Source organism: Lactuca sativa, chromosome 8 (assembly GCF_002870075.4).
Source record: "Lactuca sativa cultivar Salinas chromosome 8, Lsat_Salinas_v11, whole genome shotgun sequence".
Classification (NCBI taxonomy): domain Eukaryota; kingdom Viridiplantae; phylum Streptophyta; class Magnoliopsida; order Asterales; family Asteraceae; genus Lactuca; species Lactuca sativa.
This window is the reverse complement of record NC_056630.2, coordinates 81,639,266-81,700,213: the sequence shown is the minus strand read 5'-3', so window position 1 is coordinate 81,700,213 and position 60,948 is coordinate 81,639,266. Positions and strand designations below refer to the sequence as shown.

At 36.8% G+C, this 60,948-nt stretch overlaps 5 protein-coding genes across 11 annotated transcripts; 2 read left to right on the top strand and 3 right to left on the bottom strand.

Moving 5' to 3' along the window:
- Positions 1-3,491: 3,491 nt before the first annotated feature.
- LOC111896128 (uncharacterized) lies at positions 3,492-4,539 on the top strand. The gene is made up of 3 exons (XM_023892146.3): positions 3,492-3,910; positions 4,106-4,227; positions 4,292-4,539. Exons 1-3 carry the CDS (start codon positions 3,577-3,579, stop codon positions 4,406-4,408), a joined length of 573 nt encoding a protein of 190 aa, XP_023747914.1. The 5' UTR covers positions 3,492-3,576; the 3' UTR covers positions 4,409-4,539.
- LOC111896129 (probable E3 ubiquitin-protein ligase BAH1-like 1) lies at positions 4,501-8,310 on the bottom strand. The gene is made up of 6 exons (XM_052766911.1): positions 7,673-8,310; positions 7,026-7,270; positions 6,659-6,913; positions 5,026-5,167; positions 4,865-4,919; positions 4,501-4,770 (listed from the first exon to the last, which is right to left on the bottom strand). Coding segments are annotated over exons 1-5 (852 nt in total). The 5' UTR covers positions 7,881-8,310; the 3' UTR covers positions 4,501-4,770; positions 4,865-4,917.
- Positions 8,311-13,010: 4,700 nt separating this feature from the next.
- Positions 13,011-15,373, top strand: LOC111896120 (E3 ubiquitin-protein ligase RFI2). The gene is made up of 6 exons (XM_023892139.3): positions 13,011-13,372; positions 14,030-14,190; positions 14,253-14,308; positions 14,393-14,418; positions 14,494-14,761; positions 14,887-15,373. The coding sequence occupies exons 1-6, from the start codon at positions 13,204-13,206 to the stop codon at positions 15,104-15,106; spliced, it is 900 nt and encodes a 299-aa protein (XP_023747907.1). The 5' UTR covers positions 13,011-13,203; the 3' UTR covers positions 15,107-15,373.
- A 4,413-nt stretch (positions 15,374-19,786) lies between these two features.
- LOC111896058 (phytochrome A-associated F-box protein) lies at positions 19,787-21,371 on the bottom strand. Of its 2 annotated transcripts, XM_023892082.3 has the most exons (2): positions 20,641-21,370; positions 19,787-20,508 (listed from the first exon to the last, which is right to left on the bottom strand). In XM_023892082.3, exons 1-2 carry the CDS (start codon positions 21,023-21,025, stop codon positions 20,009-20,011), a joined length of 885 nt encoding a protein of 294 aa, XP_023747850.1. In that variant the 5' UTR covers positions 21,026-21,370; the 3' UTR covers positions 19,787-20,008. The 2 variants fall into 2 exon arrangements, with proteins under 2 accessions (XP_023747850.1, XP_023747849.1); XM_023892081.3 differs by having other exon boundaries at positions 19,787-21,371.
- A 3,312-nt stretch (positions 21,372-24,683) lies between these two features.
- LOC111896094 (serine/arginine-rich-splicing factor SR34) lies at positions 24,684-28,190 on the bottom strand. Of its 6 annotated transcripts, XR_002851802.3 has the most exons (13): positions 27,957-28,112; positions 27,661-27,748; positions 27,074-27,139; positions 26,926-27,000; positions 26,695-26,827; positions 26,466-26,620; positions 26,330-26,386; positions 26,139-26,230; positions 25,979-26,044; positions 25,544-25,658; positions 25,202-25,425; positions 25,000-25,088; positions 24,684-24,938 (listed from the first exon to the last, which is right to left on the bottom strand). XR_002851802.3 is itself a non-coding variant. In XM_023892115.3 (12 exons), exons 2-12 carry the CDS (start codon positions 27,742-27,744, stop codon positions 24,935-24,937), a joined length of 855 nt encoding a protein of 284 aa, XP_023747883.1. In that variant the 5' UTR covers positions 27,745-27,748; positions 28,034-28,190; the 3' UTR covers positions 24,684-24,934. The 6 variants fall into 6 exon arrangements, 3 of the variants coding, with proteins under 3 accessions (XP_023747883.1, XP_023747882.1, XP_023747881.2); XR_002851801.3 differs by having other exon boundaries at positions 25,544-26,044; positions 28,034-28,190; XR_002851800.3 differs by having other exon boundaries at positions 25,544-26,044.
- Positions 28,191-60,948: the final 32,758 nt, after the last annotated feature.

Below are 60,948 nucleotides of genomic sequence, written 5' to 3'. Positions count from 1 at the left end.
TTCACATGGCCTTGCAATGAAGAAAATTAGAAGCTCTCTTTCACTTTCTTACTCTCATGGAAAGCTTGTAGGGTTTACTTCTTGCACCTTTTGCTATCTTGAAAGAAATAATTGGCCAGGTATTTGCTTTCAAGCTTAAGAGTTTCTACCAAGACTAGCATCTTTTATCATGTTGACTTATTATAATTTTTAGACACTTGTTACCAACTATATATATATATATATATATATATATATATATATATATATATATATATATATATATATATAATCTCATCCACTGCCTTCTAAAAAGTAATAAAAACTCTAAATCATCAAAATAGTCATTAATTTCACATATATCAACTATAAAATTACATACCATCTACGAAATGATGACGCCACATGAGAAATGGTGATTTGACAAGCAAAAAGAGTTTTGAAATAAAAAGATTTCTAAAAAATATAATATACCATCTTTGAAATTCTAGGTTTTATCTACATAAATACAAAAAAAAAACATTTTCTTGTATTATGAATTTTCAAACTTTCCTTTGTTTTGGAAATGGTCTTTTTGAAGGTCTCTAACACAAAAAAAACTTCAAAATAATTTATTTATTTATTTATTTTTTGTATTTTTGTGCGGTTTTACAATAACATGTGTGGATTCTTTTAAAGAATTTTGTTTTTCAAAACGCCATTCTGGTTACCACATCACCATTTCTAAAATGATGTCATCATTTCATAGTTACATGCAATTTTACAGATCACTCTGCTAAAATAGATGGTTGTTTTGGTAATTAAGCTAATTTTTTATATTTTTTGATGTTTGGGTTAATTCAACAACATCTTGGTTGTTGAAAGTTTAATATGTTTTGTGTGTGTTTTTGGTGTGTGTATGTTGTTCGTGTTGGCTGTGTTCTTCATTTTTTTATGTATGCATTTTTTTCATATGTTAGATTATTAGAAAGAGTTGTGTTGGAGAACCGGATTTCCAATTGATCGTCTAAGGTCGTTTTCCAAACTGATGTTTTGCTCATGTTTTTGCATTTTTTGTGCTTCAATATAGACTTATTGTAACAATGCAGAGTAAAGAAAGGAGATAGGGTCGTTTGTTATTGTTATGGGGAAATCCATTTTTGTGTATTTAATTATATGCATAGAAAATGACAAGTTGATAAGAAATTTAGAGATCTATTATCGGTAATTATGATTTATTATATGTACTTAATCATTTGTTTGATCAAATAGATAAAAATGGATGATGTCATTTTTGAAATCCAGACAGACAAAGCCACCCTTGAATTTAAAAGTCTTGAAAAATGGTATATTTCTTTTACTTTACCTCTTTATTTAATTATATTTTCTATTTTTTCTTTTTAAATCAAAATTATGATAAAAATTTATTTTATGTACCAGGCTACTTGCAAGTCTTCTCTTTCATGTTTTTATGTGATGTATTATGTTATATGGCAGGAAACTACTTGTAAGTTGGACAAACAATAAGATCAATTTTGTAAAGTTCATCTACAAGCAACTTTCATATTTCTTCCTCACCAAGTCTCTAATTTTATAGTTTTATGTTTTGAGTCTTAGTAGCAAAACATTTAGACTTGTTAGTTATTCAAGACATTTGTGTTTCCAATATTGAGAATATTGTTGTTCTAGTAGTTAAATTTTAATTCAAATAATAATATTGTGTTTTTATATTTATTATTTTATATTCCATATAAATTAGGGACTAGTATGATATAAGTTGGGCCTTGAAGGAAACAGGGGCGGAGCTTCAACTATTGATTTAGGGGGGCCGAAAATATAATATGTATAAAAATCGATGAACAGGGGGGCTATAACCAAAATTTTATATTTTTGGGCCTAATATATATAAATTTAAAGTAGAGGGGCTAATTGTAAAAAACAAATCAGGGGGGGCCACAACCCCCTGACCCTAATAAAGATCCGCCTCTGGAAGGAAATATATTCAACTCTGCACATGATAGTATCAAAAACTAATATTTAGTCATTAAAAGATAGTATCAAGACTAATCCAACATAAAATTGAGATTTCAATGAAACATATTGGAGACCGGATAATAATTATAAAGTGTTGATATTGAGTCCCTAAAAAATGGAATCAGGGACTGATATGACATCCAATCGAGGATTTGAAGAAAACAAATTGGAGACTAAATGAGATATTATCAACGACTGATTTTCTGTCTTTGATACTTCGATGTATTAGGGACCGATTTTCAGTCCTAGATACATAAAAAATCGACTATCCAGGACTAGATTTCAGGGACTAGTTGGGGACAAGCTAAATCAGTCATTGATTCTTATCAGAGACTGATTATTGACCATCAGAGACTAATCATGTCAGTCTCTAATAACCTTTTTTCTTGTAGCGGAGAGCCGAGAAAGGTATATCACGACTCAAAAAGAAGACTTGTATTTATACTTGAAAATTAAGGTTTCCATCTTCCAAATTAGTCAAGTAAATCACAAATTTAATGACATAATCAACGATATCCAAAACTGTCAAGATATGCCAATCTTACAATAATCACTTATTAGAATTAGATTTTTCGGAAGACTTAATCAACCGCCAGGGGCTTTCCCCCCTTGGACCTCACTAGGGTGTTTCCTCTTGGACCCTAGGGGTCGTGATCCCCTTAACTCCCCTATTTCTCGTACTGACTTATCATTTGATATTATATATGTATGCACTCCACACGTACCGAATATAAATTATAGATTACAAATTATAACCACCTTAGCTCATATATTAGTTCCAATTACAAAAAATGCGTGATTACACTAAAATTACCAACGCCGTATCTCTCATTGATATTTTATAAAATATGCTTGAAATGAAGATATCAATAGGAAGATAAAAAGATGATCCGTCTAAGGTCCCGTTTGATAGTTTCTGTTTGGGAAAGTGTTGTCCGGTAAAGTGCTGTCTGAGAAAGTTTTCTGACTGGGAAAGAAACCATGCTGTTTGATTGTACATATGATTGACTATGCTGAATGATGAAAAAAAGTAATAATTCATTAAAAAATAAATTTAAAAAAAGTTATTTAAAAAAATTAATAATCCAATAAAGAAAGAAAGAGGCGGAGTTTGGTGTATAATTGTCTTTCCAGCCCATTCAGCTAGAAAGATATAATTTTGGGGCTTTCTGGGAAAAACATATCTTGCCGGGAAAGACCTCTTCTTTTGTGCAAATCAAACAGTCTTTCCGGTCCATTTAGCCAGAAAGATCTGTTTGGACCTGAAAAGATGCGTATTAAACGGAGCCTAAGTTACTAAAATGCCTTTATGTGCTAGAGATATGAGGGATCTCGACAGTAATTACCAAAACGATCGACTAATGGTGAAACGAAACAACTAATTACGAAAATTGGGGACCAAAAGTGCAACAATGACTAAAAGGTTTGTATTTGCCAAAGACGTAATTTACTCATAAAATTGTTATATAGGTAAAATATTATAAAGGACCGCAAGACTTTCAGCCCCGATTATAAACCCTAGTAAACCCTGCGTTCCTCTACCCTATTTGTTCATCTACGCCCTTCACACTCAGCACAACAAAGATGGGTGGTTCAAGAAGAAAGTACAAGAGATCCAGAACCAAGGTCCGTGTAGGGCTTCCGAAGAAGAACCCCAACGTTTTCAAACCAGCCTTCTCTATCCCACCAAAGTTTCGATCCATTGTCGATTTGTCGAAAACCAAATGGGACGACCAAGGCAGTGTTCTTGAGAACTACAAGTCTTTCGGTGTTGTTTCGAACCCCAATCTGCTCGGTGTTCGTTCTCGCACTTCGAAAATCATAGAGAGTGAATCGCTTCAACTCCCTCCTCCCAAATTAGATGGTCCAATCTCTGAATTTGAGCCAATGGATTCTGGCAGCGAACTCGAAGAAGACGGTCAGTTGCTTATGTTACTTAGAACGCACTGCATACTTTATGTTTCGTATCTTTTGATTGATTTAGCTCGTAGAGATGTATATCGCATGAAGTTTGATTCCTTTTTTGTTGATATAAAATTATCATCGTATCATACATAGAGTCCAAGGGCAGGTTTTCGTTTAGGAATTCATTGAACCAGTTTTGGTTTTGCAGATGTAAAATCAGCACTTGGGAAAAAGCGCGTAGACGGGAAAAAAGCCCCTTTGCAACCATTAACAACTATGCAAAGGCTTCATATAGGAGCACTAGTAGAGAAATATGGCGATGATTATCAGGTGAGAACATAGTTTTATTATTTAAATTTTATTTTTCTTGTGTTCACTGGCTTCCTGTTTGCAGAGCATGTTCATGGATACCAAGCTTAACAAGCTGCAGCACTCAGTAGCCACTCTTGAGAAGCTGTGCCAGAGATATCACATATGTAAAGATAAGAATCCAATGCTTGTTCCCCTTTGATTTATTACATGCTAGTCCCTGGATTTTGCATTTTACAGCAAACTCACATTTCTTGATCCTAGTTTTGACATTTGTATTGTAATCCTGTATGTTTTTCGGGTAATATATGCAACTATTATTAACTTTTTTAATCTTATGATGTCAAAATTACAAAATACAAATACATGTTTGAAAAAGTTAAAATGAAACAACATCTGTGCACAACGATTAGTAACTGAGGCTAGTTATTCAAGGGGTTGTGGTGAAAATCCTGCACTTAAATTCCAAGAAATGCACGTGATTGGGATTCCCAGTGCTCCTTTGCTTGGCGAATTCTTTCTACTCTTTCGTTCTTTAGTCTTTCTTCCCAATATTCAGGACAACTGTTAAAGTTTATAAAAACCCACCCCATAAGTATCTCTTTTATTTACAAGCATGGTAAATATTAGCCTAGGGGCAATTGTTAATAAAACACACCTTCTACTTAGTAGAATGTTCAGCTCATCTAAATGAAGAGCTCCTTCATAAACTCCTGTCTGGAATTCAACAAAAACACCCACCAAAATTCATCAGTGAATGATTTGTAGAAAAAAGAAAAAGGATTGAAAGAAAAGGTTAATAGCATAAATTGTTAAGACATGCCTCTCGACAAAGAGGACATTTTGATGTTGGTTCTGCTGCTTTTAATCCGTCTACAATTGTTACTGAGCCAGACTTGCAAGCACACATGTAGCAGAAGATGTGCCCACAAGTAAGAGCCACTGAATCAAATACAGTGTCCTGTTCAGTTTTCAAATCAAAGGATAAATAAATATGTGAAGAATCAGATCATATAGAGTAAGATTTAGTAAGTGAGCTCTATAAAATGCAAACACGTTGTTTTTTTTTTTTTTTTTTTTTTTTTTATCAAAGTGATGGTGTTTATATAAGTCTGGTAAATAATGGTTTTCCCAAAAAGGAGGTACGGTTTGAAATTTGACCTTCTAAGTCAACGAATTCGTTTGTATGTTAATGTTGCTATTTTAACTTATTTAAATCTTCGACGGCTCTTGTTTACTACTAAATTTGCTTTTCTTGAATTTTGTAAAGAATTTTTATATTAGATATGATTATTAAAAATAGTTTATTAGGATAAAAGACACTTACTAAAATAACTAAAAGGGCAGCTTTTGAAGATTGTTATTAAGTGGGTGTTTGAGAGTGTTTTTTAAAATGATTTATTAGCCTATTGATTTTTCAAAAAGTTAATAAGTTAAAAAGATGTTGGGTAAACATTAATTTTATAGGCAAAGAAAGGTTTTTGAATTCCTTGTTTTTCCAAAAAGTCAATAAGAACTTTGAGAAACAATTCCACACACGCCTTAAAGCTAGTATCAAAAGCTAGCATATATAGAAAATGACGTTAAATTAAGCTGGTTGTTTGAAATATATATGTAGAAGATTGTTTTTATTATAATTAATAAATGATATATTTGAGAGAATTTAAAAAGAAAAAATCAGTAAGCTTGTTGAAATGCTATTACAAAAAACATTTTAAAAAAATTAGCTTATAAGTTCTTTTTTTTGTTCGACAAACATACAGTATACATAATCATCGATGGTGCGATATGGATTTCATGAAATACCTTTGGTTTAATGAATGCCATTTATATTAAAAAAAAAAACGTTTTGTTTGCTATTTATTTTGCATAATATAAGAGTTTTCACCAAGTAATTGAAACAGAGGGCAATAATTTTGCGAAATCAAAACACTTTCACAAAGATTATTTTACGAGATCTATGGTTATTTCGTGGTAAAAAAAAAAAAAAAATCATGGTACGGTAGATTCCATATTGGTGAATTTAGTGATTATTTCTTAAAACTGAATATATATTTTCTAATAAAACAATTCAAAATGTTTTAAGAGACGTTTTCGTAGTAATTATTCCTTAAAACAAATCTATTTTTAATATGTGGTAAGGGACTTTTCTTAATCCATTTGATTTAATTAAATAATATAACACGAATGTAAGTGGTGGAAATTGGCATCTGAATTAGCACTAGACAAGTGTCAACCCATCCTTCGTTTTGAGTTGATGACAAGGAAATACAAAGACTAGAGTATCAACCAATTAGAATTTAGAATTGGTCAATGTTTAGCCTGATTAACAAACAACAAGTGGAACATAAACAATGCACTTCCCACTTCCACTAAAGAATGCATGCGTAGTGAATAGTGAATAGTGAATAGTGAATAGTGATAGATGAATAAAAGAAGAATGGAAACTTACCAAGCATATAGAACAAGTCAAACCAATCTCAAGTTTCAAGGTATCAGAGAGCTCACATGAAAGTGACGGCTTTCCCTCATTGAACACAAGAGAACAACCCTCGAATAACTCAGAAGAACGAATACCCTTTCCCTTTCTTTCCCTCAAATTAATATGAAACGCAATAAGTTCACACAACCATGGAGACTGTAATATATCCATATGCATGCTTTGTACTTGTGACCTAAACGCTTGCCCATGCTTTGAGTAATGTATCTACATACACATAAAATACAACATCACTCTTTCCATTAATTAAGTCTTGTTGTTGTATAAATCATGTTTAAAATATATTTGAGAATGGAAAAATAAACGAGCGCTTAGCAACCTTGTCATATTTCTTGAGAATTTTACGCATAGCAATGGCATTGATAATTGCGTAACTGACGAGGTCTTTGCCTTCTTTGACCAAAGCACCATGTTTACCCTGTAACTTATCTTTGCACCAAACATAGTACTTGCGAAACCCTGTCGCTAGATGCACATCAAGCAGTTTCTGTGCACGCTTGTTAAAGCATCCAACCACTTCTGACATTTCTTTGAAAAGTGAAGGAAAGAAAGTTCCATCGCACACTAGACAAAGTTGTATGATCAAATTCAATTTAGATAAGATTGTATCAACCTCATTCCATAAACATCGATCCATATGAATCATTCAAATATGAAAACTAAAAATGATATCATCAGCTGATATAAGCATAGGAAAATCGTTATCTTTCCGGCTTGGAGATTAATAAACTAAGGGGGTTTCGATGTGTGTTCTAAAATTGATCGTGAAATTATTGTGGTTTTAGGTTGTAAATTAATTTCCTTGTTGACATTTAATCAAACACCTTTAGGACAGACTCAACAAAATGTGATGATGAAAGTAAAACGCATCGTCTGCAGCTTTTGGTTTAAATGCCGAATCAATAAGGATCGACATCTCACATACAATGGCAAAACATTTATAGAAAAATGAATAATAAATGGTACCAGCGCAATGATGAGGACAAATTGCAGAGCTGCCGTGAGGAGAATCGTTAAGAGGCGACGGCGATTGTGATCGACGAGAATTCTGTGAAAGAATTGTATCAGTACGGCAGCGCTTCAAGATCTTCTTGAGATTTTTAAAACCCACAGCAGGTAATTTCTTCTGATCTTGCGTTTGCATGTATTCCTGGTATTTCTTGCAGAATTTCATCGTGTTTTTTGCAAATTAAATTGGGAATGATCTGCTGCTTCTTATACGTTCCTCTAAATAAATAATTAAAATCTGGCACTTTTCAGGGTCAATGAAGATGATGTCCTGGATAATTCTAAAACATTAAAATTTCATTATATACAATTCCATACCCTTTACTTTTGAAAGGTAATTGTTGAATGAATATATATAATAACAAATGATTTTTTAAATAATGATGTAACATTTTTAGTATGGAGATTATAATACACTCTTGTAAGGGTGCTCATTTGTTTGAAACTTTTGTCGACTTGTTATGGATTTATTTATAGTCTATAAATACGTATAGTTAAACAACATTTTAGGAATCTCTTTAAAGGGCTAGGGGTGATGGTCTTGTTTTACATCATGGTAGAATGATTGTTTCATATAAAAAACCTCCAACATGTGCAGAATATAAACCTGTAACGAGGAAAACAAAAAGAGAGTAAATTAGTAAATAATAAATGCATAATTAAGTAAATCGTAATACAAGCAAATGAATTTGATAACTTGCAATGGAAGCAAACATAGGGGAGTAAGTCAGTGAAGTACCATTCACTAAGGGGCTTCAGGATTAATATTTATATAAATGAATAAAATAGAAATACAAACATATAAACATAAAGCATGCATTGACAAAAGATACCAAAAAAATACAAGCATATAAACATAAAGCATGTACCGACAAAAGATATCAAAAAACAAAAATACAAGAGAAAAGCAAGTAACAAAAGAAGATATACAAAGGACACAAACAAATAAGACGTTTATATGGACCTAGCCTACTCAACTATCAAATATTCAACCTCGACACCCTCATCAATACATCATCCTTCTAGGATTTCCTCTCCCCCTCTCCCCCTCTTACCATCAACCATCATCGATTCAATACTTTTAACCATCCATGATGGTAGTCTCCTTCAGACATGTTCATACCATATAAATTCCATCATCTAAATTTGGTTGATCCATGCCAGTCGCCACTCCTAATGAATATTTGATACCGTAATTCAATATCCCTATCCACCAACTAGTACATCATTATCTATGCTACTTCTATATTCCTCACACCCCTTTTTGCTTGACTAACCTTAACATCAATACATCTTGTCAAGCGTAAAATTTTCTTGAAACGAAAAACATTAATTGAATCCTAACATATTCATAAATACCACTTATGTCTACAATGGGACTTGGACCCTCAACCTCATGGAGGGATGACATCATACCATACGGTGACAATCACAAAAATTGTCATCAATCGTCGATCGCAAACCCTACGAACGTCAATACAGTAGACTAAATATATAATATTTATCAACCTATGATGAAAATACAAGACTTTGTATTATGATATATAGGAAAAATCAGCTAAAGCGTCCGAAAACTAAAAAGATAGGTGTCTTGATTTACTTGTTGTACAAATCAAGCTTCTAAACCACAATAACATGTACTGAAAGAATGAGTATACCTCTTTGTTGAATTTTAAATGAGTTTGAACCACTGGATCGACCTTCAGACGTCATTTGAGAAGAAATACTCTGATGAGAAGAAGAGAATAAGAGAAGAATATATGTGAAATTAGGTTCGATGCAAATCCTATAGTTGAAACGCAATCATGCCACATAAAATTCGACGTGGCTTCCACATCACAATGTTTGTTAGGACATAATTTATGGTTATACTTTACTTTTGATGACTTTTAGAGTTCTTAGTCTAGGATCGAAAACACCATGTTTTCGGTGATGTTTAGACCGAAATCACCTTGCGATTTCGGTTCGGTGGGATTTATAAGGATTTCGGTTGGGTTTGGGCTGGGCCTTTGTAACTAGGTATAAATATATATATATCTTATTGTTTCAGTTGTGAAAGAGTTGGGTCATTCTAAAGAGCTGTGATCGAGTTTTAGAGAGAAAGAGAGAACCGAGAGCAAATTCAGAAACTTATGTACTAGACTAACTGTGTTCTTAATTCATAATAACTGTTTTTGGGTTAATCATTGGATTGAGATTCCACATCAATTCTAGTGATTTCGATTGATACCTTGAGATTGGGTTTTACAATATTATCATGTCATTATTTTGGTAACCAACTTTATTGAAGGTAACTGGTCAATTGATTAGCATTGCAAAAAAAATTATAAATGTAATGACATAATTGAGAAAAACAAAACACGGTATTAAAATGGAGATTTTGCAAAACATATTGACTTTATTGTAATTTGGGAAGACTGGTTACCTAGAGAACAAGGAGAACCGGTCATTTGGTTTATATTACAACAAAAATGTAGATATAGTGACTTAATTGTGTGTACGTGTGAGAGAGAGAGAGAGAGAAAGATATATATATATATATATATATATATATATATATATATATATATATATATATATATATATATATATATATATATATATAGAGAGAGAGAGAGAGAGAGAGAGACAGAGAGAGAGAGAGAATACAATGTTAAAATCAAAATTTTCAGTTAACTTAGTGACTTTATTGTAATTTAACCTAATATAAATGGCTAAATGCTCAAATCTTTTCTTTGTATTCTAATAAATGAATAAGTTTATTCTCCTATTGACAAATGTCATGCTATTAGAACTTATCAATAATATTATATGTAATCTATCATGCCACCTGTCAACCTATATATTATGAATTTCAAATTTCAAATAAATTTTCCACTCTAATTACATTATATTAAATTAATAATTAATTCTTCATTTTAAATTTTAAATTTTAAAATTTTTCACTTTAATTATATTAAATTAATAACATTAGATTAAAAAATAAAATAAAATTAATACAATGTGATATAACTTCACGTATTTATTTAAATCAACGATTATAATTTTATATAATTAAAAAATATCTCTTAAGTAATAATTTATTTAAAATAGTTGATTAATAATTTTGATTTTTTAATATGAAAGTTTAATTAGTTTTATAACCGTGGTTCTCATGGGTTATAAACTAGTTTGGAATAAAATCGGCTTGACAAACCAACTTTTATCAAGACTAGTAAAAAACATTCTCCAACTTTTGAATTGCTCTCTCTTTCTCTTTACATGAGTTTATTGACCAGAAAAAGAAACAAAGACTTGGGGTGGCGCCTATAAGGTGAGGAGGAGAGTTTTTTTTTCTTCCTAAAATGTACCAAACTCCATTTATATTAAGAATTGTGTGATTTCCTTAAACTCTCTTTATCAAAATTAGCCCAAACCCATAAATTACTTAATTTGTCAATTAATTAATTTTTTTAACTATATAAACTATTTTATTTCATTTAGACCATTCATAGTGGTGGATGAATTTTGTCTTTCAATTACATCTAGCAAATGATATGGATTGTCATGTCATTGTCATTGATATTCCTTATTTCATTTTAAATATATTGAAAGTCCATCTGCAATTAATATATATATATATATATATATATATATATATATATATATATATATATATATATATATATATATTAATCAAAAAGTAATAATATAATAAGATGAGCCACTTGCATTGTTTGAAAGACTTGTAACAGTTGAAAAAAGAGTGTGTATGTGGTATGTAAAATTGATTATGTGACATTGCAAAAGGATTTGAAAAATGACGATTTGGATGCTCTTATAATACATAAACTTCTTTATTTATCTCGTTTTTACCGATAAATAACAAACAATTATTATTTACTTAGTTATTAAAGTAGTTAAATAATCAATTTATATATTATAAATATATTATTTATTCATTTATTTTTTGGAACGACTATTTAAATAATTATAAATATGTTATTTATTTATTCACCGCATGCATCTTAATTTTTAAATAAATATTTTTATAAATATACCGGTCTTTAAATAAAAAAATTTAATCTAAATATATGTCAAAATACGTAGATTAGGTTGGAAAAATATAGGCATATTTCTTTAAATATAGAATACAAAATCTATAATAATTAGGAGAGAAAATAATAAATTTGTTCTTTGTACTGGACAAAAAAAATTGATATTTAAATCTTTAAATTATAAATTTAAAAAAAAAATGTCTTTATAGACACACTTCTTTATGAAATTGGTTTCGAAAAAGAAAAAAAAAAACCAAATGGTTAAAATCGAGCTTCAAAAAGAATGGATCAAACCTACAACGAATCTATTAAATTTAGACCAAACGGAAAGACTCTCGCTAAGAGGGTCGCCAACCTCTTAGCATGGGTTGAACACCTCCCCTTAGAGTGGGCTAAGGGGGTACACCATGGTATACCATGAAAGGCTCATGAAATAGAAAGAAGAGGCTTTGATGGGCTGTTAATGGTTTTTCTTTTTTTTCAAAATCAAATAAGACACTACCATTTCTTAGGATTGTATGATTGTGTGTCTATAAAAAAAATATGATGTGTGATACGCTGATAGCTACCATCGTTCCCTATAGCCTTAGGGGTGCAAACGAGCCAAGTTACTCGCGAGCTACTCGGGATCGGATCGTTAAAAGCTCGACTCGAAATCGATTTTAAACGAGCCCGAGCCGAACTCGAGCTTAATATTAAGCTCGTTTATTAAACGAGCTCGAGCTCGAGCCTATGTCATTAAGCTCGATTAGGCTCGCGAGCCTAAACGAGCCTTTACCTAATATAATTTATTATTATTTATATATATTAAAATAAAAATATATTACATGAATTACGGATTTAGGATATCAGTAAATGAGTTTCTTAACGAGCTCGAGCCGAGCTTAAGCTTATTTAGGCACGACAGATAACAAACGAGTCGGGCCCGAGCTCGAGCCGAGCTTGGATAATTCTTTACGAGCTCGAGCCGAGCTCAGTACAAGAAAGCTCGAATCGAGCCGAGCTCGAGCTCGAGCCTCATATAACTTAAACGGCCAGGCTCGGGCTCGACTCGGCTCGTTTGCACCCCTATATAGCCTTATGGTTAAAATATTCCACACATATTTTGTTGTCTATGGAAATTCAATTTTTATTTCCCAAAACACATTGACCAAAATATATTTACTTTATAAAATTAAATTAAAAAAAAAAAAACCGAGAACCGGAGTATACATGTTGTAATAAATCCGTGGCCGTCGTAATCGGTTCCATTGGCCACGTAATCTGACAGGCCGGATTGAATGAGAAACTTTAGTACAAATCAGATTATATAATCCGAAATATTTTCCATATATTCATCTATTTTTCCCCGAATTTCGTCTCAGATAATCTCCTTATCTCAACGTGTTTTACGCTGATTCGATTCAATGTAAGAATTTCGATTTACACCAACAGAAATTTTCTGATAAAGTCATGGTTGCTTCAAAAATCACTGACGTCATCAATGCCGATGTCGCCGATAATGCATCGCCGGCGTTAGGTTGCTCTTCATCGGTTCCTTGCTCGATTTGTTTCGATTTAGTCATCGATGAAGGGGAGAGGTCCACAGCCAAGCTTCAATGCGGCCACAAATTTCATCTTGGTGAGAACCATTTCGATCTTTTATTTCGATTCAAATTGTGAATCGATCGTTCGCAGATTTCAAAACTCAACGTTGGGTCATTAGTTGCAATTTTTGTTTTCCTTTCAACAATCGCTAATTGTACCCGAACTTTGTGACTTGACATTTTGTAGATTCTAAGTGCAGTGACCAAATTTATGTATGCATATATATGCAATGTCGTTTTTTCACTTTGAGAATTGAACTTGTTTAATATATTTCAAACTGCAATCTGGACTCAAGGTGTTGAGGATGCTATAGAAGTGTTTATTGCTTCATAGGTAATTATAGAACTACTTTAGAATTTATCATCACATCATTCTGGACTAGTTTTGGTGACAATTTGGGAGGAAAAGAAGATAAGAGTCGGAGAAAGTAGTAAGTAGGTTTGGTTTCTTGTTTGAGATGAAGGGTAAAGATTGCTAGTAGCATTATTAAGCTCATTCTACTGTATTCCATAAGTTCAATACAGTTCATCAACAACTGAAGTAATCAATACTGAAACTAGAACAGGGTATAACGACACTGAAACTAGATATTATCTCATCATAACCTAATCCCTACCTATGAATGTATTGCATAATTTTCTTACTACAGAATGCATGATTTAAGTTTTAACCTGGTTGTGATATACAACAGATTGCATAGGATCGGCTTTTAATTCCAAGGGAACAATGCAATGTCCAAACTGTCGAAAGGTTGAGAGTGGCAGATGGCTGTTTGCAGATGCAATTTCTGAGACTAGTGCAAGAGACTGGATGCCAAATGAGGGCCCACATGACTTAAGCTACTCCAGAAGGGTGAGTTACTTAACAGTTAACATATTCTTTCATCATATTTATTAACAGAAACCTTTTTTCAGCCATTTGGTTTTCACTGGTGTCCTTTCAGTGGATTTACAGTTCATTCATCAATTGAGTAAGCCAAGTCTCCTCTTTATACTGTAAGTTAATCAGATATGGAAATAATGACTGACCTTTATGTATCTGTAAATGTTTTCAGGGAATCCGAACCTTCATTAAATACATGTAAGCTTTTTCAACATTTGATGCTATAAAATAAATAATACTACACCAGTAAATAAAATAATGTTGTGTATGCAGTTACTAACTTTCAGGCAAACCATCCTATGATTATTGACCATACCCCTTCAGCTCCCTCTTATATTTCATATTTTCAACCAAGTGAACATGCTAATAATTTCCATCATCCCTTGAATTCCATATCTACCCCTCGTGCCACTAACATCCAACACCCAGCTTGGGGGTGGAACTGTCATTTCCTTCCTTACAATGCGGACAGAGACCATGGTATTCCTGCCACATTGAGATCCACCTCTTTTCTTCATCCACTGCACTATAATACCCAACAGTAAGCTCTACCATTTTTTTTTCCTTTCAATTTCATGAATAATACAACAGAATGGAATGGAGTATTATTTCATTCCATTATCAATATTTTAAAACTTTTTCCTAGCTAAAATTTAACATTTTTAGGAGATTGCGTATGGTGTTGCCAGCTGTCAGCAATCGAGGTAATCATGATGGTAGGCGTGGGTTCTACATACATGAGCATGAACATGAACATGAACAAAGTTCCTACAATTCTTATTATCGTACACATGAAAGAGAGTATGACTCATCACATGTTCCCATCATGAACAACCCCTGGGGATCAGGATCAGGATCATTTCATCATCGGACTCACTGGTCTTAAAAAAAATAAAATACTTTCACAAATTTTACAAACACAAACAGTTATATATATATATATATATATATATATATATATATATATATATATATATATATATATATATATATATATATATATATATATATATATATATATATACACACACAATTGGTAACCAGGGAGAACTTTGTAATTTTGTATATTTCTATGTGTTGATATTGTGAAAAACGATATATTTGTAATTGTATGCCCTTACAATGAGGCGGAGATAGTAGCCATTAGATTTGATCTCGACCGTCCATCAAGATTGAATTTGAAATTATCTTTTCTCTTTGATGGTGTGGTTACTATATTCCATTGTGAAACCAAATTTTCATATACCAACCATATCAGGATATATAATTTCTTTACATCACAATCACATACATACAAAATCATAAACGAGTCTTTGTTGTATGGGTGGCAAAATGATTGTTTTGGGCATGATTGGGTAACCAGTCAAAACATGCAATTTTTTAGGACTGAACTTTTTGTCCTGTTTCTTAATTTAATTATATGTATAAAGTATCATTACAAAAGCTATTATTAAAATAAGGATTTAAATTTTTTTAATAAAGTTACGTAATAGGTTGTAAACAAACTCTTAAATGCATTTTAGATCACTTTTAGACCGCTCACCTATAGATAATTTGTCATTTTCTGTTGAAAAAAATTAAGGTTAATTTCGTTAATTTAGACAAAATATAAAACTTTCAAGTCATAGGGGTGGAAGTGAGCCGAGCTACTCGCGAGCTACTCGGGATCGACTTGTTAAAAGCTCGACTCAAGATCGAATTAAACGAGCCCGAGCCCAAATATGAGGCTCGTTTATTAAACGAGCTCGAGCCGAGCTTCAGCTAGTGGGCTCGCGAGCCTAAATGAGCCTATATATATATATATATATATATATATATATATATATATATATATATATATATATATATGTGTGTGTGTGTGTGTGTGTGTATATATATATATATATATATATATATATATATATATATATATATATATATATATGCTTGTTTAAACTCGTTTAGGCTCGCGAGCTCACTAAAATGTTCACGAGCCGAGCTCGAGCTTCATTTTAAGGCTCGAATCGAGCTCGAGCTTCTTCAAATTAAACGAGCCGAGCTCGAGCTTGGTTAGGCTCGGGCTCGACTCGACTCGTTTACACCCCTAAGTCAAGACTTTTCTATTCAAAAAATAAAAGTTGAGATTAAACCGTAAACCGACCAAAAATATTGAGATTTTATCGGAGTTTTCCCAACAGAGTAAAGAGTCCAATTCAACTCTATTTTACACTCTATAAATAAAGAAATGAATAGTTACACTCTAAATTTGGAGTGTAAGTTATACCATCCTGTCTATTTTTACACTTTATTTTTATAGTGTAAAATAGATTTTAAAGTGTGATTGGAGGTTAACAACTATAAACACTATTTTACACTCTACAAATAGAGTGTAAAAATAAAGTGTGGTTGGAGATGCTAGCCAAAGTATAAAAGTTTGAGATATTGACCTTAATGACCTTAAAAATCAAATCGGTTTTACATAATGACCTCTTAACTGCGAACATTACAAAATAACTGTGGTATTTTAAATTTGACAATTTTAAAGTTAAATTTTCGAACTAGACAGATTTCCAAATTGTTTCTACCGACATAAACTACTTTTTAATTAGCCAAATGATAAAAGTTTGAGATATTGACCTTAGTGACCTTAAAAATCAAATTGGTCTTACATAATAAACTCTTGACTTCGAAAATTGCAAAATAACCGCGGTATTTGAAATTTGACAATTTCAAAGTTAGTTTTTCGAACTAAACAGATTTCCAAATTGTTTCTACCAACATAAACTGCTTCGTAATTTTTGAACATGTGTAAAATTGTCCGAAACTATAAAGGTGACAATATCTTTTCAAATAAGCATATCTACTTCGAAATTTTGAAATTTCGGAATATTCCAATAACCTTACGCTTAAGATAACATTTTAGAAAACAGTAGCTTAGGAACCAAAAAAACCATAGTGGATCCAACATGCCAAATGTTTAGAGGTCCTCTACATACTTGAAGAACATGGTACAGAAGAAATGACAGTTATGAAATACATCACATTGGCATGAAGTGAGTATACATTTGCCGATAAATATTAATGATGTTGATTGGGTTCGAGTTGTTATTAGCAAAGTTTATGTAACTGAATCACATATAAGGTTATATTCTCAACCTCCTGAATGCATAATGTAATCAAAATAATTTGTTGATCTATATGATTATATTGATGATATAGACCTAAGTACAAGAAAAACCATCATTTTTTAGATGTTGCCTTACCCACTGCAACTTTCAAATCCCGTTTTGATAAAGGAACCATCAATCGCTCTCAAACTAACACTTAATATTATAAATATGGTATTATTCAAAAACAATTAAGATCTGAAGATATCGTTGGGATTGAAATGTGTTCAAGAGGGGTTTAATATAAAAGTGACAAAATCTACGACATACAGGTTTGAGGCAAAATGTTATGAAAACAAAAACCAACCCTTAAGTATTAGGCTATATTAGCTAAAGATGTTAATTTGTTCTGAATTTCATATATTTACATAATAAACACATACGCCTACAACCCCAGGGCACCCCAACCATCGCCAAGCCAACAAAAATGTGTTGGGCCATTATTAAAGGGTGTAATGGCTAATAATAGTAATGAGGATATTTTGTATCATTCGTGATAAATGTTCAATTCAAAAAAGATATTTCATACGCTCAAGTTTGGGGTGTGAAATGGGAGGCATTGCAACTTTCATTCCAGATGTTTGTTACAAGTTTGCAATTCAAAAAAGATATTTCATACGCTCAAGTTTGGGGTGTGAAATGGGAGGCATTGCAACTTTCATTCCAGATGTTTGTTACAAGTTTGCAATTCAAAAAAGATATTTCATACGCTCAAGTTTGGGGTGTGAAATGGGAGGCATTGCAACTTTCATTCCAGATGTTTGTTACAAGTTTGCAGGGAGTACCAATTATAGATGTTGCCCACTTGAAATGAAATTACGGAAGAATGTTGCTTCTAATGGTAGTCGTGGATGGATAAAACCAAAAATTGATATTGGCCTATGAAGTGGGGAAAGTAGAGGATGGGGAATCGTGGAGTTGTTTTTTTTTTTTTTTATCAAAACTCCAAAGAGTTGTGCACGTGGTTATTTGGAGGCTTGGTCATCATATCAGATAGAGACCAAAACATGTATTTTGACACCTGGACAAAAGATACTTCGTGTAATTTACTCAACTTTAGGTATTTCAAAAATAAAGTAATACTTTCGAAAAAACCTTTTTTTGAACCGAATCATTATTTTATGAAACTCTGATGTCATCATGTATTAGTCATGTGATTTTAAGGTAATTGAGGAGTATCTCTCTAAGGTATTGTTTGTTTTTTTGAAGAAAAATACATAAAGTCTACGGACCACCTCTACAGTAGAAGAGGTGAACCAAACGACTACAGACTGTAATAAAAAACGTGTTTGTTTTTTTAACATCTGCATGCTACTGCAGATATTAAAAATTAAAATAAATTGATTTTATAATCGGAAAGTAGTTTTTTAATACCGAAATTTAATAGTGTATGACATTTCAGCACTATTTTTAATACCGAAAAAACATCTGCATGCTACTGCAGACATTTCAGCATTGTTTTTAATACCGAAAAAATAATGATATTTTAACAAAAAAATAAAGATATTTTAACATAAAATAATGATATTTCTTCAACAAATTATTATTATTCAATATAAAAAAAAAAGAAAAAAAAATTCAACAAGAATAAACAAAAGAAAACTATAAAATAAAATTTCAGCAATATATAATCAATATTTTAGCAAAAAAAAAGAGAGAGAGAGAGAGGAGGTTGGAAGAGATAGGAGGAGACAAAACAAGTGATGCGCCAAGAAGAAGATACGCAGATGTTTTTTAATCCGAAGACTTCTGAAAAACAAACAGCTGGGAGATGAAAAATGTTACGCGTGTGTTGCGCCCCGCGCAACAATAAGAAATTTGAAGAGGTTTTTTTCCAAAAAAACAAATAGTATCTAGAACTTTACTATAAAGTGGGCTGTGGTAATGGACTCAAAGTCTCAAATGGTCAGAAACCTGGTCCACCAAAAAAGAACAGCTCGAATAGCTGACGACCCATATCATAAACAGCTGTATTTTTTTTCTCAAATTTGAAAAAGTTGCTATTCTGAATGAACCTAATCGTAGAAGGAACCAAAATGAGATCTGCTACATCAACTTTTTGTCTGATGTCAAATTATCGAATTTATTGGGTCATGGGTCGTATTCATATTTTCTTCTTAATCGATAAGAATTTAGATGTGTCAACTTTGTGGACATATATATATATATATATATATATATATATATATATATATATATATATATATATATATATATATATATATATATATATATATCTTATTTTGTAATGAAAAGGTTTAAATGCCATTGCAATGGGGTTTTAAGGTGGTATGTCAAGATAAAAAATGGACCGTTTTAGGCGATTGTTTACATTTTTATTAAAGTTTGAAAACAACAGGAGTGGTTGGGTCTTGATTGAAACAACTATTAAAGCAAGGCACTGAAACAACTATACAATATTGTTGATGGGACTAACAGTTTTGTTAATTTGATTAAAAAAACACAGTTGAACTTAAGGAATATATCATAGGTGCAATTACAGACCAGAAGTGTAATTATCAGATAACATAGAATCGAATACATAAAGGAAGTGATATAAGCATGGGATGCTTGAACCTTGAAGCAATTAACAATCTAAATAACAGAGATGAAGTTAAGGAAAAATAAGGCAATACTTATCTTCAAGTGTACAATGGCCAATCTGTCCAGGCACCAGACACATGTCCATTCTCACAGACATAAGCTCGAACAACAGGCTCCCCATCATCATGGAATCCATAAGCAGGCCTCAAACAGAAAGCCGACTGCAAATCCCACACCTCATTGCTAGGACAAAATGCACAATTCAGATCAATCTTGCTACGATTCCCATCGTTAATGGTCCTCCAAACCCTAGATTTCTTGAAATTCTTAAAAACACCCCGAAACAGCATGTAATTTCGCTTCTCCTCCGTATGAACACAACCAGGCCAATCACAAATGTATAAACAATCGCCTCTAAACCTACTAGCCAACAGCTTGTTCCCTTGCTCCCGGCTGAAATTCCAACCCTCAGATGCTAAATGAGACTTAAAAGATCTACACATCTTTCTCCTCTTACAAACAGAAAAATCACAAGCTGTTTTAACAACAGCCGAAGCTTTTGTGTCTTCTTCTTCGCATACCTCACTCTCACCTTGATCTTGAGATTTGGAAGCGGTGTTATAAACAGTATCCAAGTAGAGATCATCGTACAACGACCAAGAAACATTAGCCTCTTTCTTCTTATCATCATCAACAGTGCTAGAACAGGAAGGATTTGATTGAGACTTACCTATATGAAACAATTTTGTTTCCTGAAAGTTTTCGTCGGGACCTAGTTCACGCTCCAGTCCGAAATCGGAATTCTCGAGGAGGACACCGGAATGCATGAGGCCAGGACAGCAGACGGCGAGCTTGTGCAGCGACGCCCAGCCGCCTGGAGGAGATACTGTTGAATTGACGGAGGCGTCCGGTGGGAGAAGATTGAAGACGACGGCGGGGATCATTTGATGGCATTTGTTCTTCCAGCAAATCGTGCGCATCAGAAATGAGAATTTGGTGCAAACGCAAGCGAGACGCGACCAGTCACGCGGATCATCAACAAGCTTGAGGAATATGTTAAGAACTACATCATCGGGGAGATACGAAAACACATTTTCAGCTACAGTTTCAGACATTTTCTTATCAAATCACCAGTAAAAACACATTGAATTGGTGTCCGATTCGTTTGCTCTGGATTAACGAATCGGAAAGAAGAAGCGTTAGGTTAGAATTCTCAAGTCTAGGGCTCAAGGTAAAATTGATGATCCGAATTAGGGATTTGATTCGGGTGAGAGAGGGTTTTGAGTGGGCAAAGCTTTTTGGGGGAATTGACAGCAGAATAAGACGGTGTTAGCCTTAACGGCATCTTGTACGACATAATCTCCATCAACCAATAGTTTGGGAGGACGTGTGTCATATACTTATTTGTTTACTATATAACGTTTAATTCCATGGCTGTAGATGAGCCTCAGTTATTCGAGCTCGTTTGAGTAGCATCTTTATCGAATTCAGGTTAGGATATCAATATATCAAAAAAATAAAATAAAATAATTGAAACATACAACCAGTCAACTCAAGATTGTAAGGACTAGATTTGATCGTATCGAGACTTTGGAATTCATATAATATGTAAGTTGTAAATAAGCTGGTTAAATACTTAATTGAGCATGGTTAATAGTAAATACGTAACACAAAATACAAATTGGATTCTTCTTCGAGACAGCTTTAGACCTATATCATAAGAGCGAACGGTATGGGTCTCGACGAGGAGCGACGAGACTGATGTGGCGGTCCGCGACGCCGTCGTAACGTGGGGAACACGCCCCCCCCCCCCCCCCCCCCCCCAAGTCGTTGCATCTCGTCGTCCGGATATCGTTGCCATGGAAACGAATTGCGACACATAAAATTTAGCCGTTGCCATATTATATACCGTTTGATAACGGCCAATTTCAAAAAAAAAATTACTTTTTTACCGTTTATATATATATATATATACTTTATTTCAATTTTTATATACCTTTCTCTCGTTCTCTCTATATCTTATATACATTTTCCATTAAAATTCCAAAAAATGGAGCAAAACCCAAATACCCCCCCCCCCCCCCTCCATCATCAAACCCAAACACAAACTCGCCTCTCGGATTTGCGGGGTATGAAAATTATTTCAACATTTTTTCGTCTCAAGGTTCATCACAAATACCATACCAAGGTGCTACTTTCAATCCCGTTTCACCGCCACTGCAATTTCCCAACTCACCTTACGTTCAACAAAATCAATTTGGTCAAAACCCAAATTTACAACAAAATCTTTTCTCCACTTTTGGTTCGATGCAACAAACAACCAATCAACTGTCGCCTACAACACAACCATCAATTCAAGTGGAAGCAGGAAGTAGTAAGAAAGGGAAAGGGAAAGGGAAAGGAAAATCAAAAGGGAAATCAATAGCGATGGAATCTGAAAATGCAGACGTTCCACAATGGTGGACACCGAAGGAGGAATACGCTCTGAAGGCGGCTTGGTGTGCTACTTCAAAAAACGAACTTCGCGGAAATGGAATGAAAAAAGGAGCTTATTGGGGGGCGGTGCTCGACAAGTTTCACGCTATTTTAAAGAAAAATCTGTATCGCAACAACGACTTGTTGAGCAGCAAATGGGGTATGATAACTAAGCGGCGCAGCAAATTCAACGGTATTTACAACCAGCTTGAGGCGCAACAACAAAGCGGAACCAACGACTTCGATTTGTTCAAATCGGCTAGGGAACAATATCGGGTCGAAATGGGTCATGTTTTCGACTTTGAAAAATCATGGGAATTGTTGCGAGCGGATCCAAAGTGGAATAAAACGCCTACATCGTCAGAGGTTCAATCCAAAAGGTCTCGCAATTCTAGCTCGGTCGACGTGTCGGACGCACGGACTAACATCGACCTAAACGTCGATGACGATGAGATCCCGGATGATATCCCCACCACGACAACCGCCAGGACGCGACAAAGCGAGGTGCGCTGCAAGGCATGCGGAGGAGGTGGAGACGAGAGCAAAAGATGCGGCGGAAATGAAACAGCGTCATTTGGAGTTCCTGGAAAGGCAAGCACGGGAGAAGCAGGAACAAAAAGAGAGGGAACTAATGACACATCAGTTGTCAATTCTTCGGACAAGTGAGGAGGGTTTAGCGCCTGCTGATGTAACGGTGCTACAAGCGATGAAGGAACAAATTAGGAAAAAAATTGGGTTAATTAGGATTGGTGTGGTTTTAATAGTAATTTGAATGGTATTTTAGTTATTAATTTAGGTTTAAAATTATGTTTTTTTAATTGTAATCGGAATTTTAGATTTTAAATATTATGTCTTTTTTTTGTTTTTAAAATTATTTGTTTTATAAAAAATATATTAGTTATTAAAAAAACACAAAAAGAAAAAAAACGAAAGCAAAAAAAAGTAAAAAAAAAACGAAATAGTAAAAAAAATAGAAAAAATAAAAATATTTATTTTCAAAAAGTTGGTGTTGCATCTTGTTGCTCATTTCTCAACTTGGTGTCATAACACCATTAGCTTAGGTGGCATGTGAGGTGACACAATTTGATGTTGCAACTTGTTGCCCCAATGCTCTAAAAGGTGTTAAGTGTTTTCTTTATGTAATGGGGTTCCCTTTTTTCTCAATTTATGCAATACGTTTGAGTTTTTAAACGAAATATAAAATCAGAGTTCATTCTAGGAGTATAATATTACTAACATTGTGTCAAATATATTTATTACAATGCAATGACACATGTTAAATACTTATACCATGCAACATTATTTTACGCAACAATATTTCAAATTTTTACTAATTTGTATAACTTATACAACCATATTCTACTTGAAAAGTACGGCATTTGGCATATTTTCATACTATGATAAAGAAGGGATCAAACCAATCGGGGCTTATTGGGTGTTTGGGAATTGCTTATTTAACATAATTTATGTTTTTTTAGTATGTATTAACTTTTATTTTGTGTAAGAAATGTTCGGATTAATTATCTGGTACCCAAAATGTAGCAAGTTAATACGTTGTTTTTGTTTTATTGTGTTTGACAAATTCTATTTATACATATCTGAACAAATAACTTCATAAAAACTTTTTATTTAAGTAAATAATCAATGGTGAATTCACTTATCAAAAATATTCTTATATCCAAACACTTAAAATATTTATTACCAATACCACTTAAGACTTTAAATAAACAAAATATTCTTATATCCTAACGCTTAAAATATTTTATTACCAATACCAACTTAAGACTTTAAATAAGCAAAACCCGTAAATCACATGACACCTGTCATTAGAAAATTTGTTAGATATCTAATATGTACATTTTTTTAAACTTATATTTTATCATTGAAACCTGTTGCTATAGTGAGATTTTAGGTAATCGTCTTTAGATAAAGAAATTGTCTTTGATTATTTATATATTAGTAGTCAAGTAATCAATTTCGTATCTATTGCAATAAACATGTTATCAAATAGCAAATACAATTATACAATTACATATTTAGCCATTAGTTTATTCAACCTAGTGGTTTTTTGGTTTAAAAGATATACAACATATTTGTTTTTATATCTTTTTGTACTGGTATAGTGTATTACATTTTAACCTTTGATGAGACTGGTAGCCTTTTTAATGGACAAAAAAATACAATTTTTGTCCAGTTGATATCTGTGAGTGTTCTGTCATGTGATGCCTATTGCCTAACAAACAAAGCCTTTGTTCCAAAACTTAAAGACAAGACAACACCATAAAAGATTACCATAAATGATGCAAAGTTCTTTAAGTACCAAGTGATACATGAAAAACAAGAACAAACTGTTCCAAAAAAAAGCAGAAACTTACACCAAACTCAGTCACATAACTGAAACAAAATCACAAATCCATTCTTTCCAAATCTCATCAATAATCATAATCATAATCCACCACTATTAATAACTGAAATAGTAAGCAACAACCCCATGATATCACCTCATGCTCCTTTTCCGCTCCATCCATAATCATCAACCCGCTAACTTATTACCTGGATACATATATATATATATTAGAGAGAGAGAGAGAGAATGAGGCTAAAAAAATTATACCGAGATAAACTCTTGCTCCTGCTTCTGCTTCTGCTGGGGCTCTTGCTAGGACTGCGTCTTTTTGGGCTTTTACTTACCCGCTTAGGGCGCTGAACTCCAATGTCACACACAACCGTTAACAAATAAATAAATAATTGTGTTTAGCTCAGTATAGCAAAAATAAGGTTAAAATTTAGCAGATTAGATTTTGAGTTTGACTTACAGAAGGTAGGGGAGATCTGGATCTTGAAGGAGATCTGCAAAAGTTCCAGAAACAAGCGAGTTTAATATCCACATGTTCCTCTGATCCAAGAGAGAGAGGGACACAGAGAGAGAGAGTGGGAGAGAGCCTTGATGCCCACTTCCATAATCAATAGTATTAATCAACGCAAAATCCACACATGTTTAGCAGCCCAACAGAGAGACCAATATACCACATGCAGGGATCTAATCAATTAGGAGGTAACCAAATATAAATTATACTTAATAAAATTTATTAAAAGGCGTAGTGTTAGTGTATGTGGCATTTGAAGAAGGAATCAGATGGTCCAAATTGTTTTTGTACCGTATAGTTCCCTACTTCACATTCCAGCTTTACCATTGCAAATCCCATTTCCATCATTCTTCTTCTTCCCAATATGCTTATTTAAGAACACCACAAGGAATTCCAAAATTCGCATCTACAAACCACAATACCTCAACAACCAAAACTGTTATAGGCAATTGCACCATATCCCATCATAATCCCATATACCCATATCTAAAACTCAAAAATAAATAAAAATTCTTCCAACTCAACTCCCCAATGTGTGCATGAATGTATTTTTTCATTTATCCAGACAACGAAAAGCATTCAAAATGAGATAACCAACAACTAAACTAACACTATCATGCAACAAGATTGCTTACTAACATGGTACAACAAGACTTGTTAATACTACTCTTAAGTCAAAATAAGCAAAACAAAATATATATATTACAAGGGAGAAAAGAGGCATGCCTTGATTTAGATCCAGAACGAGGTGAAGCAGATCTTGAAGCTTTTGCTTTTGCTTTCGGGGACTTGCTGCATCAAAATTTGAACTTATGTTTGTTAATTTCATTTTTCATGTGAGTTTGACACATTTCAAATAAATGATGCAATAAGAAAATGTTTCAACCTTATGCTCCTGCTGCGACTCCTGCTGTAGCTCCTGCTTTTGCTTCTACTGCGACTCCGGCTCCTAGAATGGCTCGAATCATATTCCTTCACCTACAAGCACATTTATAACCCATGAATATATATACACTAGGCATATTAATCATATATGTATATATGCTTAGTTGGCATATTAATTAACTGAAACCATACTCGTATGTATCCACGAGAGAAGGCGTTTCGAAACTCAGAGTCATCCAATTTCCGTATCTGTAAGCAAAATTATAACTATAAGCTTCAAATTTTAAACATAGCCCTGAAGAGGTGAAATAGAAAAATATTTACATACAGCATATTTCATGTCATCATAGTTTGTGTAGTCCACAATCCCTGTAGTACCCCCACCCTCCCTAAAAACTTGGGAGAAACAAACATCTCCAGCTCTGCGCATGTGATCCTTTAGGTCTTGCCATGATGCAGAAGAGGGTAAGCCAGTCACCATAACTGTGTCAAATATAAAACAAAATTGTATTTGAGAATTTAGTATTCAAATGTAAAAAAATGAAATAAAGACAGACCTCTGTAATCAGAGCGTCTAGAAACTCCACCACTGCGACCACCACCACCACCACCACCACCGCGACCACTGCCATAACCGCCATGACGGTCTGTAGAAGATGAGTTGCCACGACCACCATGGGCGAGTTCCACCTGTTCAAAGTAACCAAATGTCAATCAAAACAATATGATATTTAAATGTTTTGAGTAATTTAAACAAGATGATAATGATATCTGTATGTGGGACCCACCCTTAATCTGTGCCCATCAAAATCATAGCCATCGCGACCACGAATAGCATCTTCAGCATCACGAGCCTCTTCAAACTAAAACAAAGAAAATTAAAATGTATCAGGAAAACAATGATAAAAAGGAAAGCGGAAGATGGATGAAGCTTACCTCTACAAAAGCATAACCTGGAGGCCTTGGTGGAATTTTCAAATCAATATGGGCTATTTGACCATACTGCAACCAAATAAATAAACATATACAAAATTTATTACTACAACCTTTTGATTAATCTAAGTAAACCATATAAATAAACACTGATGTTGCTTTCCAAATGAAGTGCTTCATATGAGTTACTATCTTTTCATGGTTATTTGATGTAGGATATTGATTCTTTTCTTGAATATAGTAGATCATATTGATTTTGTGCTTTGAAATGTAGACAGTATCTTATTCTAAAAATCCAACTAATTCACAACTCTTGGAAGCGGAAATACTGTTCACTTTCACCAAGGCATAAAATCTAGCAAACGCACTTAAATGGCTACTTAAGACCCTAGAAAAATGTTGGAACCAAGTTTTGGAATGCAGAGTTCAATTTGAAACCATGTTGTGATGTGTAAGGAATCAATTTTGAAAACCACACTTAGAGAGCAATGTGAAACCATTTGTTGTTACATGTGAAACTCAGTTTGAAACCAGACGTTGTAAAATACCAGTTCAAATTTGGACGTGAATCTGAAACCGGATGCAATTACCTTGTAAAACAAATCTTCCACTTCTCGCTCGCGAATATCCCCAGGAAGATTGCCAACATATATAGTTCTGCTAGAGCGACTCATGTTCCTGGTTGAAAAAAAATAAAATAATTCAATAAATAAGGAGCGCACCCCAAAAGTTTCTAAAATAACCTAAATTATAAAATCAAATTACTAATTTACACAAGGAACTGCAAAAATCGATTGCATAACATTGCGAATGAACAGCCCGTTTGAATAATAGAAAAATCCAACATTAAAGCTAACCAATTTTGAATTCAGGGATGAATACGTGCATGCAAATGCGCGAGTAAGCGGAATCTGAGTACGGAAAAACGAAAAACTGATCTACTGAAGGTGGATGTTGGTGTACCTTGATGATGAGAAAATCTGGTAGTGAGGGCGATTTAGTAGAGAGAATTTCGACAATTAGGGTTTTGAGAGAGGGACGATCACTATAGCCGTTGAAAGAGATCCATTATCACATGTGGTATCGCGTAGGTAGGATCTTTGATAAAATATCAAATCTAGCGGTGGATATTTGCCTGCCGTATCGGGTCATAGAAACTTAGGCTGGCCCAGTGCTAATGGACTTTTTAAACTTTAGTTCTTCCTTAAAACAAAAATATATTTGTATAGATGTATGAAATGGTACGGTTTAGAGTCAAAATCACAAATTACACCGTGATAGTTTTAAATTGGATTATGCGGTGCGCTGCGGTCTAATTTTATACAGACGGTTTGTGTTGTTTATACGGTTTAATAAAAATAAATAATTAAATTTAGCCTAATCTTTGTTGAGTATCATACATGATTGTATTTTGTTTTGTATTCTCCATTATCAAAAACATCTTCTACCGAGCAAAGAAAGAATAGAACAAATAAGAATATAAAACTTATGGAGAATATGTGATTGGTAATCTATTCAAGAGTTCAACGTCAATATGTTAGCTATTTGTTGCATATAAAAGGAAAATCTTAATTATAAAACATGAAGTTATAAAAAATAGCAAAAAAAAGAGGGGAAAGTTATATGTTCCTGAACCCCAAAATGGTTAATCAGAAGTTTGAATGCCAAAAACTTGTCATGGATTCGAAGTTAACATATTGCAACCTATGGATTCTTGATACCAAAATTTCTCATGGAATCTAATCCAACTCCATCTCTGATTCATATAACTACCTGTATCAAAAGGAGCATCAGGAACTGTCAAAAGCTGAAAAAATGAATGGGTAAATTTTATGAATGGAAACCTATATATACAACAAAAAGCATAAAATTACTTGGGTTTTTTAGGAAAGTCTTCAAGAATAACAAAAAATAGAAAAAAAAATGAAAGACACCCCCCAAACATCAATTTGTTTTGTTTGTGAGCCCATTCATCACCATCGCCACCAAAGCCTCGTAGTAACAGATGACAGATATGACCATATTGTTAGATTCTAATTCTGAAACTGAAAAAAGGAACCAAACATGTACAAAAATTATAACTAAACTAGTTGTCCATATCTTGAATTCTAACTCTTAAACGTTAATGGAAAGGGTTTTCAAAAAGTAGAAGAATAAAAAGGTGAATAGATTATTGGTGATCTAAAATAAAAAGATTTAAAACTGATCTTGTGGATCCATTGAAGTTGATTGAACGATGTAGATAAATGGGTTATGCACCGGTTGTTCCTTGGGTGTTGTCCTAAACGGAAGAAAACATTACTGAAATTGAACTCAAATCGACCACAAACATCTTCGACATAGACGTCGTCAATGCCTTGTCATGCCGCCACCAACAATAGCCTCTTTGTCCTTTATCGACTCCAACGCGCTTGCGTTTAGTTGCGGAAAAATGGACCGTTTTTTAGAAAAATTTTCCAAGAAAAAATGAGACTTTTGAAAACACGTTTAGTTCGTCTATTTTTCTAAATTTTTCACGGAAAATGAAAATTTTCCGTTTTCTAAAATTACAAAGAAGTTGAATTTTTAGAAAACTGATAATCATTGTTTTTCATATTTTCTAATTCCAAATTTTTTCTAAAATATAAACACATACCTACCCCCAACCCATCACACCACTACATACCCACTTCTAAGCCCACCCCACATACCCACCCCCATCCCCACAAACACACACACACACACCCATCCCCATCCTCATCCCCACCCCACGAACACACACACCTACCCACACACGCAAATAAACCCACACCCCCATACACACACCCCCATCCCTACGAACACACACACAAACCCACCCCCACCCCACACACCACCCCACCCCCACAAACAGACAACACACACACACACACACACACCTACAAACACACACCCACCCCTATAAACACACACATATACACCACACCCACAAACACACATACACCACCCACCCACCCACCCACCCAATACCACTACCATAATAACCGACCTACCATTACCATCACCACCACCACTACTCCATCACTAGCACAACCGTCGCCGACGCCTTCATCACCACAACCACAATTGTTGCCGCCACCACTACTGCCTGTCATCACCATCACCTTCGTCGACCCACTACCGCCACCTCCCCCACCTACCACCGCTACCGTTTTTAAAAAATTAAAACCGATAGAAAAATACACATCCAAACATATTTTCTAATTTTATAAAGCTGAAAAATGAAAAATGAATAAGTTTTAACTGAACACATTTTCTAAATTTTCCAATGAAAAATAAAAACGGAAAAGGGAAAACGAAAAACGGAAAATGAAAACTGTTTTCCTGTACTAAAGGCAACCTTCATTTTTTGGTGATGCTTAAGGAAAGCATGTAAATAAGGTAGAGTGGGTAAACGATGGGAGAGTGTGTGTTTGACATAGAATTAGTAACAAGAGAGAGAGAGAGAGAGAGAGAAAGAAAGAAAGAGAGAGAGAGAGAGGTCATTGCTCTTGATCAAAATCGACAAAAGGATAAGGAAAAATTTTAAAAACATATAATCGGTTGTAGGAATTTTAACAGTGGTGTACTATGGATATTTCCAAGTCCGTGGAGAGAATACATAATCGATTTTAGTATTTTTAACGGTGGTGTACTACGGACATTTCCAAGATTGTGGAGAGCATACATAAAATCCTGATTGGAAACGACAGGAGGGACTAAAATTGGTAATCTGAACAAACTATTGTGGCCAAAATCTGAACCATGCAAACAATATTGTTCCTAAATGGCATGTCCTTTAGGTTATGTTTGGCGCGCCATAACTAACTTATTTTCGAGCTTTTTTAATTTTTCATGTTTAGCAAGCCAAAAAGTAGCTGATAAGCTAGCTCTTCATGACTTTTTGAAAATTTCTCAAATATACACTTAACTAATTATATAAAACATATTCTCATAAATGTCATTTTATGTCATTTTATATCTTTCATGTAGTTTATCAGTTAGTTTTAATTTTTTGTCAGCTAGCTGAAAAGCTACCAACTATCTTCTCAGCTACCAACTAACTTTTCAGTTATCAACTAACTTTTCAGCTACCGGCTAGTTTTTCAGCTAGTCTGAAAAACATAGCCTTAATATAGTATACAATATCAATATATTATAGACAAAACTACAAAAATGGTCCCTGTGGTATGCATTTTTTTTTTCGGATTTTGGGCTAAACCCTAATGTTTTTGGATTACTGGTACTTTTGAGCTAGTTTCATTGCATATTTTGTCCCTCCGATAACTGAAATGATTGTAATATCCTTGTGGTATTTATTTTCCATTTTCTTTTAAATTTAATACTTATTTATTTATTTTAATAGTTAAAATAAAATAAGACCATCTCTCTCTCTCTCTAAGTTCACCGTTACATAAATCCCATCTCAAGAAATCTTAAGAGAAACCCTTTGATGACACATGATTTATATGGCTGAGTCCAATCCAATGTCATTGGTCGCGTACCAATAACATCGGACTGGGGGGGGGGGGGACTTGATGATATATGGTCTAGACAGCTCTAGCGCGCCAGCCCTTCCCGACGCTCCATTGCCAACCTTGCTGGGGGACTCCCTTGACAGCCCTGTTGGGGACTCTCCTGACGGCTCGACTTGGCGCTCCCTTGTCTGGTGCCCCTTTGTCGGCCTCTCCTGGTGCGTGCCCGCCAGCCCTACCTGGCGCCTCCGAGTGGCCTTGCACAGCTCCTTGCTAGTTGAGCTTGAAGTAGGCTGGTCCAATGTAACATCCCAAATTTCGAGACCAAAAAATTTCGTTTTTGAAGTAATATTTTATAAAACATTTTACCAAAACATTGTCAATAAAACAACACATTACAGAATCACAATGTTATGTCCCAACCCATGACATCAAAAGTAATGAAAATCAGAGTACAATCCCAAAAAATACAATGTGGAAACCATGTGTGTGTGTGATGCGCTGCTATACCATCGACTCCTTCCCCTTCGACGAAGTGGTACCTGAAACCAAAACCAAAACTGTAAGCACAAAGCTTAGTGAGTTCCCCCATCATACCACATACAATATCATATCATCGGTATCTTTCAACCGGTAACTGCCATCAGTATCTTTCAACCGGTATATGCCATCAGTATCTTTCAACCGGTAATCATCATCGATATCTTCCAATCGGTACATGTCATCGGTATCTTTCAACCGGTAACCGGGGACTATTTCACCCCCTACTGCTATCATACAATATCAAGATATAATCATACAATCAGGCATATCTGGGTACTGACCTACTCTTCGATCCTAATGACCGATGTCAGGGAAAAACTATTCCCTACTACTACCACTATCATACATATTGCACATCATACAAGCATATCTCATGACCATATCAGATAAACACACCAAGATAATTATCACATAGACAATTATCTACCAAATACCCCTGATGGTGGGCCGACATTGTGGCCTTAGACCCACCCATACTGGAAGGTAACTCACATCGATGTCGTGCAGTGTCTGAACTATCTTCGGCGTACAATTCGACTACCCTCGACTCCTCGATCGCTACACGACAATACTTCAAAGTTATTCATTTGAGTATGCAACCCTAACTGGGGTCATACCAAACCAGGCAAAGTCAACATTGGTCAAAGTCAACACCTAGTTGACCTGACTCGCCGAGTTGGTCTACCAACTCGTCGAGTCCATATTCCACTAACCCGATCCAACCCCGACTTCACTCGTCGAGTCTAGCAAGAACTCGGTAGGTTCTCCTTCATTCAAACCATCTGGACCATCTTTATTCGACTCGGCGAGTTCTTCCCTAAACTCGTCGAGTTTATCTTCAGCATATGAATGCGTCCAGTCTATGACTCGTCGAGTTGTATGAACAACTCGTCGAGTTTATCTTCAAAGATTGGGAGATTGCCTTGGACTCACCGAGTCTGTTCATACAATCGTCGAGTCCCATCATTCCCAGGTCCCTTTTCGTGTCTAAACATCTACGGGACTTTCCTCCCTAACAGCTGGTCCATTCACAGAAAGGATTTGGTGGTCAATCCACCGTGACTCGCCGAGTCCCAAGAACAACTCGTCGAGTCCATCCTTGACCAACACTATACAGTCGATTTAAATGGGTCTTAACACACCAAAACCATAGTCTGGCCTCCTAATGCCCATTTTACACGTAAAGTCCTGAACTTGGTGCACATGCAAGGGGTCTTTGGCTCAAAAGTCCATAAAAGATGTTCTACAAAGTTCATGGGGCTCTCATGGCCAAAGATTTGGCACCTTTATGCCATGAGACCCCTCCAATGACCCACATCTGAAGTCAAAACCCCAAATAACCCTTCACAATTCCGAAAATGGCTTAGAAATCCCTAAAGATACTCAAAATCCAAGCCCTAAGGATAAATAAACACATGGAAGACCAAGACAGGGGGATTTTACCTTGAATGAGTTGGAAATGGAACAAAATCTCTGGATCTCCAAGCCCTACCTCGAACTCCCAAGCTTCCTTCCTCCTTTCAAGCTTCACAATCCACCAAAATGCATCAAAATGGCCTTAGGACACTCACACAAGGCTAGGGTTTCGAGATAATGCTTTTTGGGAGTAGTAGGGATGATGGAGGCTGAGATAAGGTGTTTAAATAGGGTGAAAACCCTCAATTTAGGGTTTTACCCAAACAACACCTACTCGCCGAGTCAGTCTTCTGACTTGTCGAGTAGGTCACTTAAACTGTCCGCGAATCTCGATTCTACTCGACGAGTTGGGCCTCCAACTCGTCGAGTCCCAGAGAAAAACATAAGAAATGCTTGAATTAACTGCGTACCAGGAATCGGGTGTTACAAAGATCCCCCACTTATCTTAGACTTCGTCCTCAAAGTCTGTTGCTCGATCTTGAAAAAGCTCGGGGTAATGCTCCCTTATCTCGTCCTCCGGCTCCCAGGTCCATTCCGAGCCCTTTCGGTGCTGCCACTGCACCTTAACCAGCTCCACTCTCTTGTTCCTCATATCGTTTGACTTCCTGCCAAGGATTTCCACTGGCCGCTTGATGTAGTTCAAGCTGTTATCAAAATGAATATCTTCCAAAGGCACCACTGTCGAATCGTCTACCAGGTGTAACGCCCGGGTTTCAGGGCTAAGCATATTTATCAATGTAATAGTCTAGGTCAACTATTGTAACTCTTTTTGAAGTAATAAAGATGAAGTATTTGAGTATTATGTGAATTATGTGTGTATATGTGCTTATTATTTAATTATAAATGTATAATTAATAAAAAATGAAAATAAGCGTCAAAATTAAAGTGTGAGATAAGCCCGATATCTTTATATAAAGTTGTAGTGGTTGAAACAAGGATTCTGGGGATATAAGGAACGCCGAAATCCGCGTTATAACGAAGAAGTTATGACCTGTCGAAGTTTCGCGACAGAACCGGCACGATACCGGGAAGCGTAAATAGTGAATTTACGATAGAGCGAGATTTAGCCTTAGCGATCTAAACGAAAGTCGTATAATATGTTAAACTAAGAACATCGATAAAAAGAACGCCCAAATCTGACTTCGTATGAAGAAGTTATGATTTTTCGAAGTTTCGGATTAGTAGTGCACAACCCGAAATTCGAATATTACATCGAGTGATTTTTAGCCGACACGACCTAAACAAGAATCGAAGATCTTATTAAGAGTAGCATAACGAGAAAAATATGGGTGAAAACAGATGCCGGATGAAGAAGTTATGAGGATTTAACGGACCAATCCTATCCCGTCCTGTTAATAATATAAAATTTAAAATCGATTCAAAATTAGCCAACGAAGTCTAAACGAAAGTTGTAGAGTACGTTCCCACCTTCGCGTGGATATAAAGAACGTTGAAAACGGAGGTCGTACACGAAAGTTACGAATTTTTGAAGTTGTAACTCAAATTTGCGAAGGTGGTGCAATGAGTGATGACGTGGCTCGATCAGGGCCGTAGCTTGCTGATCACGGTCTGGTCTTTAGATTGGGACACATAGCCCTTGCATACGCCCCGCGTACGCAGCTCGGAACGCCCAACGTTCTTCTCCCTTGTGTGGTCCGAAGTAGGTCCACGTCGCACCATCCGGAGTCTGCCACCTCGCATCTTATCCGAACCATTACGCCCAGTGTAGGTCCGAGGTACGCCCAGCGTACCGAGGCCTTGCAGGCTATATAAAGGGCCGAAGGCAGCTCCATTTTTCACACCAAAATCCTTTCTCTCTCTAATTTCTTTCTCTCTCTACAACCCCAAACCCCCCTAAACCCTAGAAAAACCCCCTAGCACCCTAAGGAAGCCCCGAGGCTCCCGGAGTCCCGAGAAAAAGGAGTCTTTCGGTTTCGAAACGCTGCTCCATTAAGTTACGGTTTTCGATAAAATTCGCTGTAAGTGTGCTACGCTTACCCAATTTGTAATATAGCTTTCAAATAATTATAGGAATGTTATTAGGTCCTTAAAATAATTATTTGGGCTATTATTATGAGTTATATTGAGTGTTATTAACGCTTGTATAATAATAATAATAGTCAGACTATTAATTTGTTGCGGTTATCGTTAGACTAAACCCTATTGGTATCGATACTAGGTTTTATCGAAGGAATATCGTTTTGAGAGTATCGAAGCGTTGTCCAAGTGCTGAGTCACCACCTTTCAGGTGAGTGCATAGTTACTTTCAGCTTACACATAGATATGAAGTATTTTATATAAATTACATGCTATGTGTGCATATTATTTGAATACTTGCTATCTATGCTGGATGAACGTTTTTATACATGTTTTCAATGATTTAAACTGTATATGTATTTTATATCTACGAAAATGTTGGGGTAAAACATTGGTAGATGTAATAGGTGGTGTGTGATAAAATGATGAGAGGCCTCGATGTTGATGTTGGTGATTCTGTCATCTAGCGGAGTATGGATGACGACCATGGACTCTTCTAGACTGTCCAGTGGAACACTAGCAGGCTCGCAACCTGTAGGTGTTTGTGAACGATGTGTTCACCAGTGTACTCCATCCCCCACATGGTTGCCTTTAGGACATTTATTGCTGAGGAATCCCCTTAGCAGTAGTGTCCGTCCCGATGATGATCCTTAGGCTAGGTCCCATATGATAGGTGTTTAGGGATGTAAAGTGAGGATAACGGGAACGGGTAATCGGGTTATTGTTGATTGATGAAATTAATAAACTTATTTATTGTGGGTTGAAAACCCTATGTGCTCACCAGGCTCCCAAGCCTGACCCACTCAGTTTTATGTATTACATGTAGTGGCGCTTGAGCATAGATATGATGTTGGACGAGGGATTACGGATATAGGCCTGTAGATATGAAATAATGTAGTAAGGCTTATATTGTACTGTTTATGCTTTTGATCTGTACGAACATGACATCCCAAGTCTTTTAATGAAATACATTTCTATGGAAATGTTTTTGATAAATCTTTATCATATTTTGTTTTGGGACAAATTCTGCAACACTTTTATTTAAAATGTTACTCTAATTTTTAAACAAAGCATAAACAAACCGATCTTTTCTGGCCGTGATTTTGGAGATGTCACACCAGGCATTTTCGCAACTGGAAGACACAAAAAATGCTATCAATCTGACTGAGTTCGGATGGCAGATCCAACCTATATATGCCCCCTTGCCCACCCGGGCCATAACCCTGAAGGGTCCAATATACCTGGGGCCCAGCTTGCCCCGCTTCCTGAATCGAATGACGCCCTTCCATGGCGACACCTTCAGGAGCACCATGTCCCCGACCTGAAACTCTAGGTCTGACTGACCCTTGTCGGCATAACTTTTCTGCTGACTCTGTTCCGTAGTCTTGAGTACCACTTCGGTACTCCCCATGACTCTCTGCCCAACCTCTACCCAGCATATCGGGGTCCTGTACTTCCTCCCATACAACATCTCGAAAGGAGGACGGTCGATACTCGCATGATAGCTATTGTTATAAGAGAACTCCACCAACGGAAGGTAAGTATCCCAACTACCTCCGAAGTCTAAAACGCACGTTTGAAGCATATCCTCTAGTGTCTGGATGGTCCACTCGCTCTGACCATCCGTTTGTGGGTGAAATTTGGTGCTAAAATGCAGTCGAGTACCCAGCTCATCATCTTCCAAAACCTGGAAGTGAACCGCAGATCCCTGTCTGAAATCACTGAAACTGGCACCCCGTGTCGCGCCACTATCTCCCGAATATAGATGTCGGCCAACTTTTCGGCCGAAATACTCTCCTAAATCGGAATAAAATGGGCACTCTTGGTCAATCGATTAATGGTGACCCATATCGAATCCACTCCTCACGCGGTCCTGGGAAGCTTCGTAATGAAGTCCATAGTAATATCCTTCCACTTCCACAGCGGGATATCCAACGGCTGGACCTTGACGTGTAGTCTCTGGTGCTCAGCCTTGACCTTTCTACAGGTCAGGCACCTTTCCCCAAACCAAGCAATGTCCCTCTTCATATAGGGCCACCAATAATCGAGATGAAGATCCCTGTACATCTTCATCGCCCCAGGATAGATAGAGAACCTGGATTTGTATGCCTTTACCATCAATACCTGGCACACACCCCCATGAGGCCATGATAATGGACCCACACCCTACGGTGAAGATTCAACAATCGTCGGCTATCACAGTCGAAGGAGGAAACCTGGCCCACAATTCGCTCGCTCTTCCAATGTTCCTCCTTCATGGCCTCCTGTTGGGCCTCCCGAATCTGCTCCAACGGAGTCACGACTGTCATCCTCATACAGATATCCCTGATCAGCGCTGCCTTGCGGCTAAGCACGTCGGCCACAACATTGGCCTTCCCCGGATGGTAGAGGATCTCGCAATCGTAATCCTTTACCACATCAAGCAACCGACGCTGCCTCATATTCAGATTTGGTTGGTCCATGAGATACCTCAGGCTCTTGTGATCCGTGTAAATGGTACAATGAACCCCATAGAGGTAATGTCGTTAAATCTTGAGGGCGAAAACAACATCCCCCAGCTCCAAATCATGCGTCGGATAATTCGCCTCATGAGGCTTCAGCTGCCTCAAAGCGTAAGCAATAACATGCCCCTTCTGCATCAATACCACACCCAAGCATGAGATGGACGCATCACAATATACCACAAAGTCCTCCATGCCCTTTGGCAAGGCTAAGATTGGCGCCTCGCACAATCTCTGTCTCAACATCTCAAATGCGGCCTGCTTTTCAGGCCCCCAGCGAAAGACCACGACTTTCCTTGTCAACCGGGTCAGGGGCACGACTATCTTGGAGAAGTCCTGAATAAATCTCCTATAGTAGCCCGCCAGTCCTAGAAAGCTCTGAATCTCGGATGGAGACCTCGGAACCTCCTATCTCATCACGGCCTCCACTTTGGCCGGATCAACCGAAATCCCATCCTAGTTGACAAGGTGCCCAAGAAACTGCACCTTGTGCAACCAAAACTCACACTTGGAGAACTTAACATACAAGCTCTCCCTCCTCAAAGTATCCAACACCTCTTAGAAGTGCTCTTCATGCTGCTCTCGCGTCATGGAATAAACCAAGATGTCATCGATGAAAACTATCACAGACCGATCCAATATCGGTCTGCACACGCGGTTCATGAGGTCCATGAATGCGGCAGGAGCATTAGTGAGCCCGAAAGGCATCACCACGAACTCATATTGGCCATAACGCATCCGAAATGCAGTCTTCTGCACATCCTCCTCTCTGACCCTCATTTGATTATATCCTGAACGCAGATCAATCTTGGAGAACCAAGACGCTCCCTGTAGCTGGTCAAAGAGGTCATCAATCCTCGGGAGTGGGTAATGGTTCTTCACCGTTACCTTATTCAGCTCCTTATAGTTTATACACATCCGATGCGACCCGTCTTTCTTTTTCAAGAACAGAATCGGGGCTCCCCAGGGTGAACTGCTCGGTTTAATGAATCCCTTGTCTAATAGCTCCTGCATCTGTGTAGACAACTCCTGCATCTCAGGAGGAGCCAACCGATACGGTGCCTTGGCTATCGGAGCCGCACCAGGGACTAGGTCGATCCTAAACTTTACCTGCCTCTCCGGAGGTATCCCAGGAAACTCCTCGGGGAATACATCCGCAAACTCTCGTACCACTGGCACATCGCCCACCGCCACCTTACCCGCCTCCCGGGTATCCATAACATAGCGACAAATCCTGCGTAACCCTGCTGAAGATAGCGCCTAGCTCTTCCTGCTGAACCTAAGGCTGGTCCTTGCTGTGGCCTCTCGCCCTGAATCACCAGCTCTCCCCCAATTGGGGTCTTGATCCGCATTAACTGATGCGTGCAGTCGATCACTGCCCCATTGGGGCTTAGCCAATCCATACACTACTAGAAAAACAGACTTTAACGACGCTCATTGCGCGTCGTAAAAGGCTCAGACGACGCGCAAATGCGCGTCAAGGAAGGCCCTGTCATAAAGAGAGACGACGCGCTTTTGCGCGTCATCTATAGACAACGCGCTTTTGCGCGTCGTCTATAGACAACGCGCATTTATGACGCTCATTTACGACGCGCAATTACGACGCGCATTTACGACACGCAATGCGTATCAAGGAAGGCCCTGTCATAAAGGAAGACGACACGCATTCGCGTGTCATAATCTTACGACGTGCGTGTTAATGACACGCAATGCGCATCAGGAAAGCCCCTGTCAAGAAAGGCCATGTCATAAATAACGATGACACACATTTTTGCATATCATAATTTTAAATTTTTTAAAAAAATATTATTTATAGATTTACTAATTTTTCATATTAAATAATACATTAAAAATCTCATAATACAAAATAAAATACCATAAATAACAAAGATAATTCATTTCACTAATATGTCAAATACAAATAATTATTCCAATAGTGAGTAAATGTTATAAAAAAATGAACTCATTTATATACAATTGCATTATCTAGCTTACTATGTGCCAACAACTTCTATCTTTTTCCTTCTCTGCATAAACTTCATCAGCAGCATCCTAAAAAACTTCTATCTTTTTCATTAGCAGCATCCTCAAAAACTTCTATCTCTTTCCTTCTCTGCATAAACTTCTATCTCACACTCAGTGTAGTTTTAAACATCAGGTTTAAAAAATCAAGTTTGTGAATCTCTTTTGCAGCACATCAGATGTGCTTTTTCCTTGAAATTATGCTGCTACTTGAGATACTATAGAAAGGAAATGTGATTTGGATAAGAGAGAGAGAGAGAGAGAGGGAGAAACAAGATATGAATAAAATAATTACCTACACATAAATGTTAACCAGCATTATAATTTGTACGAATGCAATTCTCTTGAAACAGGGGTTTGCATCCAAACTCACAATAGTAGCACATCGAACCCTAGCCTGTGACATTATAGAAATATGATAAATTTCAGTAAAATGAGCAAATTATAACAAGTTATACGAGGGCATATACCTAGAAACTTGTCGACGTTGAACTCCTTGGTCAATCCAGAAAGAACCCTCGAAAGATCCCTTTATCACTTGAGGCATTTAATAATAGAAGTTGTAATTGTACACATTGAAAGATGAAGGACATGTTTGTAATTATTGAGACTTAATTAGTTTGAATCTCTTTCCTCTTATATATAAAATATCTATAACGAGTCTAATTGCACCTAATGAAAAGCCAAGAGAAAAAGAGTTTTTAAAGCAAAGAATTCATGAGAGGTCCTAAGTAGCAGGGGCAAAAGGTTCTTTAATCCAATTACTTCATGCCATCTTTATGGAACCCACTCATGCAGCTTCGAATTCAGATGAGGTGCTAACTAAACTATGTTCAGTAACCCACTCATGCACATCAACCTGAAAACAGTATTGAAAAAAATATGTTAAGCTAAAAATAACAGGGAATTTATGAATAATAGCAACATAGTTTTCCTTTTTTACCAATGTGAGTATGCAGACTTCATTTTATACCAATATGGTTAGAATCAATATACATTAGCCATATTGGTAAAGAGGCAAAGTATGTTGCTATTTCCCACAATTTGCAAAAGAGAATGCAGTGGAAAACCATTAGAATTACCTCTGAAGCTCCAGATGAAGATCCAGTTGTGTGAAAAGAAACGAGCTAGTTTCCCACCAAAACCAAAAGACACTCCAACTTTGCATTGGTACCATTTTGGAGCTTTTAAAGGTGCTGCATTAACAATCCAAAATATAAAGAATTCTCTAAAAATTACTTATTAAATAAAATTACTCATCCACACCCACAGATATGTAAACAATTAACTTTTTTTTGTCATTTTCAATCGAACTCAACGGTTTTCATAAATAAGGCCAAAGTTTGTTTTAGGAATAGGAATTTACCCGAGATTTCCTTATATTGGAATGGCGAATATCTTTTTTGTTTAGCTCAATAATCAATATTCTTTTCAACCTCCCCCATGTAGCTGGAGATTCTATTCAAAAGTAACATTCTACAAAAGTCACAATATATCAACATTCAAGCACAAAACGTACAATACAACAAAGATATAAACCACAATAGCAACTAATCCTTGAATTATCTTTTACATTAACCAAAAAAAAGTTACAACAAAACTTATTAATCACTATAAAATGTATACTTTGAGACCAACAAACACCACATAATTTCAGGCCTCCAAAACAAATCAAACAAGTAGTCGTGTATACTCTCACTCTAATGCAAGATTTGGTTGAAGAGGTTTAATAATAATAATAATGCAAGGTAAATAATAATAATGAGAGATAATAGAACAACCCTAAAAGAAAATTTGGGTCCACCTCCACCACATTCATGAAGAAATCTAGCTAAAGTCAGGCTTCTCAGGGTAGGTGCAGCCTGATCTTTGAATGATCACATTTGAGGCATAACATCCAGCTCTCACACATTCCTCAATCGGCTTTTCTTTAACCAATTGCAATCTCCTCCACATTATCAGTATGTAAAACATCATAACCAATTTTTATATAAAAAAGTTTGTCAATGTCATACTCATATCATTTTTTAACCAATCTTTTTTTTTCTTACCTCCCACCCATGAACCTTTGAGAATGTTCTTGCTTCAGTTTCGTTTCCAAAAACATAATCCACATAAGGTAATGCTTTTTCTTGAGCATCCTTCGAGAATTCACAGATGAATGGTGTTGACAGGTTTATTGTGAAAACCTACACAGGGGGGTAATAATGTCAGAAAGATAAGAAATTTTCAGTTCATACGAATCGGTGTATTACTCATTCATTATTACCTTGTTGGCTGCAGCTGCATGCTCAGCTACAAGCTGGATTGATTCAGGAGACACTGTAAGGAAAAAGCCAGCAATATAGATGTACTTGGCCTTTTCAACTGTCCATGATGATGATAATTAATATTAGTAATTTAGTATAATATATTAAAAAAAGACTGAAATTGTTAAAAGATTTACCCAACGCCCAATTCTCTGGTTTCTTTATGTGGTCTGCCTTGTAGCAGTTGGCAGCTCATAGGTTGGCACCCTCATCCACATAATAGTGCACCTGATAAACATCATCATCATCATTAGAATATATATATATATATATATATATATATATATATATATATATATATATATATATATATATATATATAATCAGTAATTGAAGCGCTCTCAAACTGAGGAAGCACACATGCAACACAAGCAGCTAGATATCTCCTACAAGCTGAAAAATGAGCACCCATTTCACTGCAACAACATACAATACAAACATCAACCCCCACCAAGCTCCTTATTTTTTATTTATTTAAAATAAATGTTACCTGCAAAGGACAACATGCGGTATTGTTAAGCGAGTACTTATCACTTAATTAGCCTGAAAACCCGGATTTTATCATTTGAATGGTAGCAACGTCGGTCTTGAATGACATGGCCAATATCTGATCATTGATGGTCGAATTGAAAACTAAATTTGGAACAGATACAGTCCCTACGCTTGCAGTACCAAATGCAGAGAGTGCTAAAGCTGGATTCTTAGTAGTGTCGACAAACCCAACTTCAAAAGAACCCATGAGAACAAACAACAGCTCCAAAGCTTGTGGATGGGTGTGTGGTGGGTTAACTGTGCCATTAGGGAACTAGAGTACAGCATAAGAAACTCTTTGACCATTAAGAGCTGGAAATTCAGTCATGGTTGCTTTCAGAACCTTAAAAGCTGTTAGAAATGGTGCACCCACTAGTGCTCTCATCGTTTAGGCTTCAGAGTGGCACATTGATTGTTTGAATCATGAGACCACAAATACTAATTTAGACCACAAATACGATTGGTTGAAATCTATATAAAAAAGTAATACAATAATATAATGTAACTTCACAAATCATCCTAATCAATGAATCATTAAACCATATACTCAATTAGGATGGACCAGAGCAACAATTAGAAAGCCTTTGGTACTGTTAAACCTAAGGATTCAAATAATTCCTAGATAGAAAAATGAATCTGATCAAGTAAAGTAACTAACGAACTATTGTAATCATACCAGCTAATAGATAGCTTTGGGAAAAAGCCGGTGGTGATGTCCATAAGAATTTGTCGGAGGAACCCTACTCTCGAAGTGAAAATCATAAAGAGCTTTCTGATCAGGAAGTGGCCTGAAAAGCAACTCCTCAGTGAATTCTTCTCCATCGATTTGTTCTACTACTTCTCTCGTGGATTCAGAGGCAACGTGGAGTACAAACACTAACAGCACGAAGATGGAAAGTAAAGGAGCCATGAGAATCTTATAGAAGAACGAAAACATTGAGAAGTTAGAATCAAGAAAAACATACCTTAATAAGACATAGGGATTGTAAATTTGAGCAATAGAAGCAGTGACCCTAAGGTCACTGGACCTAATGTTGCTGGCAAGGGTAGGCGAGGTGAGATTGCCGAAGATGAGGGGCTCCATCGGCTGGGTGATGCTGGAAAGCGTTGGACGGTGGGGCGGGGCTAGAAGGAGGTCAGAGGTGGGAGGCGCCAACACCAAGAGAAACGTCGGAGGTGGGAGAAGCTGTCGATGTCGAGAACTGAGAAGAAGAGAAAGGGTTTGTCGAAGTGAGAAGGAGAGAAAGGGAAGTTGAAGAGAGAACGAGCAGTATAGGAGGGCAATCGGGGCAAGTTCTTGAAAAAAAGCCCTAGCTACTAGGGAAATTAAAGTGGAGGGAGAAAAAAAGGAAGGCAGGGACTTTAAGTTTTTGGGATTTCATTTTCCCCGGATGGAACGAGCGTTCTATTAAAATTTATAAAGCGACGGTCGTAGACGACACGCAGGTGCCCTCCGTGTTTTTTTTTTTTTTTTTGTTTAGACACTAATTTTAGGGCATGCAAAAATGCGCGTCTGAAATCCTTTAAATTTTGGAAGAGATGACATTATTTTTTAGACACTCACCTTTGCGTATCATAAATCACTGCGTGTCATGGTTCGCGCGTTGTAAAAGGCTATTTTTCTAGTAGTGATACCAATAATAACCTTGTTCCCCCGCAAAGGTATGAGAACCAGATCTACTAGGTAGCGCTCCTCGAACAGCCTCAAAACACAATCTCGGTAGACCTCCGATGCTCGCACTGACCGGTCATCCATAATCTCGACCTCTAGAGGGCAGTCCAACATGCCCGAAGACTAAAGAAACTTCTTGCTAAGCGCAAGAAAGACAAACGATCGGGTAGCACCCGAATCAAACAACACCTGAATTGGGATACCGTTCACATGGAACGATCATGCCACCACATTGAGTGCAGTGTGTGCCTCCTCGGCTGTCAACTGAAATGCTCGACTCCACACCACTAGAGCCTCCGTCTTGACCTTCCGGCCATCCGCAACTTGTGTTGTCGCCGGAGTCGGCACTACCACTGGCACTGCTGCTGTCGTTGCTGTCAATCTAGGGTAGTTGGCCTTTTTATGGCCCCTCTAATTGCAATGAAAGCAAATCAGGTCTGATATCTGAACCATGGGAGCAGGAGCAGTACAATCCCTGCCAAAATGCCCAGTCTTGCCTCACTTATAGCAGCTGGAACCCGACCCAATGCGGCAAACCCCCTCATGTGACCGACCGCACTTCCCATAGTGGTCCCGCCCATTTTGGCCCTTCGACCTCGCGTCGAATCCCTTGGGTTTCTTCCTCGAAACCCCCGTAACCTGCGCAGTCTCTAACATCCTCATCCTGAGATGCTCCAAATCATCCGTCTCCCGCGCCCTGGCAATCATGGACTCTAGGGTCGGGCGGGCCGAATAGCTGACATGCTCCCGAATGTCGACTCTCAACATATCATGATAGCGGGTCTTCCGCATCTCCTCATCCCCCGCATACTAGCGTACCAACAACACCCTCTCCCGAAACTTGGCGGTGATCTCCGCCACAGTCTCTGTAGGCTGTCTCATATCCAAAAACTCTCTGGCCAACTGTTGAAGCCCCACAGCTGGTGCAAACTCATCCCTGAATTGGGTCACAAAATCTGACCAAGTCATAGCCTCGATGGCTGGGGCTCCTAACGAATCACCAACTAACTCCCACCAATCTCTAGCTCGATCCCTCAAACAACCTACAGCAAAAAACGGACCTTCGACCCTTCCGGGCAGAAGCTCGTCAACTGCACAGACTCGATGTCTGCGATCCATCTCCTATCAGCAATGGGGTCCTTCACCCCATGGAAGTCCAGCGCACCACTCCACCTGAAGTCGTTGAAGGACAGTGTGCGCATACCCGACTGGCTGGACGCCAAGTCACTCCTGAATGCTTGGAGGTGATCCTCCATCATCTCAACAATCCCTTCCTTGATCGACCCGAAAATAACCGGGGTCGCCTCAAGGATACCTCTCGTGATCTCAGACGCGATGAACTCGTGTAGTCTGTCATCAACTTGCTCGGACCCTACACCCGAGCTTGATCTTGATCCTGATCCAGATCCTGAACCTCCTGCTCCATGTCGTGTGAACACCATACTGAAAAGGAACACGTAAACGTCAGGATCATACATACTCCCGAGAGGTCTCATACACCCTCCAAGTTTCCTGGTTCCATCTCGACCCTCCTTGACTCGAGTACGGATCCTCTGCTTCCAGTAGTACGGGCCCATACTGCCTTCCACATCTATCCGTACTTTCCTCAAGGGTTGCTTCAACTTCACCAAGTCCCTTTGTCGATACCCTTTTCCACTAGTCTCGTCCTAGGCTTTCCTAGGGCACCTTCCGACCTACTCTCCGCCATCAGTTGCACTAGGAGTCCCTACTTCCTTTCCCTAACTAGCTTGCGAATACTGTTACATATTGTTGGATTAGTGTCTAAGGCTATAACTATATTTGGTAAGTACTTGACCCGGTTGTGCATGGTCCTTTTGGGTTGCCTTCACCATAGCAACTTGACAGGATGATTTGTTAAGAGAGAAGAGATATTATTGTTAATATGTTATGAGAATAATATATTAAAGGAATAATAATGTTATTTGATTGATATAAGTCATAAATTAATTGAGAATTAATTTGGTGACTTAAAGAGATTAATTGAATAAAGGGGCATAAACTGTCAAATGTATGATAGTTGTGTTTTGGGCTATGTATCCTTATGGATATAAGGGTGGATGGATTTTAGGGTTGGGAGACCTTAAAATCGTCCAAGCCTAATATCCAGGAGGATCTTTGGATTGCTTAGGGCCTAAGTTATTCAATTAGGGTTAAAGGTGAAACCCTAGTAGCTCATAGTATAAATAGATCCCTTGGGTGAGGGAAATCGGCATTCATGCAAGGCAAGAAACCCTAGAGTCGATTTCTCACCCTCCTTTCTCTCTCTCTCTCAAGATCATCCTCTTGCTAGTTGGTGTTTGTAAGCCATTATAGGAGTGACAATTGTGACTCTAAGCTCCAAGAACAAGAAGTCTCAAGCAAGAAACTCAAGGTATTCTTCTAGATCTGATTTCATATGATAAGATTCAATTGTTTACATTAGATCTAGAATTATAAGCCTTGGATACAATGCATGTTCAATTAGAGAAACCTAGATCCAAGAATTAGGGTTTGCATGTGCACATAGGAAAGTTCTTATGGCTCAAACCCATCAGTGGTATTAGAACTTTGATTGATTTCTATTGAATTGATGCATTGGTTGATTGCTTGTTGCTTGAAAATTCGATTTTTGTGATTCTGTCTGATGAACTTGGTGAGTTCCACTATGGACTCGGCGAGTAGCTCCAACTCGGCGAGTCCATAGTGGAATTCGGCGAGTTCGAGCGTCAGTTGGAGGTAGTTTTGGGATTTCTTGCTGTTTTACTTGAGGATACTTGCATTAACTATTTTGGGTCATTAAAATCCGATTTTAATCATATATATATGAGTATATTCTTGACCAAACAAAAGATAATTACCAATTAGTTGAATAATAATTTCCTTATATGATAATAATTGATTATTTGAATTGAATTGGTGAATTGTCTTGCAAGTAATATTGAATAAGATCAAATTGAGATAATCTAATTAGTTGATTTATATTATTTTCTATTTGATCCTTATGGTTTGAAAAGTTTAAAACTTGTCCTCAAGTTTTGAAATTTAAGTTATTGTGATTAAAAGTTTAATTTGAATAATTTAAATTTCAAACCCTAGAATTTTACAAGTTTAAAATTCAACACTATGCTAATATATTATTACAAGCTTAATATATATATATATATATATATATATATATATATATATATATATATATATATATATATATATGATTTAAAAATGCTAGTCTTACCGTTAGTAGGCCTCATTCACGAAGCCAGTCTATAAGGTGGGTATAAGGTTGTTGCCTATAAAATGGCGCTTAATGGGTGTACACTCACACCCACCACTTGCTTGACTGGTGGAGGGTCGTTAGCCGAACGGGTAGGATAGGGCAAACCTCTTCTCATTAATAAGTATAATGAAGCTATATAAAGTAACTAAACGTGTTTCATAAAATTCCCAATCTTAGTTACTTTAGGAAAAGTGAATTGATGCAATCCCATGGAATTACACTTTGCACCCTTGCTGAGAAGTTAGTGGAGCCTGTGTGGTTAACCGGCACACTGATTGGTTTTAAGCAAAGGTAGGAAAGGGTGATTCATTGTTTGTCATAGTTCGGTGGAGCGTGTGTGGTTTACCGGCACATCGAATAGGTGATTGTAACAATGAAGGCACCATGTAGATTTGCATGGTTATTCACACCCACTTTGTGATCCTCGGTATCCCAGTCACAAACTAGAGGGGCATATCGAGATTTAAACATGCCGTTGAAAAGTTCAATGAATCTCAAAAATATCTAGGAATTTTCAATACATTAAAACTTAAAGCTTATGTTTTTTCTTGGTGAAGAATTAGTGAATTGTCATTCACTTACCTCCAAATTATGTGCATATTGGATTACGGCATCCCTTTTCTAATGTGTAAATAATGTTGTTGGGTCCTAGCCCTAATTTTTCATTTTGGGTGTTAATTAGGGACTTAATTCTAATCAACTTTGTTCCTTTCTATTTGTAGATGTCTAACGCAAACAACGTTGCTGCTAGCTCGTTCACGCTAATGAGCCTTTGTCAAAAAGTGACTTTCGATGGATCGAATTTTAGCGAATGGATAAGATACATTCGCACGATCGCGCGTTACGAGGACAAAGAGTATGTCCTCGATGAGAAGCTCGAGAAGATCAATCCAGAAATTGCTACTCCCGAAAAGATGGCTATGTTTGAGACCCATGAGCGTGATGCAACGAAAGTCCATTGCATCATGCTAGCCACGATGAACTCCGAATTCCAAAAGTCCTATAAGGACATGTATCCTTATGAGATGCATCTAGACTTGATGGAGAGATATCACTAAAGCGCTAGGCAAGAGCGCTATGAGATCATAACGAATATGATCACTGCTAAAATGGGAAGTGGAGAGTCTCTAAATATGCACGTGCAAAAGATGCAAAGGTATGTTGATCGTCTTCGCAAGTTGAATGTCAACTTTGGGGAGGATTTGGCTATCTACATTGTTCTTCACTCCTTGCCCTCATGCTACAACCAATTTAGGATGACCTACCACATGAACAAGGAAGATGTCACTCTGAGCAAACTCCAAGGGCTCCTAAGGACTGCTGAGAGCAACCTCAAGGACAAGTATGTTGCACTAACTCCTAATCCACCCGCTGCTCCTATTTTGGAAATTGGGCAGGGATGGGGCAAGAAGAGGAAGGCTTCTTCGAAGAACCACCGCAAGGGAAAGTACCAAGATGGTTCCTCTTCTAGTGGGACCAAGGTTGACCCTGCTAAGCCCAACCCAAACCCAAAGGAGACAGAGTGCCACCATTGCCATAAAATAGGGCATTGGAAGAGAAGCTGCCCGGAATATCTGCAAGCCATCAAGGATGGAAAGATCAAGCCATCTTGCGCAGGTATTTACACAATTAAATCTAATGATTCATCTCATGCTATTTCTTGGGTTCTTGATACAGGGTGTGGTTACCACATTTGTTCTGATTTGCAGGGACTAGGAAGAAATAGGGATGTGGAGCTTGGAAGAATAAATCTAATCATGGGGAATAGAAGATCGTCGTCTGTTACCAAGATTGGAGTGTATTCTTTAGTGCTTAGTAATGGATTGAATTTAGATTTAAATAATTGTTGCTACTCGCCAGATATGGCAAGAAACATCATTTATTTTCATGGTTTATTTAGACAATGATTTAGATATTCGTTTAATAATGAGAATGGTTCGATTTATGCTTATCTAAATGGTGTTTTATATTTTGAAGCAATGCCTTGTAATGGAATTTATGAAACTGTTATGGTTGTAGATAACCTAGGATATGATGTGTTGTGTATGGATTCTTCCAATAGTATGGATAAAGCTGATGGGTTATGGCTATAAGAACTTTCCTGTGTGCACATGCAAACCCTAATTGCTTGGATCTAGGTTTCTCTAATTGAACATGCATTGTATCCAAGACTTTCAATAGAAGATCTAATGTAAACAATTGATTCTAATTATATGAATTAGGATCTAGAACAATACCTTGGATTATTTGCTTGATACTTCTTCTTCTTGGAGCTTAGAGTCACAATTGTCACTCCTCTAATGGCTTACAAACACCAACTAGCAAGAAGATGATTTGAGAGAAGGAGAGAGGTGAGAAATCAGCTCTAGGGTTTCTTCAAAGATAAAGTGGCCGATTTCTCCAACCCTAAGGGTCTATTTATACTATGAGCTCCTAGGGTTTCACCTTAAACCCTAATTGGATAACTTAGCCTCAAAGAAATCCAAAGATCCGTCTAGATAAGGCCTTGGACGATTTTTAAGATATCCATATCCTTAAAATCGTCCATTCCCATATCCATAAGGATTCATAGCCCTAAACACAACTATCACACATTTGACAATTTATGCCCCTTTATTCAATTAATCTCTTTAAGTCACCAAATTAATTCCTAATTAATTTATGACTTATATCAATCAAATAATATTATTATTCCTTTAACATATTATTCTTATAATACATTAATAATAATATCTCTTCTCTCTATATAAATCACCTTGTCAAGCTGCTATGGTGAAGGCAACCCGAAAGGACCATGCACAACCGGGTCAAGTAATTACCAAATATAGTTACAGCCTTAGACACTAATCCAACAAAAGCATCCTTGTGTCATTGTCGTCTTGGACATGTCAACAAGAAGCGCATAGCGCAACTCCAAAAGGATGGAGTGTTGGAATCATTCGACCTTAGGAAAGATGACATGTGCGAATCTTGTTTACTTGGAAAGATGACCAAGTCACCCTTCACTGGCACTTGTGACAGGGGTGAGGGTTTATTGGATCTCATACACACCGAAGTGTGTGGGCCCTTTAGATCCACTACAAAGGATGGGAACCGCTTTTACGTGACTTTCACTGATGATTATAGTAGATATGGGTATATTTACTTAATCAAGCACAAGTCAGAAACGTTTGAAAAGTTCAAAGAGTTCAAACATGAAGTGGAGAATCAATTGGGCAGGAAAATCAAGATGCTTCGATCCGATCGAGGAAGAGAGTACCTAAGTCTTGAATTCCACGACTATCTTAAGGAATGTAGGATAGTTTCGCAATTGACGCCACCTAGGACACCACAGTTGAATGGTGTGGTAGAAAGGCGTAATCGAACTTTGTTAGACATGGTTCGTTCTATGATGAGTCATGCTTTACTACCTATTTTATTGTGGGGGTATGCCTTAGAGACTGCCGCCCATATCGTTAATCGAGTCCATACAAAGAAGGTTGCCAAAACACCTCACGAGATGTGGACAGGGAAAGCTCCGTCGTTGGCACATATCAAGGTTTGGGGCTATGAAGTTTTCGTATAACGAGAAACTCACGACAAGCTTGAACCTCGTAGTGAGCGGTGTCTTTTCATCGGCTACCCGCATAAATCCTTTGGATATCTCTTCTATAGACCGAGTGACAATGTTGTCTTCGTTACGAGAAGAGGGGTTTTCCGAGAACAAGAACTCATAAGCCAAGGAGACAGTGGGAGGCAAATCTATCTTGAAGAGATTCAAGAGTCGAGCGATGATGGAACCTCTAACGCTGGCGCTCAACCCGAGGAGGAAACTCCGGTTGAACCAATTGACGAGTCCTTACCTCTTAGACGTTCCGAAAGAGTTAGAGTTCAACCCCAGTTTTATGGCTTTCACATTACTACCGAAGGGGACACGTATATTAGTGATGGTGCACTAATAAATCTAGATGAACCTAATATCTATTAGGGAGCCATGGCAGGCCCAGAGTCTACAAAATGGAAAGAGGCAATGGATAGCGAGATTCAGTCCATGTATGACAACCAAGTTTGGAATTTGGTTGACAATATGCCCGGACGTAAGACGGTTGGGTGCAAATGGATCTTCAAGAAGAAGACCGATGTGGATGGGAATGTACACACATATAAGGAACGACTGGTTGCGAAGGGCTTTACTCAAACTCCTGGATTCGACTATGATGAGACCTTCTCACCAATTGCTAAGATAAAGTCTATTAGGGTGATGCTAGCCATTGTTGCATTTCATGATTATGAGATATGGCAGATGGATGTCAAGACCGCTTTACTTAATGGGAAGTTGGCTGAGGATATTTACATGGCTTAGCCAGAAGGTTTTGTTGATCCGAAGCATCCCAATAGAGTGTGCAAGCTTGAGAAGTCCATTTATGGACTTAAGCAGGCATCTCGCAGATGGAATCTTTGCTTCGATGAGAAAGTCAAAGAGTTTGGATTTTTACGAAATGAAGATGAATCATGTGTATATGTCAAGGCTAGTGGGAGTATAGTTAGCTTCCTCGTCTTGTATGTCGACAACATACTACTCATAGGAAACGACATCCCGACTCTGCAGGAGGTTAAGTCCTGGCTCGGGAAGTGCTTCGCTATGAAGGACCTCGGAGAGGCTTCCTATATTTTGGGAATAAGGATAGTAAGAGAACGAAGTAAGAGACTAATAGGAATTAGTCAGAATACTTACTTGGATAAGGTACTAAAACGTTTTAGTATGGAAAACTCGAAAAAGGGAGAACTACCGATACAAAGTAATGCCAAATTGAGTAAGACTCAAAGTCCGAGTACAGAAGCTGAGATGGTTGAGATAACTGAGATGAGTAGAGTACCTTACGCTTCCGCAGTTGGCTCAATCATGTATGCTATGACTTGTACTCGCCCTGATGTGGCCTTTGCTTTGAGCATGGTCAGTAGATATCAAGGGAACCCTGGCAGAGCTCATTGGATTGCAGTCAAGAATATACTTAAGTACCTTCGGAGGACCAAGGAATGGTTCTTAGTCCTTGGAGGGAGTGATGACTTAAAGGTGCAAGGGTATAGTGACGCCAGTTTCCAGGCCGACAGGGACAATTATCGTTCGCAGTCGGGATAGGTCTTTACCCTTAATGGAGGAGCAGTGACTTGGAAAAGTTCCAAACAAGAAACTGTAGCTGATTCAACGTGCGAATCAGAGTACATTGCAGCGAGCAAAGCGTCAAAGGAGGCGATGTGGTTGAAGAACTTCATTGGTGACCTTGGAGTTGTGCCTGCCATAAAGGAGCCTATGAAAATTTTCTGTGATAATGAAGGAGCGGTTGCCTTGACCAAGGAACCGAGGGATCATGGTAGATCTCAGCATATCGACAGAAAATATCACTTTATTAGACATCAAGTAGAAGAAGGACACCTCGTAGTAAAGAGGGTATCGTCAGAGAATAACCCAGCAGATCCGCTTACGAAGGGACTGAGTAGGGTTAAGCATTTGCAGCACGCTAGGAGCATTGGGCTGAGAGATGATATTAGTTTAGATTAGATAGTTTTGGAAACATGTAATAGATAAATGTAATTGACATTTGATGATTAAATAAAGGAGTATTATTTATAAGTAAAGCTACTGTCTTATGTTAATTGTTTAACTATTGTTTCAGTTTGCATGTTTTGACTTCCTGAATAATTGAGTTATTAAGAATAATCGAATTATTCGAATGGTCCACAATCGTTCATATGTTGGAAGTAGGTATGAATGAAGATTGTCATGAATTGGTGTGTAGATTGTCTAAAAGGTATTAGACATAGCAAAGGTTTGCTGCAACGTTCATGAGTGCTTATGAACAAGTTTTGAAGCATTGGAATAAACCCGCGCTTGCTGGAATCACTTTATGGAATGTGACACAAGTGATTGCAAGACGATAATATCATATGGTCTTAAAACGAAGATATATGGTTTATTGTTTATTAATTGGTTGTGCATTGACAATGCGAAACCGCATCAGTAAATTGATGTCATAAAACGCATTGTTGTGTATAGTTGATTAGTAAATAGTAAATGCATATAAGTCGAAGTTTATCTGTTACTTTTATCCTAAGAGGGTAAAAGCGATATCAGGGCCCCTCGATGATTTGATTTGACTTATGTGCCGGGCCCGGTCAGGACTGAATTGACATGTTCAATAAATTTATATGTCAAATGAATCTGAGATCGAGAAACCAACTGCTGGACAATAAGTTCCATGAGATTGTCCGCACAATATCTAAACAGAGGACTGTACGATCCCTTATCTAAAGGACAGGACACTGATAAGATCAGAGTTTGACAGCGCCTTTGAGAGCTACGATTGCTAATCGGATTGTGTTTGCATATATAGTTACTAGACTTATCCAAGTGGGAGACTGTTGGATTAGTGTCTAAGGCTGTAACTATATTTGGTAAGTACTTGACCCAGTTGTGCATGGTCCTTTTAGGTTGCCTTCACCATAGCAACTTGACAGGATGATTTGTTAAGAGAGAAGAGATATTATTGTTAATATGTTATGAGAATAATATATTAAAGGAATAATAATGTTATTTGATTGATATAAGTCATAAATTAATTGAGAATTAATTTGGTGACTTAAAGAGATTAATTGAATAAAGGGGCATAAACTGTCAAATGTATGATAGTTGTGTTTTGGGCTATGTATCCTTATGGATATAAGGGTGGACGGATTTTAGGGTTGGGAGACCTTAAAAAGTTAAAATCGTCCAAGCCTAATATCTAGGAGGATCTTTGGATTGCTTAGGGCCTAAGTTATTCAATTAGGGTTAAAGGTGAAACCCTAGTAGCTCATAGTATAAATAGATCCCTTGGGTGAGGGAAATCGACATTCATGCAAGGCAAGAAACCCTAGAGCCGATTTCTCACCCTCTCTCTCTCTCTCTCTCTCTCAAGATCATCCTCTTGCTTGTTGGTGTTTGTAAGCCATTAGAGGAGTGACAATTGTGACTCTAAGCTCCTAGAACAAGAAGTCTCAAGCAAGCAACTCAAGGTATTCTTCTAGATCCGATTTCATATGATAAGATTCAATTGTTTACATTAGATCTAGAATTGTAAGCCTTGGATACAATGCATGTTCAATTAGAGAAACCTAGATCCAAGCATTAGGGTTTGCATGTGCACATAGGAAAGTTCTTATGGCTCAAACCCATCACATATCCGCTCACTAGTTAGGTTAAGTTAGCCAGGACCCCTATAGCACAAAGCAAGCAACATTCGTGCATTGATTAACCACATCAAGCATAACCTAATCAGGTTATCCTACTGCTGACTAGATAGTCCTATCATGCAGGTCATACAACAGGCATTCAAGGCATCCTCCTAGATCCTTAGCCCTAATCTAGCATGCAGTTCTCAGAATCCTATATCAGGCATAAAAGGCATCCTACTAGATCCTTATCCCTAATCTAGCATGAAGTTCCCAGAATCATAAATCATGTAACGCAACATAACAAGTATGGGTATCTTGGGGAAAACCTACTTGAGCTCGGTCGGTCGCATGCATCACTCACCTCATTCTTTCTCAAATTTCCTTGATTTTAAATTTCAAAAAACTGTTCCCTTTGTGAAAAATCTTTTAGTCCCTCGGTTTGAGTCCAGACACCCCCCCCGAGGGCGTGTCTGAATCCTCAAACCAGGGCTCTGATACCAACTTCTAACATCCCAAATTTCGAGACCAAAAAATTTCATTTTTGAAGTAATATTTTATAAAACATTTTACCAAAACATTGTCAATAAAACAACACATTACAAATTCATAATGTTGTGTCCCAACCCATGACATCAAAAGTAATGAAAATCAGAGTACAATCCCAGAAACCCAATGCAGAAACCATGTGTGTGTGTGTGATGCGCTGCTATACCTCCGGCTCCTTCCCCTTCGACGAAAAGGTACCTGAAACCAAAACCAAAATTGTAAGCATAAGCTTAGTGAGTTCCCCCATCATACCACATACAATATCATATCATCGGTATCTGTCAACCGGTAACTGCCATCGGTATCTTTCAACCGGTATTTGCCATCGGTATCTTTCAACCGGTAATCGTCATCGATATCTTTCAACCGGTACCTGTCATCGGTATCTTTCAACCAGTAACCGGGGACTATTTCACCCCCTACTTCTTGTTGGGTTTTGAGCATTCTAACACTCCTAAGTGTACATGCAACCCTAAATACCTTGGATCTATGTTTTCTCTATTATACATGCAAATAAGAATATCCAAGGTATCATCCTAATCTATCATACAAAACATGAATATAACAAGATAGAATACATACCTCTTTGATGTAGAAAGTCTTCATGAAGCTTGAGTGCCTAGCCCCAATAGTGTGGAAGCGTCAAATGGAATCACAGTTATCAAAACACTTAGAATAACTTGAGAGAGTTCTACACTTCATGAAATCGGCTAGCCCTCTCTAGAATAATCCTAGTCGCCGATTTTTGTCAAGAATAAGATCATTATATAGTGTTACAATTAGGGTAAATCCTTAATTGTCATGACTTTCCATTTCCTTGGATCCATGGGTTCAAATACACCATGGAGCACCCATGGACCATCCTATGGGTTTTAGCCCAACTTGATTATCCATGGAGCATTAGCCCACTATATAAGTATGGATGATTTACACAATCAACCCATATATTTAATTAGTCTTCTTTTGATCACTTAATTAATCCTAGATTAATTCTTGATCAATACTAATTAAACAATCTTATTATTCTTATTATTAATATACTAGAACATATAATATATTAATAACCATAAGTGTCTTATTTCTCTCATTATAGTCTATCTAAGTGCATGAAGGTTTGCAACCCAAATGGACCATGTCGGGTCGGGTCAAGTCTTACCAATTATAGTTATGGACTTAGACATTAATCCAACAGTCTCCCACTTGGATAAGTCTAAAACTATTATTGCGTATGACTTCAGGAACCAACCGACAATCGTAGCTCTCAAAAGCTTCTGTCGAACTCTGACCTTGTAGATGAACTCTGATCTTGTCAATGACTTGTCCATTAGATAAGGGATCATATAATCCTCTGTTCTCATGATATCAGCCGGACAAATACATGGAACAACGTCGTACTTATTGTCCAGCAGTTTGTTTCCCGATTTTCGATTTGTTTGACAAAGAACTTAATCGAACACATCAATTCAGTTCTGACCGGCCGGTACATAGGTCACAACAAAATCATCGAGGGGCCCAGATATCGCTTCTATTTCTAGAAGGAACAGATAAACTTCGACTCATATGCTTGTTCTACTACTTGTTGAATTGTACACAAAGGCACGTTTTATAACATCAAGTTACTGATGCGTTTACGTGCAATCAATGCACAACCAACTCATAGGTAACAACTCATATCTCTAGGTTTGAAGATTTATATGATATTATCGTCTCACGATCACTCGAGATAAATTCCATGAAGTGATACAAGTGAGCGTGGGTTTATTCCAATACTCATAACTTATGAGTACTCATGAATGTTGTAGCAACCATTGCCATGACTAAACTCATTTAGCCATCTACAAACCCGATTCATGACAGTCTTGATTCATACCTACTTCCAACATATGAACGACTGTGGAGTGTTTAAATAACTTAGTCATCCGGAAAGAATAACCTAGCTATTTTGGAAGTCAAAACATGCAAAGTGAAATACAATAATAATCGAATCTAATATGGTCTCAGAACCCTTTTGAATATAAATAAAACCACTTTTTATTTATCACCATATTGATTACACATTATTCAATGTTTCAAATAATCAACTTAAGACTTGAATAAAAACAACAGTCGTCCCATGCTCCTAGCATGTACACTTTGTTTTTCTAAACAATAGTTATGCCATACCCCAAGTATGCACACTATGTTTGTCTATGATCCTTACATTGTGATGTAGATCAATTGAACATGATTCCAATGATACTCATTTCACAATCCCAAATCCTTATTGTAAATGCAAGAATTCCAAATTTATGTCATTTACTGAAATCTGTTAGATTCTAAACTTATATGCATTGATCCTCTTGTAATGATTATGCACAAAGTCAGAAAGACTTGACAACAACCATTACAGAGCATTCCAAAGGAGATCAGCTCCTTGGGAACATCCTTTTTGCATTAAGTTTCCTAATCTTACATAGATTGAATCACTTCCACCTATGGAGACATTTCCATAGTCCTATTTGACTATCACTTCCGAACAAGAGTTACCTCTTTCCAGAAAATGTCGATATGGTCCTACCAAAATTAACACTAGACTTCCAAATGTCCCTGAGCAACCAATCTTTGGCGAACCTCAGATTGTCCTCGACAATTGCTTAATCACTTTAGTCATATCCAGTTCTAGACTTTTCCCTTCTAAATGCCTTAAGCATTTGGAAAATTTAGAAAGGATGAATATTATAGCACATGAAATCGATCCTATATCCGAAGCATATGGGATACTATTCATGATGTTTGACATAAAGACATGACACTAGACCAGTCTTTTGCTACAATATTTTTATTTTCCATGTTTTCAAAATTTAACTATGAAGAGGGATGCCGTAATCATAATCGAATTTTGAAAATGCAATATATATAGAATTTCTTCAAGTTGAACCATTCCAACAAATTCACATATATTCTTGACTAAAGATGATTAAAATCTCAATCTAAGCTTTAGAATTGACATGAAGTATAATTTCCTCTCCCTTAATTATAGCAAAACAACTTTTCAACCCCTGCAACTTCACGGATTGAAACTTTGTTTTCTATAATTAACATTGCTAGCTTGCAATACTAATCATAATAGTCATGCTCCCACTAACATGATGATTATCAGCATAACACTTATGCTCCCACTAGCTCTGACACATTTCCAGAAATCTGTTGGACTTCTGAAATTTAGATTCATACACCCTTTCTTAGATAGCTCACATGTGTGTCTAAACAATTTTCAGAACTATGAAAAGGGATGCCGTAATCATAGTCTCAATTGCTTAGGCATTTGCCATTTCTCACAAGTCCATGTTAGTGTGCCGGTTAACCACACGCGCTCCACTAATGACTTTTGAAAATGCAAATGACACAATTGATATCTACTTAAAATCTATTTAGTGAAAGCATTTCCTCACCATCATTTTCATGAATCGGAGAGAAACCTTATGACACTTAGATTTAATAGTGTATGAGTTCCTATCCATGCGAATTTGTCAAAACCATAATCACAAGATAAGGTTAGTGACAAATTCAGCCCTACATGGATTAAACTTATTCAATCTTAGTTTCTTGTCACCTTGGTAACACAAGGCCCACCAATGCTTCCAAGTTGAACTCTGATAACTCACATGTAAATTCAACTTATTTGAAGTAGGTACAGAAATAAGAATTATGTCAACACGATAGGTTGAAAACCTTAAGTCGTGTGCTAGTGATAAATCTTGAAACTCTTTCAGGATCTTTAAGGCTCCCACTGTCTCCTTGACATATAAGTTTTCCTAGTCAAGAACCATTCCTTGATAAAACAAATATTCAAGGGATAGTGCGGATTCTTATCAAGACTAACACTTCACACAATTGGTCTTAGTTGGTCTTTGTCTCATCCAAGACATCACAACTTACCAATCTCAAATGTACAAGAGTAGAAAACATTTTACTCTTACATTTGATAAGTGTTTTAAACCTTCTTTAAGACATGTCACTCAAATTACAATCTTGGAGTATGACTCCAAGACTTGTATTGGAACGAAGTATGATTCATCTTCTTGATTTAACCATTTCAACAATTTCAAGATCCCTTCTTCTTAGTCATAAGAATGCACTAAGACTTTCTTAGAGAACAAATTTTGATATGGTTTCTTAATCATTAAGATGATCACAAAGCTGATACTAAAGTACTCTCCCGTCCTTTCAGATTTGAGAAACTTTTATCTTTCTGCCTAATTTGATTCTTCTTATTCGTTTTCCAATGTTACAAAATTATACTTAACCTTATAAGTATAATCATATTTACTAATCTTTAGTAAATCATGACAAATCAATCTTTGTGGTGGACCTTGACCAGCGCACACCCAGTGTACCTAATTCCTTAGTCCTTCAATTGACTCACATATACATGTGATCAAAGAATTAGTCTTAATTTTTCAAAGATGAAAATTCTCATTCATCATACAATACAACTTGTATGATTCCAAGTTTCTGTCCAATTGAAACTTGGGTGATGAAAAACTTTCTTCATTTGGTAAATTCAGACACTACCACAAATGAAAGAATCAAATCCACTTTCCAATATTGCTATTACTGGAAACATATAAGCAACAATTTTCCACCGATGCCATTGTAAGGATATTTTTAAAATAAATAAAATTAAAACCTTTTTTTCTTTTATTATAAAACTTTGCGGAAAAACTTATCCTTACAATCCACATGAAAACCTTGTTGTTATCTATTCACAAGCAATATATTATAACTCTTAAGCAACAGCTCAAAATTCTGATTACCGAACCATGCGATCGAAACCCATCTTCGCAATCAGAATCAGCATATACTTACTTTAAGCTTCCTATCTTTTCTTTGATTCTTAAAAGACATCAGCATGTGACCCATTCACATTATGTAATAAGAATCTCCAAATAGGAACTTAACAGAGTTATACAGTGTATTTTACCCGAAGTAGAGTCAAACCTCTTGACTTGATCAACCTTATGACCTTTCAGGTAAATAGGGCAGCTTCGCAACCAATGCCCCTTTCTTTGGCAATATAGACATATGGAGACCCTTTGATAATGGCACATGAGACTATTTCAGACTTAGCCTTTCTCTTTACCATTTGGTCAACCGAGTTGACTATGGCCGATCCCTTTCCATTGGGAAGAGAAATGCTTTTCTAGATATCCAATGCTACCATTGCCAATGTCCATTTAAGGTTTGGGAAGTTGATCTTCTAACAAAATTTGCTTTACTAGTGTTCCAAATCATTGCTGATTCCACAGCACAAAACAAATAGATAAGATCATTAAGGCTCGTGTCATAGTCTGTCTCATAGTAGTCCCAAAGTGACCCGCTATG

What these genes read in the sequence shown, in the direction of transcription:
- LOC111896094 (XM_023892114.3), bottom strand. An exon ending in TCTCTCGTGGATACATACGA is followed by an intron (nt 26,231 to 26,329) that starts GTATGGTTTCAG and finishes ATGTGCTTGTAG; the next exon opens with GTGAAGGAATATGATTCGAG. An exon ending in CCAGATCTCCCCTACCTTCT is followed by an intron (nt 25,089 to 25,201) that starts GTAAGTCAAACT and finishes ATTGGAGTTCAG; the next exon opens with CGCCCTAAGCGGGTAAGTAA.
- LOC111896128 (XM_023892146.3), top strand. Translation starts at nt 3,577, where the DNA reads ATGGGTGGTTCAAGAAGAAAGTACAAGAGATCCAGAACCAAGGTCCGT. An exon ending in CAGCGAACTCGAAGAAGACG is followed by an intron (nt 3,911 to 4,105) that starts GTCAGTTGCTTA and finishes TTGGTTTTGCAG; the next exon opens with ATGTAAAATCAGCACTTGGG. An exon ending in AATATGGCGATGATTATCAG is followed by an intron (nt 4,228 to 4,291) that starts GTGAGAACATAG and finishes TCCTGTTTGCAG; the next exon opens with AGCATGTTCATGGATACCAA.
- LOC111896120 (XM_023892139.3), top strand. Translation starts at nt 13,204, where the DNA reads ATGGTTGCTTCAAAAATCACTGACGTCATCAATGCCGATGTCGCCGAT. An exon ending in ACAGTTCATTCATCAATTGA is followed by an intron (nt 14,309 to 14,392) that starts GTAAGCCAAGTC and finishes AAATGTTTTCAG; the next exon opens with GGAATCCGAACCTTCATTAA. An exon ending in CTGCACTATAATACCCAACA is followed by an intron (nt 14,762 to 14,886) that starts GTAAGCTCTACC and finishes TAACATTTTTAG; the next exon opens with GAGATTGCGTATGGTGTTGC.
- LOC111896129 (XM_052766911.1), bottom strand. Translation starts at nt 7,880, where the DNA reads ATGAAATTCTGCAAGAAATACCAGGAATACATGCAAACGCAAGATCAG. An exon ending in TTCTCAAGAAATATGACAAG is followed by an intron (nt 6,914 to 7,025) that starts GTTGCTAAGCGC and finishes ATGTGTATGTAG; the next exon opens with ATACATTACTCAAAGCATGG. An exon ending in TGACTTGTTCTATATGCTTG is followed by an intron (nt 5,168 to 6,658) that starts GTAAGTTTCCAT and finishes AAAACTGAACAG; the next exon opens with GACACTGTATTTGATTCAGT.
- LOC111896058 (XM_023892081.3), bottom strand. Translation starts at nt 21,025, where the DNA reads ATGTCTGAAACTGTAGCTGAAAATGTGTTTTCGTATCTCCCCGATGAT.